The sequence below is a fragment of the Taurulus bubalis genome (genome assembly GCF_910589615.1).
Source record: "Taurulus bubalis genome assembly, chromosome: 4".
Lineage (NCBI taxonomy): Eukaryota > Metazoa > Chordata > Actinopteri > Perciformes > Cottidae > Taurulus > Taurulus bubalis.
In genome coordinates, this window is record NC_136592.1 from 8139319 (window position 1) to 8200266 (window position 60948).

Sequence of the window (60948 nt, forward strand, 5' to 3'; positions counted from 1 at the left end):
TTTGGTCAAATTGGAGATAAAATATATTTTATTTTGGAGTAAAACAACGTTACATACAACATGAAGGCAAGATAACTTTATTTTGTTGCAGTGTGCGTATAAAGCATCGTGGGCTGCCTGTGTCTCAGACATACTGAAGCTCATGTGTGTGAGTTTGTGTTTCAGCCATTTGGCCTTTTATTAGTTTTTTTTTTTCATAGCTTGTGTGTGTTTATTTGATCCTGTTGTGAAATTGAATGATCAAAGACGGACGGGTCCAGCTAATGCTTACGGTAAATACAAATAGTGAGAGATGACGTTAGTCATGCCTCTGTATTTTGGTCTACATTAGGAACCTATTGCGTACACCCTGTTGCTTAGCAACATCTGTGAAGGTGGAGGCCCATGTGTTTGTGTGTTGCACCGACACAGCTGTGGCTGAAGTATGTATTGACCTTCTCCTCCAGCTAAAAGGCTCTGTTGACACGCGAATCCTGAGGTCAAACCTTATTATTGCCTACATCGACATACGTATGGGCTTTTACGCTGAGTCGACATAAGTGACGCGAAGAGGCCAGACTCTTGTTGTCCGTATTTATCATATACTGTGTCTGCGTTTGTGTGTTTGTGTGTGGCAGAATAGAGGACATTTAAAGACACAAAAGGAGGGAATGGACAAAAGAGAAATGGGCCTGGAGGTAGATGCCTGCTCATGCCTTGTTTGTTTGCATAAATTAGAGGTCTATTAGCATGTTGGAGTGGCCTTTCAATACAGCGGTGAGGTCACACAGCGCTGGATGTGGTGTCGTTTCACGCTGTTAAAGTACAGGGAACTCCGAATTAAAATCTCTATTTAAAGATTTGATTTTATCCGCGTTCCTTAAGAGACACAATGTGATTGCTGTTCAGCAGTGCTGGAAGAAGTACTCTTTTACTCCTGCATTCCAAATTTGATTATAATAAAAGGACAAAAGTATCAAAAATTCAAAAAAAAAAGTACTCATCGTGCAGAATGGCCTATTTCAGAATAATGTGTATGATAGTATAGGATTATAATTATTGATACATGAATGTGTCCATCACTTGGAGTCAAAAATAAAGATGTCCATGTTTTTGGCTAAACCAGCAAACTGTCTATAGCCTACTTGTATTATTCAGCATTTTCTGCACTGATCCAACCATTGGAGCAGAAAGGATGCTGTGCGGCATCCATGCGTTGTGTGTTTGTGGACCTCTCTCTTTCTTCACTATCGGTGAGAGTGAGCTCAGTGCTGTATGTTCACAGCTGCCCCCTCTGTGTCCTCCAGACTTGATCTCCCAGCTGCTGAACCCGGTGGTGGACCCCTGGTTAGACAGAGAGACCTGTTACAAATTGATCCCCGTTCCAGAGTCGTACACGGGACCCCGGCTCTCGTTCCCTCTCTCCGTCTCCGACACGAACGCTCTCCTCAGTGCTTTCAAGGAGCAACAGGTACAGTAATGAGGCGCTTTCTCGCCCTCCTGCTTTTGGCTTTTCTCGGTCTAGACGTTTTGGCTCTTTTAGGGACTTCCTTGCATTTCCTCCATGCAGACTCTACATGCCAGATATGTTCTGCAGCTGCTGTACGAGACCAAAAAGCTCCTCAAACAGATGCCCAACATCACCCACCTGTCGACATCCTACACCAATGAGATCACTATATGCGGTGGGTTATGTTAATGCAGGATTCCAAGTTATTTGTCCAAAATGTCTCCGTCTCCTCGTTTCCATTCTGTGATGCCGCTGCGTGGGCACCTGCCACAAAGCACAGTGGGCTACTGAATACATGAATAACCTGCCGACCAGTTAGACCATTGCTGATGTCTCTAAATGTGTTATAAATACTGTTTATCTATCTTGATGGCAGCGTTCCAAGAATGGAGGTCTTGTTTATTAGCACACTGATCAGGCACTTGACTCCTCTTCTTCGGCCGCCGCCTCCTGCAGATTCGCATCTCATTAAACTCAAGAATACTTGTGACTAAAACAGAAAACACACACCTGGTTGAGTTTTTTTTAAATGTATTTTTATTGCATTGATCTATATTTCCCATTTGTAAATCTGGGATCAGTTAAGCCAGAAAAAAGATTCCCATTTCTGCATTGCTGTAATTTTCCTTTTTGGTACAGGTGATCTGCACGGGCGGCTTGATGACTTGCTTCTCATATTTTATAAGGTACTGTAAAGCTATATTTATTTTACTGTACAATCCATTTCCTTATGATTACCCACTACTTATTTTACAGTGAAATGTTTTTCATGCAGATGCATCTGATTTTCTGTAGATACAGATTTAAACAAGCAAACGTGCGCGACAGCTGAAGCCACATCAAATGTAGCTGAAGGCATGCACTCAAGACTTCTCTCAGATCTGATTTTAACTTTGTCGATTTCACGACTCGCCGCCCTTCAGAATGGCCTTCCCTCTGCGCAGACACCATATGTGTTCAACGGGGACTTTGTGGACCGTGGGAAAAAGTCGGTCGAAGTGGTCAGCCTCCTCTTCGCCTACCTGCTGCTTTACCCCGACTACATGCACCTGAACCGAGGAAACCACGAAGATCACATAATGAATCTCAGGTTAAGATAGAAGAAAACATGCATCTGTTTAGATTTGCCACAAACACAAGAGTAGTACAATGAGGTTATGTTTTGACATTGTTGTTTCAGATATGGGTTTACAAAAGAAGTCATGCAGAAATACAAGGTACAGTAAAGCGCAGCTTTATTATGTACAGAACTCAGTTCACACTCTGCAGGTTGTAGCATTGGATTAATAAAATGGCCCACATTTGTTTGATTAACTCCTCTGTCACTGTGTGTGTGTGACTGTGTGCAGACTCATGGCCGTGAGATCCTCCAGCTGTTTCAGGACGTTTTCAGCCTTCTGCCCATTGCGACGGTCATCGACGGGAAGATTCTGATCGTTCACGGTGGGATATCAGACCAGACAGACCTGGACTTCCTCAGCTCCGTAGACAGGCACAAGGTCAGCGGAAACAGGAAGCCATCCGTACTCTTTTAACTGCAAAAATCAGTGTTGGCCACTAGAGGTCAGAAGAACATTTTAGAAAGATGCCGACGTCGTCACAGCCGCCACACATCTAACGTGTTGGCTAACAGGAGGCTTTGTTCATATCCAGCAGACGAGGTTCATGCTGAATGAGCGGTTTTAAACTACTTTCAGTGACCTTTTCATTGTTTATTTTCTTTCATCTTTTAAATGATTTGCACACAGAAATTGTCATTCGTCAGTCACACAAACGAAAAGTCATCATGGATTTCTTCATTCCCACTGTCTAGAGTAGAGAAAAGTAGAGTGCATGGGTGCAACAAAATGTACATTAACTGTAGTTTATTGGATTCTTACCTTCTTACGGTACTTGCTAAGATTAGTACCGATGTGTATGAACTCTTTTGAGTCTCAAAGGGCTTTACAATCTGAACAACGTATACCTTTGTCCTCACTTTATTTCTGTCTTCCCTTCTGTGCGCGTCCAGGTGAAATCTGCCCTGAGGTTTCCCAGACGCAGTGTGGAGCAGCTGGACATCGGTCATTCCTGCAAAAGAATGAGATTGGCGGCCGGCTCTCATCCCAGCAGCCACAGCAAGAACCAAAGAACGCCCAACCAGAGGTCTGACAGCAGCCCAAAGCCGCTCACAGGTGTTTGTTTTTAAGTGTAAATAAATCCCTTTTATTTCTGTAGGAGGCGATGCGGGCACAGCCGACAAGACAGCGCAGCCTCCACTTCTTCCTCCTCCTCCACGTCCTCATCCTCCTCTTCGTTCTGCTCTCCTCGAACTCCATCGTGCCTCTCGCCTCGCCCGCGCCCGTCTTCTCCCAGCATGCCTTACACTATCAACGTGCTCCAAGTGCCTTACCTGGACTCTCTGTCCTCCGTTCCCCCTCCTGCACCTCCACAACACGATCGGGAATGGAAACAGGTCAGACTGGATCCGGCGCCCCGTAGTGTTCTGTGCCTCGTCCAGCACTTTGATCTGCTTTCCTCTCTCCTGCAGGTGGTGGATATATTGTGGAGTGACCCTAAAACCCAAGAAGGCTGCAGTCCGAACACATTCAGAGGAGGAGGCTGCTACTTCGGCCCGGACGTCACCCGCAGACTTCTGCTCCGGCACGGACTCCAGCTGCTCATCAGATCCCACGAGTGCAAACAGGAAGGATACGAGCTCTGCCACGGAGGAAAGGTAGACGGGAGAGGATGCGAGACGTCAATTCCGATTGTCCAAATAAACGTTTGAGTCTGGAGAAATGTTTAGCGCATTGTTTGTCCCACAGGTGATCACCATTTTCTCAGCGTCAAACTATTACGAGGAGGGAAGCAACCGCGGTGCCTACATCAAAGTGGGCCGGGAACTGGTTCCCCGCTTCTACCAGTACCAAGTCAGCCGCACAACGCGCAAACTCACCCTGACACAGAGGTACAACAGGTGTCAGCCGTGTTTCTGCTTGTGTAAAAATGAATACCGGCTGGTTCCAGCCTCCTCCACTATGGGGATTTTGTGAAATTCGTTAATGTAATATCTTCGGGGTTTAGACTGCTGAGCGGTCCAAACAAGCACTTTGAATTCAAGCATTTACGTAAGAAAGCTCAGTCTTGTGTGTGTGTGTGTGTGTGTGTGTGTGTGTGTGTGTGTGTGTGTGTGTGTGTGTGTGTGTGTGTGTGTGTGTGTGCGCGCGCTTGCGTGACGTGTCTGCAGAGTGCGAGCTGCTGAAGGCTCCGCCCTCAAGGCCCTGAAGGAGAAGCTGTTCACCCATCGCTCTGAGCTGCTGTCGGGCCTCCAGCAGTACGACCAGAACAACACCGGTGCGCTCTTCTCACCCCGTTTGCCTCGCTTGTATTTAACTAGGTTAACATGTATAGTTGTTATAAGTGTATCTTTTTTTTCTTCTTTACAGGTTGTGTGTCAGTCAGTGAATGGACTCAGGTGTTTGAGTCTGTACTGAGACTAGATCTGCCCTGGAGGACCCTTCGCCCGCACTTAGCCCGTCTGGCACCAGATGGCAGTGTGGATTATCAGTCCTGCTTTGAGGATATGGAGCCAGGCATTCCTCTGACTCAGGTAAGAGCTCTGAGGGGTCATCCTCATCATTCACTTAAATTCTCTAATTGAAGGGTATTTTGAGATCCTCATATTTCCCTTTTTTATTTTATGTAGTTAGACAATCTATACTGTGTTACATCCAGACTGTCCATAGTGTTGAGAAACTTCTTGCATCTTTAACACGGTTCTGAATTCTTAATGCAGTACTTTCACTTCTAAAGGAGAATCTTTCTCTGGTGGCACTGGTACTTTTAGGATTATAGTAGCATGTTCTAGTACTTGTTCTACCACTGCTGCTATTAAACCTAGCTAGCGGTTGTCTACAGTTCTCTTTTCTCATTCTAGATGACTCCAAACTTGGCTGACACTCTGTTCAGATACAGGACAGACATTGAGATAATATTCAACATCATAGACAAAGACCATTCAGGTAAAACCAAAAAAAGTGTGTCAGTAATTCAAAATGTATTTCTTCCAGTTCAACACTTGTGTGTACTGAATGTGTGTTGTCGTGTTCAGGTCTGATCTCCATCGAGGAGTTTCGCCACACCTGGTGTCTCTTCAGCGCCCACCTGGGCGTTGACATCGACGACAGAGCCATCGACGACCTGGCCCGGAGTATTGACTTCAACAAGGACGGCAGCATAGACTTCACCGAGTTCCTGGATGCCTTCAGGGTGGTGCACAAACTGGACAACAAGGAGCAGCAACTCAACGGGAAGGCGGCCGGCAGGAAGTGTTCGTGAAGGGAAGAATACGAACACTCCAGTGTGGAAGTTCGTAATGGAAAAGATGAAATGATTTAGCAGCAATTTCACAAGCAGTGACGTTGTTTAATTTTCACGTTAGTTGGTGTCTATTTAGCCACTCTAGCGGTGGATCTAGGGCAGGGGTGGGCAAACTTTTTGGCTCAGGGGCCACATTGAATAAAAAAATTTGACAGACGGGCCGGGCCAGTATCAGATGGATGGAGAGTGTTTGTGTGAACCTGTCACGGGAGGACAATGTTTAGGACCCAAATGCAGACCACATGAGAGTATGAGTATCTGGTAAAACAGATTATTGGAGCCAAAGGGAAGGTGGGGAGCCTGTGGTCCGCCACAGGGGGTGCTGGGCGGTGTGAGACCCGTGGCTCTACACTGGAGGACGGCGAGGCCGGCAGGGGGCGGTGTGAGAATATAACATAAATGACTCAGCTTTTTTGTTCAACTCGCTGGTTAAATCTTCATCAATTTGTTCTACACGCCGAGTCACTGTTCTGCGTGATAAACTCAATTTTTCAAATTTGTTTTTGCTCTCTGGACATAAGAGACCTGCTGTTTCTACCATACATTCTTTCAAAAACTCTCCTTCAGAGAAAGGCTTGCTAGCTTTTGCTATTTTGAATGCTAGCAAAAAACTTGCCTTGGTGCTTGATTCTTGTATAGCAGTTTGGCGGAGAAAAATATTTAGCTGACTCTTTAAATTGGCTGCCAACCTCTTAGCAGTAGCCGCCCGTTCTGTCGTTGACTGTTGGCTAGCATAGTTAGCATGCTTGGCGGAAAAGTGGCGGCTAATATTGTATTCTTTGAATACTGCAATGGTTTCTTGGCAAATAAGACATACTGCCTCTGATCGTACTTCGGTGAAAAAATACTCAGTCCACTCATTAAAGACTCTGCACTCACTGTCGACTTTTCCTTTCTTGGGTCCACTCATTGTGACAGAAGGGATCACTGCAGGAGGCTGACAGACAGAACCCTATATGTCACGTGACATGAGCGCGCAGGGTGGCGCAGTTCCGTGGGTCAATGTGGTTAGTTATGTTAGTTATACTGAGGAAAAATACTCTGCATGCAGCTGTCAGTTCATTTTACAACTCTAAAACTGTTGTAGTACAAACCCTGTCTCCGGCGACAGAAAGTGATTCATATTACCGTAATTCTTCTAAAGTTAACGCTTTACGACATAATTAAAAGGATTCTGACCGCTAAGAAGTGGAGCTTTTCAGTTGTTTGCGGTATATTACGGTAATAAAAAAAATAAAAAAGTGTCGCCCTTGTCTGTGGGGTCAGTGGGGGAGGGGTGGACTTGACCAGCGCAGCACAGCAAGTGTTGCGTGTCGCTCTAGTTCAGCAGAACACGGCAGGCAGCGGAACAACTGCTGTAACGCCTCTCTGTTCCCGACTTGATTTACCCAAAGCAGGATGACCACAACAGACCAGCGTTGATGTTTCTTCATGACACACGGCTCTGCTGCAGAAGAACACACGAAGAGCCTAAAAGAGCGCTGTGCAATAAATAATCATGAAGAAACTGTCCGACACCTCCTGAGAGGGACCCGCCGCGCCCGGCGCAGCCAAAGCCCTGGAGCCGGAGGCTACGCCACCGCCGCCGGCCCCTGCAGCAGCAGACATGTTTATTATATTTCTGCTCTCAGCAGCATCAGTTGCGAGAGCTTTTTTTCTTCTTTTCCCTCAGTTTTTCCTTTTCGTTTTTTCTCCATTTTTGCTTTCTCTTATCTCTCACAGATTGCTAATGATGTGTCATTAGCTCATCATTAAAGGTGATTGGACGAAGGGGGGTCTGGAAAATGCGTGGGCGGGACTACTGGGCCTATCATAGGACCACTGGGCCTCTTATGCGTCTTAACATACAAAAAAAAAAAAAAAAAGCCACTGCCGGCCCATTACTGACCGGCCCACCGGGAAAACTCCCGGTACTCCCTATGGCCAATCCACCACTGCCTCACAGAAACATTGGGAGACTGGTACAGTGACCCCTGTAAAACACATGGCAGCAGAGGGACATTAACCTCATATTGATCCATACATCCATAACATGACAACAACAACGCCGTTGTTATGTCGTAAAGGTCCAATAATAAAAAAAATCCCATAATCCACCAACTGGCGGTGTATTATTTCATATTAGCTGGAAGATATGAAAGAAAAACGTTTTGTTTTTAGAAAAAAAGCAAGTTTGCAGAGCGCAGCTACAAACTCGGTATCAAAAGGCTCGTTCGAGATGAGCCAGTTCTGCGCAGAATCGATTGGCGGCGATCGGCGCGCAATGCATGCCGGTTAGATTTGTGTCCGACTTGCTCCCGACTTGCTCTGACGTCATGCACACGTGGTCAACGATACTCTCACGAGATCAAGTCGCCGTCGATTTCAGAGTCAGCTGCCGCAGTTGCTTTCCAACGACTACGTGGCCCAGTGCATGATGGGAAACGCCTGGCTGTCGCCACATCAGAGAGCTGATTGGCTCTTAGATCTGACAGCAAACACCACGTGTTGTAGAAAATCCTCATTTTATGTGTAGTTGGAATACTTATTGCTGGATTATTGACTATTAGTCTCATGTTTGATCTAAACACATTTATAGTGTGGTTGTTAATACAAAATCGTATTTATACAACACACATCAAAACTACTAGTAATGTATTTAACAGGCAGACATCAAAAGACCAAAGGATGCAGCTACACACACGTTTTTAAGAGAATTTAATGATTTATATGTTGTACTGCCTTACTTTGACTAAAGTTTCATGTCCCACTTATACTAAAGAAGGTGTCTCACTTATACTAAAGAATGTGTCTCGAAGCTGAGTGAAGCTGAGAAATCGCAACTAGTCAAGTTCTCAGTCGCTCTTGACCTTGGCTGAACAGATTAGATACAGACAGACTGTCTTTGCTGCTGATGTCAGCTAGATGTCTGAATTACAGACGGACTCAGCTCCCTTTTTCGCTACTAAGACTGAGACAAATATGAAAGTCAGATAAGGGGGAGTCTCACAGAAATGGGATAAATATCCATTGTTCTTAGAGAACGAGGCCCACTCTCATTCTGGGGGTGTGCTGACTGTGTGCAGACTGTATGCAGAGCAGACCATCAGGGGAGCTGAGTCCAAGGCCTTGTAGGTATGCATTTCATGTATGTGTGTAATAAATAAATAACCTTAACTGTAATATAACCTGTTCTGTCAATTCTTGAACACTCAAGGAATATCCTGGTGAGGAGGATTCCTTTTCAATTTCTACATAAATATATATTTCCAAACACATGAATGAATCCAAACGTGATCTGTAAACTACAAGTAGACAAAAGTTTGGAACTAACAGGAAGTCATTTTTTCTGTGACTTCCTGTGTCTACTTTGAAGGCAGCTAAAAACTGTCCGACTTGATCGCAGTTTATTGTCAACGCCTCCTGCTGCGGCCGCCTGATTTCGTCTGGATTCCAGGCGAGGCGCAGTTCTAATGCCGTGTTCACACCGGAAGTTTACTCGCGTGAGTGAAACGAGGGTGTTCACACCAAATGCGAAAAATCGCAGCGCGAAGGGGGCGTGGCTTAGCTCTGTTGCTTGCCTCTGTGAGAGACAAGCGACGAAGCTTTCATTTCCGCTATCGACCATGGAATAAATAACCACTAGTTCTGCTTTATATTTGTTGTGGAAGTCCCAAACATGTCGGAACATGAAACGCCCTCGTATTTGGGTTCATAACATCATCCGTAGCCGCACACAGCTCGGTGAATTTCACCGACTCCTCCAGGAACAGCGTCTCGCGTATCTCCGTAAAACGATACCAATTATGCCATCCACCATGGAAATAACCACCAGTTCTGCTTTATACTTTTTGTGTAAACTCCACATATGTCGGAACATAAAACTCCATGGTGTCTGGGTTAATACTATTATCCGTAGTCCCACAACAGCGTCTCAATGAAGCCGCTGTCAGCGCTGGTTCAGGCGGAGCAGCAGCAGTTTCATTCAGAAACGGGGAGACGGCGGTGGTGACGGGCGTAGCTTCTCAACGCTGATTCTCAACGCTGATTGGCTGCCGCAACTTTGCGTCACGCGATTTCTCCGCCAGAGTTGGGAGAGTTCAACTCACGCGAATTCGCGCCGCGTCCTTCGCTTTGTTCGCCCCAGGTCAAACGTTCTGTTCGCGCCGCCTCAAACGCGTCTATCTCGCCGCGGCGCGAATAAATCGCCAATCCTTTTTGCAGTCAACATTGGTTTGGAAAGTCCGAGGGAACGTCCACCCTCAAAAACAATACATGAAATGCACTGTTGACCTACTGCTTTAATCTCTCTATCCAGTGTCAGAAAACAGTTAGCATCAGCTGTACCGACTCCAGTTTCCAGGTCACTCCATTCACTTCAACCAGGTGATTTTGTGGTGATGAAATCCTTCAGAAGGAGAAGAACTGGAAAGCGAAGCGGTGGCAGGGTCAATTCCAGATCCTGTTGGTGACCCACACCTGGATACGAGCCACCCACTGCAAACGCATCCCAGCTCTAGCTGAACCAACCGACACCGAGTGACGAACTTGAACAGTTCTGTGTCACCAACTCAGCTGCCAAAGAGGGACCAAGAAGCAGACCATTGCTGATCAGCGCACCAGGTTCAAGGCCTTTGTTACCATTGGCAACTACAAAGGCCATGTGGGTATGGGGGTGAAGTGCTCAAGACCACACTAATCCACAATGGCCTTGCCCGTGGTATCTGTGAGGCTGCCAAGGCCTTGGACAAGTGGCAAGCCCCGTGGTTTATTCGGGGACAGAACACAGGCTACTGTGGGCCGCAGCCTCCGCCAACAACAGCCAACAACACCGTTTAACGTTTTCTTAACGTCCTTCAGTCTCCGCTCCCGGTAAATCTGCACAGGCAGCAACACATGCCACCTCACTCGCTCCGTCACGCTCATGACCCAGCCACCCCATAGGCAGTAGGACACCACGGCTGTGATGACACATCTTGATTAAAGGGCTGTCGTACCAGTAGCCTCTTTGAGAAACACATGCAACAGCTACATTAATAGCAATGCTGTTATTTGTTGAGCTAAAACGTCAACAGTGACGCTTGCATATCGTTTGCATGGTTAGACCGGCGAGGGGATGAAGAGACTTGTGAAGACAGCGCAGATAACAGGAAGGAGAAAAGCCAACGTCACTGAAGCGCATGCGCACTTACTATCTCATAATTTCGACTTTCTATCTCATAATTTCGACTTTCTATCTCATTATTATGACTTTCTATCATTATCATGATTTTGTATCTCATAATTATGACTTTTTATCTCATTATTATGACTTTTTATCTCATTATTATGATTTGTATCTCATTATTATGACTTTTTATTTCATTATTATGACTTTTTATCTCATAATTATGACTTTCTATCTCAATAGTATGACTTTTTATCTCATTATTATGATTTATCTCATTATTATGACTTTTTATCTCATAATTATGACTTTTTATCTAATTTTTTTGTGGCAGAAACGGGCTTCCATAAGTTTACGTAATTCCACATATGAATACTTAATTCACTGGCCAGCTGATTTAGGTGCAGGAAGTCTCACATGGCACGTTTGGCTGTGTGGAGATTACTGGTTTCAGGTGTTAACTCCAGCATGGGCGGTAACCTGTGCTCTGGTTTACCCATCACGACGACTCTAAAGGCATGTACGAGGTCTCATCCTCTGACGACGAATCTCCTGTGTAAAATAGAAAGGGTTTTATGTATGTTTGCTACACACCAAATGTAACACCTCTCTTTGAAACTGTTTTTGTTTTTTTTAAGTTTGTTAAACCATGAATTAATCGGGACCTTATAGGATTCTGTAATGTGATGTACAAGCTATATTTTTGCATACTGTGTGATTATTATGTAATCAAAAGAGTGGAATGTAATGGTAAAATATAGTCAGAGGCTTGGTGACCTGTCTTCACTTGTATATTGGGGGTTCCTAAACGGATGTTGGTTTGACTTCTCTGGCTGTGACAAAGTAACTTGTCTGTGTTCAAAGATTAATAGATAAACAGGTTTTGCACAGAACAGGACTGTGTTTTATTGAACTTAGGAGGCGGGACCCTGATTGTGTTATAAGTGAGCTGTTGCTTCTTCGAATTCTGTGTCACAGGCTGCGCCGAATGGCAGTGACAGACTTTTCCTTCCTGTAGGAATAAACGGACTTAAGACAACTTTGATTCAGAGACTTCATTCCTTTTTAACAGATCATAAGGAAAATCTTCCATTAAAGATATTTCCCACGTACTTTAACGCAGCAGCAGAGCCTTCTTCTCTCCCTGATTGATCGCTCTGCTTGTTCTTTTTTCACTTCACTTTGTGTTATTTTAGCAACACCATGTCTTCCGAAGAACTGTATGTGCTGTATCACGGGCTTATGCTTCCGAAACATACTCACTCCGCGGAGAGCTTGAAGTTTGCGCAGGACTTCACGTTTAAAGACGACGACGTCACGGTTGCCGTGTACCCGAAGTCAGGTCAGTGTTTCTGTGCATCATGACATAACCTCAACGCAGAGTGCAATGTGAAGCAAATAGTCTTTAAGAGTAACTATGTGTGTGAGTGTGCGCGCGCTTGCTTCTTACACTACCTGTACTTCTCCTGGAAAATGTCATTGCACAATGTGGAATGTTACAGACTGCACAAGTCCTTTTTTAAATTGTGTATATTCTCCCTTCAATAAGCCATAACGGCACATTCTGCCTAATTGTTTCGATGTACCGTTCAGATTCTGGTTATTCTCAACATGTCAGTCAATCTTTAAATATTTTTAAAACAGGGTTGTAGATTTGTAATATGGCCGCTCTCAATTCATGCTCAGTGTTGATATTAGAGCTGTTTTCTCTTTTGAGAGACGCAACAGCGGAAAAGACGACCTCACGGCTTTTGGCAAAACGCCAAGAATCGGCGAGTTCATGCGGGTAACCTATTAGCTGTGTACCGCAACCATTTACCCGAAAGTACAGGCATTTCTCCATGTATTCATTAATGACTTGGTACACACGTAGAAAGTACAAGGACATAAAACTATGTGAAGCCAGCTGGCTCATTGTTGGGTACAACACACAAGCACTTTGTCTCATTTCACTTGGAGCAGGAGAGCTACTCCAGGTTCAGGAGAGCTGCTCCGGTTCTCCTTGCAGGAGAGCTACTGTTGCCATCTCCACCCTGGTACTGTTTCAAACGAAGATATTCGCAGATATTCAAACGCAGACAGAGCTGTCTGCTTTTCACGGGACATTTTTCGATGCTCTCTATCCACGTGTGTGTGTGTGTGTGTGTGTGTGTGTGTGTGTGTGTGTGTGTGTGTGTGTGTGTGTGTGTGTGTGCGCGCGTGCGTGTCTGTGCGCATCGGGGCGGAGCTCCGCTGTGCGCCATACAGAGAGCAGAGCAGAGGAGAAGTGTTAATGCAACCATGTAGAGCAGTGGTTATCAAACTTTTTCTGTCGGGCCCCACTTTGGAGGAAGAAAAATGTTCGGGCCCCAACAAAATTGTAACAAAATGGTCAAACTTTTTGTGACTCCTCCATCCGTGCTTTTTCAAATAATACAATAAAGAAAATTACAATCCCTTTCAAGTAAACCAGATTACTCCATCAGACAAAAACTAATAACATGTGCAATCACTTTGTTTTTGCAAATAACAATTTGTAACACTAATAATTGTACATTTATAAAATTACACCTTCATCAATGCAGGTACTGCATGGATGCAGGAGATCCTCCCACTGGTTCTGAATGGGGGGGATCTGACGCCAATCCAAACCATTCCTAACTGGGAAAGGGTCCCCTGGCTGCCGTCGAAAACATTACCATTGGTAGGGGATAAGTTGGAGTCTCCGCGGGGCCTGGTCACACATTTTCCTTACCACCTCATGCCCCCCTCTTTCCACGCCTCCAAAGCCAAGGTAAGAGGGTGGAGGCTTTGTGTGATCTCTTCTGTGCATAATTGTACATGAGAAAACACTGCCAGAACCGCAGAGGTCAAAACGGGTCATTGACGTTAAGTTTCCAAAGATTTTTCCCTCCCCAAAATGTACCCTTAATTGGTGTGTCATTTAGCCTCCTTCCAGACAAGCTGGACGAGCTGCAGTGTTACTGTGTCTGTTGCTAACACTGTCTTTGTCATGGCCTCATTTCCATAAATCCTATTTGATAAGAATAGCACCTGTTATGTATGAATTTGTGTCTCTGCCGTAGGTGATCTATGTCATGAGGAACCCGAAGGACGTCATGGTGTCTTCATACCACTTCCACAGGATGGCCCAATTCCTCGAGACTCCATCAAGCTTGGATGACTTCATGGGGAAATTCCTTGAGGGCAAAGGTCAGAGGTCTCGTACCACATGGAGAGTTCGGTTCATCATTCTGGTGTATTGCCACGTGGACAGATTTTAGATTGTAGGTTGTTTGTGTTTATATGCTGTGGTCTATTGTCCGTGTTGTCTGCAGTGCTTTTTGGAAAATGGACAGACCACATGAAGAGCTGGAGAGGCTCAGATCTGGGAGACCGAATAATGCACATCACATATGAAGAAATGGTTCAGGTAAAACACTCCCCAGAACTCTCATGGGCTTCTGTTGCGTTTTAGTAAAGAAACGACAAAACATTTTTTTCCAGGCCAGAGATGCTGTTTGACTGAACATCAAATGTCTTGTTTTTTAAATGGATTGTCTCTTGGATCAGTAGCCGTGTAGTGAACCCCCAGCATGTCTGACAGGATTTTCTTTTTGTTGCATCCCATCCCAAATATTGTGTTTTTTTTTATCGGAGACCTAATGTGTGCCAAACAGCTGTCTGAGTGTTTAGCATTTTGGTCAGAGCAACCATCCCAAAAGTTAAAGGTGGTGCATGTCTGGGATTAAATACGGAGAAAAAATGACTTTAATACTTCAGCCATTTATTCAGTAAAAAAGTTAACTCGATATATAATTGGAAATAAATCTATTGTAATGAAAAAAGTGTTATATTTCTATGTAAGCTATATTGCTGCATTACAATTGTTACTTATATTTTGACTAAAAGTCAGTAGCGCACCACTGTTCACTGTTATAAGACACACAGTGCATTGTTTCAGTGGCTTCGTAGAAAGAAGTTGTAGAAAATGTCTCCACAGTGAAAAGAGCGCGTCAGTGGCGCAGCTGCAGCAGCATCAGTCTGTCTACGGTGTAGACAGACTGATGCCTGAACGCCTGAACGCCTTCTGTGTAGACTCTACACAGAAGGCGTTCAGGCACAGTATTCATTGTAGGACTCACGCATTTTATTACACTAGTAATGCACGAAAAAACAGGAACATGAACTTGAATTGTAAAATCAGGCTTCTGGTTGTGTCTTTACATGTATAGCGTGTGTAAACATTCCGCGGCCGGTGCAGATAACAATATTGATTTTTAAAATGGAAAAGTATTGTTCAGTCAGACATGACGGGGAAAAAAATGCTGCTTAAATGCCTCCTATGTAGACGAGCCATAAAGTGAGATGCTTCTTCAATATGACTAGTCAAACGTTATCATCTTCATAATCAAGGACTTCACAGCGAGCCCTCCTTGTAGAGATCATGTAGACAATTCTTCATGAGATTATTATGCATTATAGGATGAAGGCGAACACCTGTTGTTTTACATAAATGTGCCGCTCTTTTAGGACCTGCCTGCAGCTCTCAGGCGCATGTCAGATTTCCTGGTCCGTAATCTGAGCGAAGAAACAATTCAGAAGATAGCGGAACAATGCTCCTTCAAGACCATGAAGAACAACAACATGTCCAACTTCAGCCTGGTCCCTAAAACATACTTGAACTCAGACACGTCTCCTTTCCTCAGAAAAGGTGAGGCTCGAATTGGGATTATTGGGACGAAAGAGTGAGACTTGATCAGATATGTCGGTGGTTTTTCAGTCTCAACAAAAAATGTCTGACTGCATTTTTGTATTCATTTAATGCGACTGTCTGTGTGTTTTGTATTTGTTTTGTATTAGGCATTGCGGGAGACTGGAAAAATCATTTTAGCCCAGAGCAACTGACCAGATTCACATCGGTCATTTGCAAAGAGATGGAGGGCGAGATCTTCTCTCTGCCATGGAGCATGGATGTATCACTAACTGGAGCAGAGGGGGAAAAGCTAGAATAATAATCAAGGCAAATAGGAAAATGGTGCCAACTGCACCGACATTCTTAGTTGCATTTGGTTTGAATATTGGGCATATGACCAAAAGCCCTTTTATTGATTTTTAAAAACACTAAACATGATTAAAACTAGAAAGATTCTAGACTGCATATCTATTTACACCACCTCAATTGTTTTATAGTGGCGTGCAAAACCGGTGAGATAGAATTCCTAATCCTCAACCGTTAGGGAATCCTATTTCTTTTCGGGCCTAGCCCTTTGTTCTGCTTTTGTTTGATCTGGGGACATCTGATTAACAGTGGCTGAAGCCTGATCCCTCTAGAAGCCCATTTAATGTGGTGAACCTGTATGGTGCTGTCACAGTGTGCTACCTGATTGTGTGTGTTTTCTATATTAAATGTGCTTCATCTGTGTTGTGCCAGTGTAGCAGCCATCTGCATAACTCGCAATACACCAATTTAAGATGGTTCGTAAAAAATTAAATAAATACCCACTCCCCCAATGGATGTGCAAAAGACTTAAGTAATAATCATAAGCTTGCTGGGAAAAGTAAGTCTTACTAACTGCGCCCAGTATCTAAAACTAAATTTGGTTTGGTTTTGTCTACAAATTTGGTGTGTGTGTTCTTCCTTGTGAAAACACGCCAGACAATCATATTCTCATCCCAAATTACTATTGTATAACTCTTTTGTTACAAATTTAAAATGAGAAACAAAGACAATTGTGTCTTTATGAATGAATTACTTCATGTGGGGTTCACTTTCAACAAGTCTTCACTTATGCAATAAAATCTTTTTCGAATTGATATTTTGTGTCTTATTATTTTGTTTAAATTATTTCTCCACCCGACACGTTTCAGAAACGGCCCGGAAGTGTCTCTCTGCTAGAAATGGCCAGAAACTCACTAGCCATGTGCTCTCACATATTAACTGCATGGCTGAGGACTTGCTGCTCTCATTACCCATAATAAAGTATGTATTGCCACACTCCAGATCATACAAAGTGCTTTGACATTCAGTGAAGGGTAAAAGCATCAGACAAGCCTTACTGTCATAGTATCCTACCTGTGTTTGTCTTGAAATGGTTCTTGCCTTGTGGTCTTTTGATATCAGCTTAGTGGAAAATTGGAACAAAATTGACAATATACACACTATGTCTTTCAGATTTATCTGATTCGGGGACAGAGAAGCCCACTAAGAATATGGCTTTGGATAATATTCCTACAGACCACTGAATGATGTTTATGAATATTACAATTATGACCATTCATGACTTAAAAACTGTATGATTAGTTCACCTGAAGACCAAAGTCAAACCTGTTTGCTCGAGAGACATTGTTTTTCAGGCTCCCACAGGGCTGAATGCAAATGACACATGAAAACAAACACACTTGGAAAGTTGGCAGGAGTGATGCACATAATTATGAAATGTGAAACACAATTTCGTCAGTCAACACAATGTGATCACTTTAAATGTATCTGATTCAACCAGTAGATGGCAGTGTGTGTGTGTGTGTGTGCGTGCGTGCGTGTGTGCGTGCGTGCGCGCGCGCAGTACAGTAACATAGCAGTATTATGACACCATGATGTTCTAACAGTACAATGAAACCATGATGTTCTAACACAACAATGAATCCATGATGTTCTAACAGTATTATGACACAAGATGTTCTAACAGTACAATGAATCCATGATGTTCTAACAGTATTATGACACCAAGATGTTCTAACAGTACAATGAATCCATGATGTTCTAACAGTATTATGACACCATGATGTTCTAACAGTACAATGAATCCATGATGTTCTAACAGTATTATGACACCAAGATGTTCTAACAGTACAATGAATCCATGATGTTCTAACAGTATTATGACACCATGATGTTCTAACAGTACAATGAAACCATGATGTTCTAACACAACAATGAATCCATGATGTTCTAACAGTATTATGACACCAAGATGTTCTAACAGTACAATGAATCCATGATGTTCTAACAGTATTATGACACCAAGATGTTCTAACAGTACAATGACATCATGATGTTCTAACACAACAATGAATCCATGATGTTCTAACGGCTAAGTGCCTCATCACCCAAATCCATCAGATTATATTTATTTAAATGTACTGCTGGCAGTAGGCTTCATGGAATGCATCATCGAACATAATGATCTCAACTCTTTCAGAATAAGTAGATAAAAACAAGCTCAAAGAATATCTAATTGATACAGATTAATATATACATATATGGATATATGTACTGTATGTGTGAATGTATCATGTACTATAGATGTGTATATACATGTATGTGTAGATTACCATATAACTAGGAGTTTGATTATGTTTATGGGCAGATCAGTATGTATGTATTATTATTCATAGTCAGAAATTCAATTAATTGAAGCAGTGAAAATAAATTGTGTGTGATTCTCTGTATTCCTATCACGAGTCCACCTTAATCATGTTCTACAATAATGATATATATGTGTACTAATAACACTGACATATAATTATGAGTGCTTTAACCCCATGTAGTTCAACCAGCCATCAAGAGGACATGGAGCAAGTAAAAACTAAGACAAAAACATTATTCAGAATGGTGATCAATACAATATGTGCCATGGTAATGTATTGAACAGCTGTCAGGGTCATACCCTTCATATGTTACAAACAAAAAGAGGCTGATATGGTCAATGTAATTCAATTCAGTTTATTTTATATAGCCCAACATCACAAATACAAGTTTGCCTCGAAGGGCTTTACAATCTGTGCACATGACATCCCTGTCCCAGGACCTCACATCGGATCAGGAATAACTCCCCAAATAAAGATAGTAAAAACCCTTTCACAGAGAAAAAAGGGAAGAACCCTTCAGGAGAGCAACAGAGGAGGATGCCTCTCCCCTGGTTGGACAGAAGCAATAGATGTCATGTGACCAGAATGAACAACGTAACAGAGTTACAGCACATTCAATGAATATGACAGAAATTATTCATATAATGAGTAGTATACGCATGGACATGTCAGAACATGAAACGCCCTCGTATTTGGGTTCATAACACCATCCGTAGCCACACACAGCTCGGTGAATTTCACCGACTCCTCCAGGAACTGCGTCTGGCTTCTCCGTAAAACGGATACCGATTCCTTCATCCACCATGGAAATAACCACTAGTTCTGCTTTATACTTGTTGTGTAAACTCCACATACATCGGAACATCAAACTCCATGGTGTCTGGGTTCATAATATTATCCGTAGTCCCACAACAGCGTCTCAATGACGGCCGCTGCAAGCGCTGGTTCTGGCGCAGCAGCAGCAGTTTCATTCAGGAACGGCAAGATGGCGGTGATGACGGGCGGAGCTTCTCAACGCTGATTCTCAACACTGATTAGCTGACACAACTTTCTATTTTATGGGAAAAAGTGCCATTTATTTTTCTACTTTTCTTAAACCACTACAATGATTCCTATAACAAGCTGGTTTTGTTCTTAGGAGTCGGCCCCCCATTTGGTTTACTGGGGTCTCATGTTTCCAAAAGCCTGTTTTTAATGTGTAATGCTGTTTGACCTGAATGTCCACCAAACACAGCCTCTTGTATCCTGTTGTCTGTGGATTTTAAAGTGAGGCATATTTCTTTGGTCAGACAGTGTGAACAGGGTTAATGTTCGTTGAAGTTAAGTGGCTGAGTTTTATATGCCATTTTGTTTTACATGTTTACAATACACTATGTGGAAAGGCTAAGAGATGTCCTTTATTGAAAATTGAAAATAAAGTGATGAAAGGGCCATGATGTTTGTCTAGGTACTTTGCGGTTAATTTGGACATTTGCTTTAAAAAAATGGAAAGCAAAGTAACTAGTAGTGAAGTTACTTTTCAAATGCAGTAACTAGTAAAGTAATCTAGTTACATTTTTCAGAAGTAACTTGTAACTTGTAACTAGTTACTTTTTCTGAGTAACTACCCCAACACTGGTCCTCTCTCCTTACCCCACCCTGTGACACTGCCAAGCTTATCCAGCTTAAGTTAGCCTGCGCTGGAGCAGGTTCAAGTTTTTGGATGTGTTGCTATTGTGATTTTGCTAAACTTGCTTTGTGGAACCAAAAAGCCTGACCTGTGTAATCTTATCCTGAAAATTATCCGGCCAGGTACGAGGAACAGGGCCCAGGTCCTGGTTCAGGCCGTTCGTCATCACGACAGCTGGTGATAGAGAATGTCTCAGAGACCACGAGGATCAGAGCCCACGAGGATCAGAGACCACGAGGATCAGAGACCACGAGGATCAGAGACCACGAGGATCAGAGACCACGAGGATCAGAGACCATTAGGATCAGAGACCACGAGGATCAGAGCCCACTACATCATTGTTGTTTTTAACCACCGGCAGGCAGCGGTGCACTTCCTGTTCCTGGTCTGCCATAAAAATAAAAGAAGTTTTTTGATTATGTTTTATTTATCAATATTATTATTTTGATTTGTATTACTATTTGTGTTACTATTGTTATGACTATAGAGAGCTTAAAGATCAAACCTTCTATAGTTTAGTTATTATTTTCACTGTGAAACCATGTTCTGTAAATCAAAGAGCAGAAATAATGTTTCATAGATAATATTTGTTGACTAATGACGGACTAAAGTTCTGTTTCTTGTCTCGGCTCAGAACAAACTTTATTTATGATGTTCAAACAGGTGCTTCCTGTCTTCAGATCCAATCAGAAAACCTTTAAAAACCAGTTCAAGCCAAGACCTGCAGCTCTCTGTACAGCAGACAAGCAGGAGACTGAGCTGCTGTCATTATCATAGAGAATCACGTCCCGTCAGACCGGAGGACTCTGAGGTCTGAACGTTGAACTCAACCAGATCTTCATCCAGACCTTCTTGACCGGAAAGAACCCCGTCTAAAGTTGTGAGTTCTCTCTTCGTTCTGTGTTCTGGTCTCTGCTGCTGGTCTAGTCCGGATCCTGGTGGATCTCAGACCAGACCAGCTGCAGCAGGTTTCATTCTTTTATTCTTGAATTCTTTTATTCTTGAATTCTTGAATTCTTAAATTCTTGAATTCTTTCATTCTTTTATTCTTTCATTCTTTTATTCTTTCATTCTTTTATTCTTTTCTGTTTGGTTCAGCTGAAATGATTCTACAATACACATGAGTTAAATATAATAAACACGTAATTATAGTTAAATAGTTAGTAATCATATGAATCTGTTCAGTCGTTTATTATCAACTTTCTGTTATTCTGGATTATGATTTTAACTTCTTCTTCAGTGTATTTGATATTCTTAGTAGTATTGACTGTGGTTGCTAGTTTAAGGTGAGACCTTCAGGACGTGTCCACATGGGCGTGTCCACTTGACTTATACACAGACCAAAATACAGTTTTAGCAAGGCGGTGAGAGATGCTAAATGACTGTACTCTGAGATACTGCAACAACAGCTCTCAGCAAGTGACTCTGCTTCTGTCTCAGAGTCTCAGACAGATTATTAACTACAAGCCCCCACGCCATGAATGACTCCCACCTGGCAGACCAGCTGAGCGAGTTCTACTCTAGGTTTGAAAGACAATGGAGCTTACCAGTCACTCCCCTGCACATCCCTTCACACTTCATATTTAAATACACGTCACTTTAACATTACACTTTAACATACACTTACAGAACACTTGTTTACATTACTGTTATCTTTTTGTCTGAGCACTTTATTTCATAATTAATTTAATATCTATGGCACTGTTGTTGTTGATTGCTGATTGTCTCGTCTAATGTTTAATGAATGAATGAATGAATATATACTTTATTAATCCCCAAGGGGAAATTTAGTGTCACGTAGCAGCCATTTACACAGAAAATAAGATAAGATAAGATATAAAAACAACAGGGATGAAAGATATATGCAATAATAATACTAATAGAATAAAGATAAAAAATAATAACAACAATCAAATAGCTGTATGAAAGAAAGAATAACAGAGTATTAATTTAGGAATCAAATTAAATTAACTTAAACTTAAGCAGTAGAAGTGCAAGAGTGCAAGTATGTATGTGCATATTAAGGTGTAAATAAAAATAAAATAAAAATAAAATAAAAATAACAACAACAACAACAACAGACAATAGGAGAGTGCAAAAATGCAATAAATGTATATAATATGATATGTTAAGTGTTTAGTGTAGGTAACTATGAACATGTATAGTGTTTACAGTTTATTTCACAGAGGAACTAGCAAGCGGTGACTTGTTGTAAAGCCGTATTGCTGTAGGCATGTTTTCCTGTAGCAGCGGAGCGTGAGGAACCTCTTGGAGAAAGTGCTCCTCTGGCCCTGCAGCATATGCACCTTTTGCCAAGAAAAATTCCTTGTTTTTGTGTAAACCTGATTCTGATTCTGATTCTGATCCTCTGGGAGATCGTCAGGAGCCGTCGAGGTACCTGGTGGTCCAGGAGGACCTGGTGGTCCAGGGGGACTCTGGCTTTTATGTAACAGACACTGAAACTGAAGCTAGCTGGATCAGCGTGGTCCTGAGTGTCTCTGTCTGTCTCCATCTCATCAGGACGAGGAATGTCTTCAACACAGTCTTTCTCCGCTGTGAAAGAACTGGTTTCATCCGTCCGCAGAGTGACTTTGTTTAATGAGAAGATGTCCTTCTACGACACCTGGGCCCAAAACTATGACCGTGTGAGTGTTTGTGTGTGTGTGTGTGTGTGTGTGTGTGTGTGTGTGTGTCTCTGTTAGTGTATGAGTGTGTCTGTGTGTGTGTTCAGATGATGTTCAGTATAATAAAACACCAACAACAAAAAATTACAAAAAATTACATTTCGATGGTGTGGCGACTACGGCCGTAAGACTTCGCTATATATATATATATATATATATATATATATATATATATATATATATACATTACCAGTAGTCCGATGTGTCATTAAAGGTTATTGAGGTGTCATTTCTGTATTTGTGATGGACTTGAGAGCAGCTATTGCTTCATAGACACAGGTCACTGGTTACCATGGTGATTGGGCACCAGGGTGATTGGGCAGACAAGATCTTAAGACTGGGAGTGGAGACTCAGCCGAAATTGTCCCATTCACTTGAATGGGGTTTCGGCGTGAAGAGAGCAAAAAAACACTCATCTATGTGCCCATAGTGACTCACCATACTTTAACGTAGATAAATTATTTAAAGTTTAAAATATTACCAAAAGTCTGGGACCATTTCAGAGTTTTCAATGGGTGTGTATGGCACGGAATGTTCAGAGCTAGAGTGGAGAGCCAACTGTGCCAACAATGTTCTCTCATGAATCAAAGTGGAGCACTTTCTGAACTAAACTTACGCTCTCATTTCTACACCCCACACACATTTAAAGGACATTTCTGGGTTCACAAGAGTCTTATCTCTCTCGTGATTCCTTTTTTTGGTGTGCGGGGTCATGCCTTTTGATAAAAAGCAAGAGTTTGACCGGTTCACTAAAATCACAGTCCAGTCTGTCTCTCATGCTGCTGTCACCACGACAACCAGTGACACACACACACACACACACACACACACACACACACACACACACACACACACACACACACGCACACGGGTGCTTCATATGAGCCAATCAGTAGATCTTGTCTGCCCCTTCACCCTGGTGCCCAATCACCATGGTAACCAGTGACCTGTGTCTATGAAGCAATAGCTGCTCTCAAGTCCATCACAAATACAGAAATGACTCCTCAATAAACTCAATATCACATCTTACTACTGGTAATGTCGGCGTGTATATATATATATATATATATATATATATATATATATATATATATATATATATATCACTTGCCCTAAATCCAAAAAACTTCCAGACAACGGCTTGCCTTCTGCTCCTGAAATTTGATTTACCTTTCATACGAAACCCGTGACCGTCTAACTGCCACCCCACCCCCACCCCCCCTTTCCCCCCGCTGGTCTACAGGATTTGGCCATTCTGGGTTACGATGTCGCGAGTCAGGCCGCCAGAAGCGTCTCGTCCTGTTTCCGTGGGGACCGCGAGGCAGCGTTGGTGCTGGACGTGGCTTGTGGGACCGGCTTGGTGGCAGAGCAGGTGAGGACACAGGACGGAGGACATGAGGACACAGGACGCGAGGACACAGGACACGAGGACACGAGGACATGCTCCAGGTTGCACCTGGATTCTGTGTTTTCTGACCCGCTGTCTGTCCCACAGATGAAGCGAGACGGATTTAGACATTTTGTGGGCATCGACGGAAACAAGGCGATGCTGGAGGAGGCCCGGAAGAAGGAACTGTACCGGGACCTGAAGCAGTTTTTTCTGGGAGAAGAGACGCTTCCTGTCCCAGCAGGTAGAACAGGGAGGGCACATCTCACTACCTGTCTTCATCTCTCTACCTGTCTTCATCTACTAGTCTTCATCTACCTGTCTTCATATACCTGTCTTCATATACATGTCTTCATATACCTGTCTTCATCTTTCTACCTGTCTTCATCCCTCTACCTGTCTTCATCTACCTGTCTTCATCTACCGGTCTTCATCTCACACCTGTCTTCATCTACCTGTCTTCATCTCACTACCTGTCTTCATCTATCTGTCTTCATCTCTCTACCTGTCTTCATCTCTCTACCTGTCTTCATCTACCTGTCTTCATCTCTCTACCTCTCTTCATCCCTCTACCTGTCTTCATCTCTCTACCTGTCTTCATCTCTCTACCTCTCTTCATCCCTCTACCTGTCTTCATCTACCTGTCTTCATCTCACTACCTGTCTTCATCCCTCTACCTGTCTTCATCCCTCTACCTGTCTTCATCTACCTGTCTTCATCTCTCTACCTGTCTTCATCTACCTGTCTTCATCTCACTACCTCTCTTCATCCCTCTACCTGTCTTCATCTACTTGTCTTCATCTCTCTGCCTGTCTTCATCTCTCTACCTGTCTTCATCTACTTGTCTTCATCTCTCTGCCTGTCTTCATCCCTCGCACCTGGTTTGGCGAGTCAGCTGATCCGTTTCTTGACTCACACGTTAAAAGGTTCCAAATAATAACTCTTTAGACGTTTATTCCATTTCCATCATTTTGTTGATTTATTTCTACCTGTCTTCATCCCTCTAATTGTCTTCATCTCTCTACTTGTCTTCATACTTGTCTTCATCCCTCTACCTGTCTTCATCCCTCTACCTGTCTTCATCTGAGTTGAGCAGTGACGTAGCTCCTCCCCCTGCAGGGTCATGTGACGTGGTGATGATGTGCGGTGCTCTGAGCATAGACAACGTGAGCGTGCGAGTGCTCAGACAGCTGAGCGCCGCCTGCAGGACAGGTAATATACTGATGATGATGAGGATGATGAAGCTAGTGAGCGTTCAGACTCCTAAGACTCCCCCCCCCTCTTCCAGGAGGTCTGGTGTGCATGACCTGCAGACACAGCCCTGATAACCGGGACTACCGGGCCTCTCTGGAGGAGGAACTGGGGGCGATGGAGGCCGAGGGGCTGTGGAGCCGCGAGAACGTCATATTGGTGGAGAGCTGGTTAAAGGACGGGGGCAGAGACGGGGACGGGGCCGGAGACGGGGACGGAGACATGGGCGGAGACGGAGACGGAAATGGAGATAGGGGCATAGACGGAGACGGAGACGGGGGCGGAGGCGGAGACGGGGGCGGATACGGAGATGGGGGCGGAGGCGGAGACATGGGCGGAGACATGAGCGGCGACATGGGCGTAGACGGATACGAAGACGGGGCTGGAGACGGAGACATGGGCGGAGACGACGGACACGGGGACGGAGATGGGGGCAGCTCTGTGTACCTCTACAGGAAGCTGTAGCGCAATGACGTCATCTGATGAGGTCATACCGTGTGTGTCAGAGCAGCACACACACACACACATATATATATATATATATATATATACACACACACACACACACACACACACACACATATACACACACACATGCAGATTTCTCTGTTCAATATAACTTTTATGGCTGATGTGTAATAAAATAATAATCACATGTAAATGTCTTTGAATTATTATTAAACACGTTATTATAATAATACTAATATAACACCTGCAGGTTTTCATCAGTACTAACTACCGGTGATGCAATTTTGTAAAAGCATACGTTATAACAGATTGTTATTGCTTATGTATTGAAACAATAGGAACATAATATATATTAATACAAATATATTATTATGATGTTAAAATGTTCAGTTTGATCACACGAGATCACATTAGAGTTTATAAACAGAAACAGTTGTATTGTTTTATCTGTAAAATAAAAGGTTATAGTACAGTGGCGGCCAGCCAATAGAGGGCCACGGGGCCTGGCCCCAGCTTGAGCCACCAAATTTGTTTATTTATAATATAATTAATGATACAAATTGGGAGTATTTGTGTTTTTGAGTTATGGAATATACCCAGCAATATTTGTAAAATAGGATATCTGCGCAAAATATATGCTTTTCCTGCTTGTCCTCTCTGCCCCGTTCACGTCTCTGCTGCTAGTGCACGACATGGGGCTCGATAGATTCTGCCCAAGGAAGACGGGTCTAATAAGCAGTTTAGCCAATCACTGATTAAAGATATAAACGAGTGATATACAATTTATCCAATCAGCCCTAAAAAAGACTTCCTGAGGGGCTATTATCATTTGGCCCCAGGCCTCCATCTGGAACAAGGTCCCTGAAAGCTGCAGGTCTGCTGAGACCCTCAGCTCCTTTAAATCCAGATTGAAGACTTTTCTGTTTGCTGTTGCCTTTAATTGATAAAGATTCAATTGCTGCATCTCACTACTGCATTTTATTTCTTAGAGAGATGTCACTCTTACCTGTCTTAAAAACTTGAGAGCCCTGTATATATATATATATATATATATATATATATATATATATATATATATATATGTGAAAGTGAATTACAACAATACAATTAATAAAAACAGTAGTTATGGAAAGAAATTTAAGCCTAGCATTGATCGCAGTGGTTTACTGCACTAGATGGAGTTTATCACACACTTTGGGCTGCATTCACAAACAACCCGACTCAGAGAAGACCGGAGCCGGCGCGAAGGAGGCTGTTACCGACGGCCTGACGGCGACGCCAAGCGTCTGAAGACCGGGCTCCCGGTGCGGCCGGCTCTCACTGGCCGGCTCTCACTGGCCGGCTCTCACTGGCCGGCTCTCACTGGCCGGCTCTCACTGGCCTCACCCCGCCCCTCTTTTCTTTTTTCTCCGCAGAGTTTAAAAATTAAAATATGCGTAAGTGTGTGTGGGTGCACCCAATCAGTAGGACACACTAAGGATTTGTTTTGAAAAAGTCCGGTTTCTTAGTTTGACAAGTTTTGTTTTGTTTTGGTATTATATTATTATTGTATTATTGTTCCCCAAAAGGGTAGATATGATTTGAACAGTAAACGAATTGTTTTAACCGAAAGCCGTTGTCTGTGGTCAGTCTCTTTAACATTTAATATGGTCACTTATTTAATCATTTAATTATTTCAATCAGGACAGGTAACCCTTCGGGTAGCTACCTGATAAATAAAAGAACCCAACCACCCCATCATTAGACCTACGGTAATAGAGAGTGGTGGGGTGCTACATAAAATGGAGGCATCGCTGGGAGCATATAGTTGTTAGTTTCTGACCACAGACAAACCACGGTGGGGAGGTAAGATAAGCAGAACATTTAATATAGAATAAGATAAAAGCTGCTATATTCATTCCTTAGTTCAGTGGAAGGAAAAGAACACACTTTATTTCTTTAATTCGGTTATTTAGGCTCATATAAATAAGAAAAGGAGATATAATCTCAGGCAAACAGTATTGTGCAGTTGGTTATCAGACAAAGGGCATTGTGGCACAACTACAGCACTGGTGCAAAGGTGAAGACATTGACCCTTTGCATGCCATACTGGTCAAAGATGTGGAGGGGAACACAGAGATTGCTGTCATTGAAGAAACCCTGCAAACCATAAAAGCTCTGGGATGTGTAAAGGTCAGAGGAAGGATGTTTGACCCTCAGAGTCGAGGCCTGACTGTACTATGTGAATGCAGAGAGCAAGTCAACCCCCAAGCCATTCCTCTAGACGTGTTACCAGCAGGCAGCGTTTCACCGTGGAGGATTTTTGGACACAGGAACCAGTGGACAGTCCTGTTTTCCCCCTCCGAGAATCCATGCCGGAAGCTATGATCAGAGCCGTGGGAGAGATAATGCAGAGAACACCTCGACCTACTAGTGACAGTCACTCGTACCGGAGGTTGCGGATTTTATCTGGAGTCACCCCCACACCTCCTGGAGAAGAGCAGCTGGATAACTGGATAGAACAAGCTCGTCTGATGATAGACGAGTGTGATCGATCGATCGATAAACCTCAGGCTTAGGGAGCAACGGGAGCGACCACCTTCATTTTTACAGTTGTTAACTAAGATCCGCACTGAAGAGGAATATGAAGCCTCTCGCCGCAAGTTGACGCCCACCAAATCAGTGCATGTGAAGACGGCTAGGATACACGCAGGGACGGAAATAAGAGATCTTGGAGCTGAAATACAAGAACTGAAATCACTGGTCAACGACCTTGCCGCCTGGTCCACAGCCCAGTCTCCTTCACGGCCTGCACTACAACCTGCCGCCACTACTGAGACGGACTCTTCTGGGGAAGATAAATACCTCCAAGCATTGAAGAACGATGTTCGGAAATGGAGGAAACGGGTCTTAGTTATGTCCCTCCGACCTACCCCGGTACCCAAACAGGCACAGCCCAGTCAAGCTCCTACGACTAACCAACGATGGGAGAGAGCACAGTCCAGTCCAGATTCTCCGCCCCACCACCGGTGGGAGAGAGCCTCACCTCAAAGGGACGCAAGTGACTTCTTCTGCTAACGTTGTGGTGAGGAGGGGCATTTTGCTACGAAAATGTCGGGCGCCGGAAAACTACCCAAAAGTGATACAGAAATGAATCCGTGCTCAACGACAACTGAGAATAAGCAGTAGGGAAGGGAATGCTGCTATCACTAGAACCAACCCTCAGAACGCTCATGTGAGGAGAAGTGCTGTAAAAGTACAGACCAGCCATCTACCCAAGGGACTCGTAGGCCCACCCTCCACTGCCTGGGTGAAAGTGGATGAAAACCCTTGTACTGCTCTGCTGGATAGCGGATCCCAAGTGACAATAATCTTTGACAGCTGGTATGCCAAGCACTTATCCCATGTGCCATTGCAGCCAGTCAGTGGGTTAGACATTTGGGGCCTCAGTGAATCAGAGAGCAGCTATCCCTATAGAGGATACATTCAAGTTGAATTGGAGCTTCCCGAAAAGGCACCTTGCAACACCACCTCCATCCCTGTACTTGCCTTGGTGTGCCCCGATCCCCGTTGTTCTGACAACATTCCTATTCTTGTTGGCACCAACGTCCGCAAGGTCAGACCCATCACATCAAGCAAGGTAGTTGCAGGTAATCTCAGCTCCATGAGAGTGGGTGTACCCGATCTTCAAGCCCACCCCTTTCCTGTCACCATGCCTCCGGAGGCCAAACCTGATGAGAGCCCAGTTGCTGAAGTGAAGTGGTCCGGCCCTGGGCCCCTTGTCGTTCTGGCTGGCAGTGAGTACATAGCTGTCTGTAAAGTTCTTGAAAAACACCGGTTGGCAGATAGTATTCTTATCACAGAACGGGCTTCCTCGCCTGCTCTGCCTCCAAGTGTGTTTGTGCAGCCCACTGTACTATTCTCAAAAATGATGGACAAGAACAACTTCCTTGTGTTGTTGCGGAATGAGTCTAGGAAGTCCACCTCCATCCCGTCAGATACCGTGATTGCCCACCTATATGTAGCGGATATGGTGACCGAGGTACCCGGTCCAATATCTGAGATAGCCCCGAATATTGATGTGTCATTGTTTGATTTCAGGGATTCCCCCATTACCACTGAGTATGAAGACCGATTAAGACAGAAACTCCAACGGACAGAGAAGTCCAACGTTTTCTCCACTGCTGAATGGGACGTTGGTTTAGCCAAGAAGGCAGAACACCATATACGGCTAACGGATGATACCCCCTTCAGGGAAAGATCTCGCCGCATATCGCTCACTGACCTAGACGACCTTCAACGCCACCTTCAAGGGCTTCGTGTGTGAGTGGAACATACACACACACACACACACACACACACACACACACACACACACAGTCATTCCATTTAAATTCTCTGCAATAAAAAATCATAATAACCGTCTCGCATTGCAACCAAAACAACTCCTCATTTCCTCCCATAGAGAAAATACAATCTTGCCATATGCTGGAAAATGCACATAGAAGCTAATACACCTGAACACAACTCACTCCAGTTCGCACTATTCCCCTCGTCATGGACTACATTTTAAATCTTTAGAAATTGCAGTTGCAACACCAGTTGCTAGTTTTTCAGAGAAGTGTCTCAAATATGCAGTATCAGACCCCCAAAACCTCCAACGTCTGGCTGGTTGGAGTCATACACTCTGTTGTCATGCTCCAGGCGAGCATATGTCAGATGCACCTGAAGTAACCAGCAGACATTTTGACTCCGCCAAGGTCTGCCTCATTGCCACGACTCCCGTAGTGACCTCGTGACTCGGTACCCAATGACAGCCAGCCAGCCTCACACCTCCTCCTGAGGCGAAGCAATCGATTAACCTTCAACAACCGTTAGCTACCTTTCAGTGTGGCCTGGGCTGCCTGCTCCAAACATCATCTTTTGATGTTTGGTCTCCTATTCACTGCTAGCTTATAACGACCGCTGTGTTGATACTTCATAGGAAACGCATGCTTAGTAATAGACGATGAAACAAAGCCATCTGACATGTAGACCCACTCTGAATGCAGTGGAGGGAACGGCGCATCGCAGCAAGGTTTCAACATTTTTTGAGGGTTTGCTGTAGTTTTAATTTTGTTCAAATAACCCCAAATTTAACCCTTTAATTCCCTTGAAATGTTCCACAATGTGCAATACTTACATGTGTTCCCCACCACCACTCTTTGCTGTGCCAAGTATATGTTTAAAGTCCTACTACAGTGTCTCATCCATGTTAATGGCAGGTGTATTTTACTGTTTGTCAATGTGTGTGTCACATCTGTAAACGAGGATGTTTGTGAAGAGAAACAAACCCAAGGGAGAATTTTCCCCTCACCTCTCTATCCCTTTTGTCCCTGCGGCCTTCCTAAATTTGAGTCTGCGTGAGAGATGGTTTCATGTCTCCTTAGTGTGTGTGTGTGTGTGTGTGTGTGTGTGTGTGTGTGTGTGTGTGTGTGTGTGTGTGTGTGTCATGTGTGTGGTATGTGTGCTAACCTTGTGCCCCTCCCTCCCCCCGGCCGCGCCCCTGTCCGGGAGGGGAGGGAGAGAGAGAGAGAGAGAGAAGTCACTCTTACCTGTCTTAAAAACTTGAGAGCCCTGTTGATATGATTAACAAATGTCAATATTGACAATTAACTATGATTAACTATGATTAAATTAACTATGAATTATTATTATGATAGTATGTGTATTTTGCTGGAGATGGCTTGGATTACTCTTTAGTGTATTGAACACCTTTGTTCTGTCTCTCTGTGCAAGGCGACACTTCAACAGGGGACAGGCTGTACGGCTTGTGACCTTTGACCCTGCCCACTGCCACGGAGGGGGGCGGAGCTTATCTGTCAGCTGTGGCTCAGTTGATCCCAACCGCCCTGTTCTGAACACTCAGCCCCTGAGGCTAGCAACCAGTCCGTCTAGATGTTTCTCTGCTAACCGGTGACACCAAATACTGAACTGAAACTTTTTGGCCCATAGCAGAGAACCAGACATCAGCACAGACCTCCTCGGACAGTCTGGCCTGCAGGGAGGCCACAGCAGTTCCCAGCCAACTTGTCTGTACTATATTGTACTCACCAAGTCCCTGTGTCTCACCACCCTTTTCCTCTATAGCAATGGAGAAACCTTGTCGGTGTATGTATTTGACATCTGTACAAATGCACCTCTTTGAAAAAGAAAATTAAACCTTGACATATCTGGAATAAATGCGCAAGTTGTGTCTTTATTTGAATACCAACGCTAACAAACACACCCGTAACACCACAATTTGATAATGATACCCACACACAACACAAGCACTGTATTTGAAACCTTATCTGTCACGCTATGATATTTTTACTCCATTGGGTTGGTGCTAAAAGTGCTCAAATTGAGCAGAAAATACCTCCCTCTAATGTCCAATAAGCTGCATGACAACTCCACTTCATGCAACGATTAAGACCCTGGTCAGTTCGCTCACAGGAATTCTTTGTTGCACAAACAGATCATTATCCTGCTCTGGTTGTCTTTAATTTACTGTCAACAAATAAAAGCAGAGTAAATAGAGACATTGTTATTCTAAAAAACAGAGTAGGAAAATGCTGAAGATCTTGCAGATATTTCCAGTAAGGAATATTAATTTGCAAAATAAAACTACATTTCGCTTAAATTATAATTTACATGAATAGAATCTCCTGGCCGGATTTATTTTCTCTGTGTTTTAAAACTCCAAAATGGCCCCCCAAAACGTAGAGATTCTTTAATTTCCTCGCTCCATTTTGCAGTACATTAAACAAATCCTATGAAGTATATGTTGAATCATTCTCCTCTAATTTGTCACTTGGCTCCTGAGATGATTTTGGTTTGAGAGCTAGACTCAATTTAATTCAATAATACCACAAATATAATAACCAAAAACAAATCCTGCTCCAAGCTATAGGTTGTAAATGTGACCAAAAATATCCCATTGTGTCTTTCAGGAACATAAACGTTAATGTTGGTATCTGACACCCAGTTTGATTGAAATTGGAATTTGAATCCAGCTAATTTGGTCAAAAAGTACATTCCCTAATTGATGATCCATTAAGTGTGAACTAATCACATAAAGTAGTGACTTAATAATTTGTTAATGTTGAGCAACAGGAATGCTGTGGGACAGTGGATGGATGAGGAGGGCATCCTGCTGTCTCTAAGGACACCCCAGCTGAGAGATTTTGAGACTCTGGGGAGGAAAGCAATGTACCAGGTCGTTGTGGGGGGGTGTCGAGGTGGACTGAGTTTTTTGGCAGGGGATCCTCCCCGGGGGGCTGTTGGCGGTCCCTGTACAAACCTCCTATAGACAAGCGGACAGGAGACCTCCAGTGGAGGGTTGTACATGGGCCCATAGCTACAAACAGGTATCTGGTGCACCTTGATCCTGGCTCAGGAGACGGCTGTCCTTTCTGCGCTAAAACAGAAACCATCCACCATCTGTTTGTTGAGTGCCCCAGACTTGTCAGACTCTTCAGCCGCCTGAAGGTGTGGTTTCAGGGCTTAGAAGAACACTTTTCTTTCCGTCTATTTATCTATGGTCCAAACTACTCTGCTAAAAAAAAACATATACACACACTAATGAACTTCCTTTCAGGACTGGCCAAACTAGCAATTTGGAAAACAAGGAAAAACCGTGTGAGGGGTGAAGGGTCAGAGGATGCAAGTTGCATGCTGACGGGGCTGCTGACTGCCCGGCTCAGGGCGGAGTTTGGGTTTTACAGACTGACAAAAAAGACAGAACTCTTTGTGAGCATATGGGCTCTGAAGGATGTTCTGTGTTCAGTTAGAGACGATGCTCTGATTCTGAACTTGTGATTTGTGTTTTTTTTGTTTTTTGATTATTTATTCTTTTAGTTTTGTTGTAAGGTTTTAAGAAGCAGTACAAATGTAAGCGGAATTGATTTAGTAATAAAGATACTAGACAATCTCTCTCTCTCTCTCTCTCTCTCTCAATTTCGTTTCCAATCTCCAATACCGACGTGTTCACATATCGCAGAGACGGGTTGTGTAAGGTTTACAACTCATAGCTGTACAACAGATCACTGACAAATGAACTAAACATAACTCTATGAATCAAATAAATATGTACAGTAAATTTGACAAATATGATCAAAACAATTAATATCTCTCTTTCTGTATTGTTTAATGGCACGCACGGAGGCACACAGTTACGTACGCACGCACACACGCACGCAAGCACGTCAGTAAATGCCATGGAAACCGGACCGAGGCTATTTAAGGGCCGCGGCGGTTCTGATTCTTCCCTTTGCACTTTGGACTTGGACATGGACTGAAAACCTCCTGTGAACCCAAACCGTGTGAAGTTAACTCTTTGAGTTTTGAACTGCTTGAGATAATTTGCTGGAAAGAAACTTGTTGGCGAACAGAACTACTACACCTGAGCGACAGAGACCCTGAAAGAGGACCAGAGACCCTGAAAGAGGACCACAGACCCTGAAAGAGGCCTTCAGTGGCCTGCTGAAGGGACTGGGCTGTGAGTTGGACCAGAGCTGTGGAGGTAAGACAACTTTTATGTTTAGTTTAGCTTTTTTTTATTATTATCATCGAAAACATTTAAATAAAAAAATCTTTTAAAAAGTGTTCTCAGTTTAGAAATCAGTGAAACTTTTTGACTTTCAATGTTAAAAGGTCTCAGAATGTTGTCAGGCCTGTAAAATGATATTTGAGCGACAGAATGGCTTAAAAATTGCGGGAGATGTGTAGAGTGTTAACGATTGGTATATAGGTTCGAAACTCTTGTTATTTTGGGTTTAAGGCATCAAAACGTTGAAATTTAACATTGAAATGTCAAAAACAAAATGGCGCCTGAGCCATTTTTATCGAATTCTGTAGATTGTGCACCATGGAAACCATATGGAACGCAGGGGCGTTCGATCCTGAGTTGGTTTGTTTTGACTGTTGAAACGTGACTTATTGCACACACATCTGCTCCTTTTACTTTAACATATTAAATACATGATTTATTTAACACGTTTTTGCACTTTGCTCGTTGTTGCGATACTTTGTTTGAGGGGACAAGAGCGATCTGTTAAGTCATTATGGGACTGCATGTGCGCGTGCGTCCTCCAGCATCTCCTCCACGCACTGTGATTTGCACCTTATGAACAGGGAGAATTATGAGTTATAAACGAAAGAGATTACCTGGTCATGTTGGATTAATATCGCCATGTTTTACTTTGCGTCATGACGCACGTCCTCAGTGAATATTAAATACGTTCGCGCCGTTTATTGCAAACCATTGATCGTTTTGTTCACACAAACACTGAAGTCCTTACAATTGTTTGGTGCTGAATAAATGTCTTTGCCGAGAGCTCACGAGAACTCAACATGTCGGTTAATTAAAGCTGCGCGTGAAAGGCACCTGCATGGTCTGTGCCTTTTAAATGAAGCACTCTTCATGTCACTCTTCAGGCAGAACTTATGTATGTTTGATATTACTGTTTATAAATGTTTACAGGCACAGCCTTTGATTATTGCTCAATGTAATCCAGAAATATTTTATGTTATGAGAAATCCTTACGTTTGAACCTTTCCCTTTCAGCTGGTGTGAACTACGTCATGGAGCGTCCTGCTAGAGGCCCCGTCAGGCTCGCCTTAGACGACGAAGGTAAGGAAGGTGAGTTGGAGCTTGCATTTGTGAATGGTCATTTTGTGTATGGTGTTTGGGAACAGGGGGTGTTCATTCACCAGCTCCTCCATGGCGAACGCCTAGAGGACGACGAGGGAGAGGACGACGAGGGAGAGGACGACGAGGGAGAGGACGACGAGGGAGAGGACGACGAGAGAGAGGACGACGAGGGAGAGGACGACGAGAGAGAGGACGACGAGGGAGAGGACGACGAGAGAGAGGATGACGAGGGAGAGGACGACGAGGGAGAGGACGAGGGAGAGGACGACGAGGGAGAGGACGACGAGGGAGAGGACGACGAGGGAGAGGACGAGGGAGAGGACGACGAGGGAGAGGACGACGAGAAAGGGGACGACGAGAAAGGGGACGACGAGAAAGGGGACGACGAGGGAGAGGACGACGAGGGAGAGGACGACGAGGGAGAGGACGACGAGGGAGAGGACGACGAGGGAGAGGACGACGAGAGAGAGGACGACGAGGGAGAGGACAACGAGGAAGACTGGGATCCCGAAGATGGAAGAAGAGGAAGAAGAGGACGAAGAAGAGGTGGTAGAAGAGGAGGATGAAGAAGATGAAGATGACCCTGTGGCGCCCCCAGCCCCAGATGAGTTTGCGCCCTCCACATCAGGACTCGCACCTTCCGCCAAGAGGACCAGAGAAGAGGACGGGGAGTCTGCGCCCTCCACGTCAGGACTCGGATCCTTCAAAAGATACTGGCAGAGGGATGAGGACAGCGACTCGGATTGAGACCGACAGCCTGTTTGCTGCAGCATTGTAAAACCTTTATGTCTGGCAGGACTGATAAAGCACCAGACAGCCTTCCCTCGCGTCTGGCGGGGTTGGCAATAGGTAGCATCCTGCAGCAGAGGTTTTGGTGAGGATCGTCCTGAAGAAGCTTCGCTGAGGAGGAAGAAAAAGATGAAGATGACCCTCTCACCCAGCGGTTCCCAACTCTGAGTTTCTGGCAGGACCTGCAGCATCTAAGTCCCTTTCCCCCTGGCTATCTTTTCACCCTCCCTTTTGGCGTGGCGCCCCCAGCCCCACAGAGGTCAGAAGAGTCTGCACCCTCCAAGTCAGGCCTCAGATCCTCCACAAACAGAAGACACTGGCAGAGGGATGAGGACAGCGACTCGGATTGAGACCGACCGCCTGTTTGCTGCAGGATTGTAAAACCTTTATGTCTGGCAGGACTGATAAAGCACCAGACAGCCTTCCCCCGCGTCTGGCGGGGTTGGCAATGGGTAGCATCCTGCAGCAGAGGTTTTGGTAAGGATCGTCCTGAAGAAGCTCCGCCCCCAGTTGTGTACTTTGAGTTTTGTGTAGGGTGCTGTGGGAGTATGGGGAGCTGGACCCGTTGCAACGGCTATCCGGTCTCTGTACGACTGCAGTGGGAGCTCTGTTCTTATTCTCTGCATTAAGTCTGTGAAACTGTGAATGGTTGAAAGTGTCTGGCTGAACCAGACAGATGTGTTGTAAACAATTACTCACGTTAAGAAAAGTTTCCAAGTCTCGTTTACTCAGGTATCGATGGCCGTGATACAGGAAGCAACATCCAGGGTCTCCTTGAAGACGCAGCAGATGAGAAGGATAAGACTACAGGACCAGATGGAGAGCGGCGGTCGCCTTTCTTTCAGTGTGCTGAGTAAGTAATCCCTCTCCAGGACTAGAGAAGTATCAGTAATACGATTCCATCATTGGAGGCCAGATTCAACACAACAATGTAAAGGTTGTGTAGTTGAGTTCCAAGGTATTCATCTCTTGTGTGTGTGTCTCACAGGGCAGGACTCCTCAGGTCTCACTCTTGGGGAAGCTGAGGGTGGACGTCAACCAACCCGTCATCCCAGGACGACCCAGACCCACAACAGACCTGAACCCCTCTCAGCACCCCAGGGAGTCAGAGACCCAGTGAGTACGGTCCTCCGGTTCAGGCTGAACAAGAAATGATCATTCTAAAAGCTTTAAAGTATTTAATTTGTCACATAGAATACAGTATGTTCATGTAAACTGTATGCACAGTATTTATAGTAGTATTAGCACGATTACATACATGTTCTTCTAGATGTGTCTTTATATTAGAAACAATATCATAATATTTCTGATATAATTAAATGTATGACACTTTATATACAATAAATATTGTGCAAATTATAATTGCATTTCTTTTTGATTTTCATTTGACTCAAAGGCATTACTGTTATTACTGTATTGATCTTTGTAATATTACATGTTGATACAAATAAAATGGAGGAACGGCCAGCAACGTGTAGTATAATTCTTCTTCTCATAAACAATTGTTATCTTTACTGACTGTGTACCAGAACAGAAGGTAAGGATACATACATGTAGGTGCATTGGAACAAGATATGACATTAATATATGAGGGGGAAACAATGTGGGAACTTAATTAATAATAGCATTATCATCATGTTCATAACACTGCTGTAGCTTATTTCAAAATGATCACAGAACGTACCAACACTGGAGAGACATAACAAAATAAAGAAATACATAGAAAATAACTACAAGATACATTTGTGTTTTTACTCTGCAACAAACAGGTCCGGCTCAAAGAGTATTGTCAGCTATATATACTGTCGGCCTAAATAGATCAATGAAACATTTAAGAGTTATTGCACGATATAAAAATGAAATTATGAGATGAAAGTTCCGAATACTGAATACTCGGTCAATATGTCCAATATGGAGGGGGTGCGCGCCGAACAACTTCCCGTCATCCCCATATTTATGTATACGATATCAGACAGCAGGCCTAGGTAGGAAATGCACGGCTCGCCACTGGAGGTCAGGGGTCAACCGCAAAACATCTGGTGTACAGTCTGATGCAACAACTAAGAGAAACTAACTCCTTTTTCACAGTTAAACGTCCAGTGTCACACAGATCAGACGGAGAAATCTGAGCAGACACATGCAGGGCAGGTTGTACATGGGCACAATAATCAACCAATTGCAAGTGACAGTAAATGGACCTGTACACATTCATTATGGATGTCAGACTGTTTTACATACATGGATTTTCAATGCGTTTTATTAAACTGATGAAAATCACATGCGGAGGAAGTCAAGAAACAAGGTTGCACAAGTCATATTAATGTAAACAAACAGCAGCCGGGCATTATCCACTCAATATTACAATACATTAATTAATTAACATTTTTACAAAATTGAAGTGATTTTAAAGCTCAATATTAGCTGTGTATAGATGAGTCCACCGTTCACTATCCATCTACTATCACTGTGGTACTGAATTATAATTACAAATCAGGTCACCAGAGTTAAAGTGTTTTAAGTGTTTCTGTCAGTGTTTATGGTTTATTGTCCTTGCTTTTCTTTTTTTTGAACACTTATTTATGGAAATGTTCAGATTAAATTACATCAAATAAGAGACAAAGAGACAATGACCCATTCCAATATAGTAGTGTTATTAAGGGCTTGTGTGATTATATGTACAGTACATCAACGGACCGAGTTGGCACAGTATCTGCGCGTGGATTGTGGTGGGTCAGTCTGGAACAAAAAGTCCAGGGGCAAATTTTTGTCCCAGTCCAGGCCTGTCCAGGTCACAGTTAAAACCCTGATCCAGGCCACATTGAAACCCTGATCCAGGCCACATTGAAACCCTGATCCAGTCAAAAGGGGTACACATTTTGTCTGCATTTATTTGATTATCCTTTTAAATTACTCCATGGCTTTGTTTTACTTGAAATAAACACACAACTACAGTGGAGTATGCAAGGTAGTGGCTTTAAATCAGCTTTTCTTAATACAATTGGAGAAGCAACCCCATAAACAGAAATTAGATGAACTTTCCTCAGTATCTGAGCAGGTAGAAGTGCTGTGCCGCCTTCTGGTCGCGTTCGGAAAGTCGGGTATATAATAATATCGTTTGAATAAAATGTATTTTGATTGTGCAGTTATTATTTTTATTTTGTTTTGCTCTGGTATAATTCATTTATAAAACAGACGCTTTACTGATTGTCTCTACACATTTACAGATGCGGCAGAACTTTAAAGTATTTGTGCTCCGGTTAATATTTTGCACTTTAAGTAATCGCCCACAAATGCACGAGACTCAGCAAAATGGCACAACACAATAATAAGAAATACACAATGGGAAGAGTTTGGAGGTTGATCATTGGTCGGTCGAAAAGTTTCCAAATTCTTTCCGAGTGGAACCAGGTGTCAGTAGCGATATTTCCCACGTACTTTAACGCAGCAGCAGAGCCTTCTTCTCTCCCTGATTGATCGCTCTGCTTGTTCTTTTTTCACTTCACTTTGTGTTATTTTAGCAACACCATGTCTTCCGAAGAACTGTATGTGCTGTATCACGGGCTTATGCTTCCGAAACATGCTCACTCCGCGGAGAGCTTGAAGTTTGCGCAGGAGTTCACGTTTAAAGACGACGACGTCACGGTTGCCGTGTACCCAAAGTCAGGTCAGTGTTTCTGTGCATCATGACATAACCTCAACGCAGAGTGCAAAGTGAAGCAAATAGTCTTTAAGAGTAACTATGTGTGTGAGTGTGCGCGCGCTTGCTTCTTACACTTAGCAGACGTGGAGTGTTTTCTACCTGTACTTCTCCTGGAAAATGTCATTGCACAGTGTGGAATGTTACAGAAGTGCTTTTTTAAATTGTGTATATATTCTCCCTTCAATAAGCCATAACGGCACATTCTGCCTAATTGTTTCGATGTACCTGAACATTGAACATTTTAGTGCTCGCTTTCTTGGATGTTGCCCTTTTGTCAAACTGCGATGTCTGAGTGTTTGTTAAAGTAAAGACAGCTTCTCCCCCGATACCGCCTCCTCCATCTGTCAGAGTGTTTTGCACCCTCTCACCCCTCCTTCCTCCCATATGCCCACCCCGTAGTAATCACTACATCCCTCCTCCCCTCAATCCTCAACTCCTCATATAGTTTCCCACTTTCACTCTCCGGGTCCTTCCAGTTCAGATGGGGCTCCTGGCAGCACTGGTCGCTCTGCTCTGCGTCTGCGCTCCTCCAGGTACGACTTCAAGTTGATGTTTCATGCTTGTGCCTTGTTGAGAGTGCGCAAGTCTTTTCAGACAACCGCTGGCATTCACTGTGAAACTGTCCTGCAGCGAGTGGAGCTGAGGGATGCAGCGGTTTCAGACACCTGGAGAACGGGCAGACGTTTTTCCGGTACGGTGGACTGCTGGTGGTCTTCCGCTGTCGTCACGGCTACAAGCTCCATGGATACAAGACCAACAGCTGTGTGTCTGGACACTGGTCCCGGGACACCCCAGTCTGTGTCGGTGAGGAGCTTCATTCATGAGCATGTACTTTTTTTACTATGTGGCTCTACTTTTTGTCTCGAGCTTCCTTTTTTGCTTCTATTGCAGCGCGGTAGAGAGTAGAGAGTTTAGAGGAGACAAAAGGGCCTGTTCAGGATCAGACTTTTAATCACTTTCAATGACCTTCTCCTGCTCTGTCAGGCTCCGGCTGCTCCGACCCGGGGCCGCTCAGCCACGGGACGAGCGGCATGAATGAAGACGGCTCCTGGGCAGTGTTCAGCTGCCATAGTGGCTTTCAACTGTATGGGCCGTCACTGTTGTACTGTAAGGGCCCCACCTGGAATAGCACGAAGCCAATATGCAAAGGTGAGACACACAACACATCTGCTAGTAAAGCAACATTGATATTTTTTTCCGAAAATGCGCTTATTTGCTTTCTTGCCGAGAGTTAGATGAGCAGATTGGTTCCACTCTCCATGTGTGTATTTATGTCAAGCTATTGTGTGTCTTTCTATCACATTGCGTTAATACGTCCAAACAGCAGTAGAATGTTTCTTGCAGCACTGTACCTGTGAGTAACGGTGACTATGAATAGTCATGTTTGAAAGTTGCTGCACAAATAGACTTCCCTGAACCTTTTTCTCCTTTCTCCTTGTCAGAGTCCGACATGATGAGCTCAGTTTCAGGTGTCAATGGGCAAACGCCAAACGTACGCCAGAACCTCCAGGCTGCCGTAGTTCTGAAGGCCCAGCATCAATCCCACTACGACGCCCTCGCTGATGCAGCTTCCAAAGGAGCAAACCTCAAGCTTGTCTTCTTGTCTCACACGCCATCCCAAACGTCCCACATGGAGAGGATTAAAGCGGCCAACCTAAAAGTCCACCTGCAGCAGCATCTTCAGTCTCCCGATTTTAAAGTCAAAGATGGAGTCCAGACAACTCATCGTGAGGCTCAACAAGGACAGGTAACAGGAAGTGGGAGGCATGTCTCGCAGGCAGAGGCTCCACAGGAGGAAGTGGAAAAAGTGGACGGAGTCGGCTCTAAATCCCATCTGTCTGCTACTGTCTCGTCTACCTTATCGTTATTGTCCGGAGCAGAGCAATCAACATCTTCACCGCCGTCATTTTCAACGGCCCAAACACCAGCGTTCACCGCTGTCACCGACACTGTCGACCCATCCCAGGCGGATGTGACTCCCTCTGAAGCAGCAGATGAAGACCAACGGGCTGAAACTGGCTCCAAGTATCCTCCTCGGCCTGCGTCTGTAGAGGAAGCATACACTTTATCTACTTCTGTTTATTCTTCCTCCACTCCGTCACCTGCTTTCTTCTCATCATCCCCCATTCCCTCCTTGTCGACCTCAACTTCCTCGAGTCCCAGCTCCACGCAGGCCAATAGGAAAACGCATCCGCCAAAAGGTCCCTCAAACACTTCCACCACCACTGGGCCGAGATCTGCCCAGACCAAATACCACGGCGCCACCTCCAACCCGCCTCTGAGACTCAGTAGGCGACCCGTGTGCATGTACCCACCTGTGCCCGCTCACGGGACCGTCTACTTCCGTAATGTAGAGAATCCGGGCCCCGGTAAGTACAGGCACTACATACAGTATGCCTGCTACCCCGGTTATACGCTGGCTCGTGGAGACATACACAGCTACTGCCAGCAGGGGGACACCTGGAGCGGAATCACACCGGTGTGTCTGGGTAGGTTGTTTGGTTGTTAGTTGTTGATTTAAGGGAATTTGTTTTCATTTAGATTTTTGTGGGTGTTATTGCTGGTCCCCGGAGCTGCCAACTCACCTTGAATTTTCACCTTAAAAGGAAAATCTAAAAACCCCATAAAATAATTAGCGGCCTGTCAGTGGTTTCTGTGTAAAAATGGTCTCACAAAAACTGGACTGAACTAAGTGAGAAACTTTGCATTCTTGGAAATGAGTTTATCACAGTAATCATATAGCAAAGAAAAAAAAAGTTTAAGTTATAAGTATAAAATGTACTATGTCAGCACTCCAAGGATATATGTATTATGTAATCATTTGTTACAGTCCATATGCAGTTTGCATGTAAAAACATAGTTATTGATTATTATAACACAGTATATGCAGTGTGTTTCTGGGGTTTTGTTTGTGAATGGCAACTCATTCTGACTTACATTGGCTAGTCACACTCCTGGTGATTATTCATGCTACCTGTTTACCTTTGACTCTGAATAGACAGGTTCATATTTTTTTCCCTTTTCTGAAAATGTATGGCTGCAATTAACCTATATATCATCAGTCATATCTCAATAAATCAGTTGGGTTTTTTTTCCGTATAAAACTGTGACAACTGTGAAAATTGCCTCTAACAATTTGAAAAAGTCGGAGGAGGCGTCTTCAAGAAGATATTCAGTTTAGTGTTACATAAGACAAAGACAAGGCAGACAATCCTTACATTTTGAAAAGCTGGAACTGGATAATATTTGGCATTTATGCTTCAATAATTAAGTCATTGTTTCTGTAGATCAATTAAACGATTAAACTTTTCAGTTCTTGACTCGCATCCAGTTTCAGTCTGTTTCAACCGAGCTGCCTAATGTCGGTTACATGTTTTAAAGACTTCTTCTGCTATGAAGATCATCTCCGTCTGAAAGATGATTTTGAACATTACAAGTGAGTTACAGCTTCTGCTGTTACAGATTCAAACGGGGCCGTCTCCGGTCCCTCTCCTCTCCCGGATGGTCCACCTGTGTTCTCATAGAAATGCTCAAATTATTTTCTGTCGTCACCGTCCTCCCTGGATTGATGCATCCTCCCTGTTTGTCTCCAGAGTTGACGCCTTGTTCAGTTGAGCCCGGAGGCTGCTCCCAGCTGTGCTCTCACCCCGAACATTACAACTGGAGCACCAACCAGACCCAGAACTCAACTCGGTGCCACTGCAGAACTGGATTCACTCTGCTGGATGACGGGCGAACTTGTCGAGGTGAACATATTAATGTCTTTTTCTTTTCTCGTAACATTCCTCCTGAATCCTCTGTGCACGCCCCGGGGCTCTTCCTAATGACAACACTCTGAGGCGTGTTTCAGCACAACGGAGAGGCTCCTCATGTTTTATGTGTTTGATGTTTCATGGCGCACAGACAAGTATACGAGTGAGCTGTGAAATTTATGGCAGCGCGGTCAACTTGTAGCACTTAGAGGGCTGACATTTACTTTATATATTGGCTCAGAGTTACGCGTGGCTGCGCACACACAACCTGTCATTTGTGAGGGCCACCAGCTGAAGGTATTGATATTATTTCTTCAACTGTGTTATTATCAGTGGGCATTATAAGACAGATAGACCTGCCCAGATGTCTTAGGTTGACTAATTATAGTTTAGTCTCAGTCTGAAAATTCCAGTGCAATGAAATAAGGCGTGTGATCATTCCTGTGTGACAGTTCAAGAGAAATGAGCCTCATTTTCAGTCCTCATTTCAAACGATGACCTTTTGTCCACATGGTCTTCTATATATTATATAGAGATGCTAAGCTATTAAAAGAAACACAGTGGAGGAGAGTAAGTAAGAACATGTACTCAAATACTGTACATGAGTATTTCACTTGGGAGAAAGTAAAGGGAAGCGGTGCTTTCCTAGATGGCAGGAAAAGGTTCTACAGAACAGGAAGTCAGAAAACACCTGAGCTATGGTTTGCTCATCCTAAGTCAAAACGGCAAACATGGCAACACATCAATGAGGTTTCAGAGGTGGGGGAGATGACCAGCTTTCATCTGCTTCTCTGTTCTTTCATCCGTGTGTGCACATTTGTTTGTGTGTTCTTGGCATTCACATCTATGAAAAAAGTATACTCTCTATCTCTCTCCATCTTCCCAGATGTGGATGAGTGCCTGCTGCCTGCAGCTGTAACAGGCTGTGTGTTTGGCTGTGTTAACGCTCCCGGGAGCTTCCGCTGCCAGTGTCCTGCTGGCTACAGCCTTCAGACTGCGGACAGCCACTGCCGAGGTCAGGGGACACTCGCTACACATTACTGTGGGAACCATGCCTTGCTCTCCCTGCTAGTAGCTCCGTGGATGGAAACGCCTAACCCAATTCCCATCACTCTCAGTTCGTAAATAATGTGACCATATTAGTGTTTAAGGCTTTACTAAACTAAAAGTGTGCTAGGATTAGCATGTAACATACCCGTTTTACATACGCATGTTAGTATTGTAACACTACTAAAAGCACTGCGGTCCAACCTCAGCCGGCAGCCGGCTGACATGGGAGGGTCGTCAGCTTGATTAAGCTCAGCTGGGCCTCTCCATGTGCTCCCAGTCTCTCCCTTACTAGAGCCAACGTCCACCATCCATCACCTTCTTTTAGTTTTGCATCCTCAACACCTCCACCGGATCTACACACTGGTTTGAGTTAACCGTAGTTAAATAAATTATGTTTGGACTCCCTTTTTGTCACACACCCTGAGTCAGTTTGAGACCTCACAGAGCCCTTGGACTCGAAGTCTTGTTTTATATTCTCCATGGCACATAACTAAAATTTTAAACTCCAGTTACCGAGCTAACACATGTGATTCGTTGTATCCCAAGTTGGCTGTTTCCCCCAAAAAAGCTTGATGTTGATCACAATATGAAGTGAAGCATTCACAATCCCATTTTGAAAGCAAATTCTTTGCACAAGCAGCAAAACTGGAAGTGGGATTCCAACATGAACCCATTCGTGTTACAGCGGCTGCAGAACAGGTGCACCCAAGTGCAGTAAAAGACAAGGAGGCAGGAATTATGGGGGAGAGAGAGACAGACCCAGAGAGAGACAGACAGACAGACAGAGACACAAGGACTGGATTCAGGTTAGGGAAACCCTTACGAGTGCAACTTTGACCCCTTGGTTTTACAGTTTTTACAATCAAATGTAATGGAAAAGGTTGGTTGCCACCTTCTCAAAGCCTTTTTCTCATCCAGATATAGACGAGTGTGCTGTTAACCAGGGGCTCGGGGCATGTGCGGAGCACTGCCATAACGCACCAGGATCCTACCGGTGCTCCTGCTCGTATGGTTACACATTAGCCGGAAACGGGCACAGCTGCATCGCCGAGTGTCCACCTGGGTACAGGAAGCAACCCACAGCACCGGAGAATGCAACTGCACAAGCTCTCAGGGAGGAGTGTGTAGGTGGGACATAACGGCATAAAAGCTAAGTATGTCCCCATATTTCTCCAAAGAAATACCTCAATATAGTTTGTGTGCACACAGATGTAAATGAGTGCCAGGAGGAAGCGTGCGAGTGGCAGTGCGTCAACCTCCCCGGCTCTCACCGCTGCATCTGCCCCAGAGGGTACGCGCTGCACAGAGATGGCCGGCGCTGCAAAGGTCAGTGAGGTCACGCACACACTCTTAATGAGTGAACTTTGTACAAATGAGACGGTTCATATATTTTTTCATATACACACTCCTCTTCGTTTCTCTCGCTCCCCTCTAGACATTAACGAGTGCAGACGCAGGAATGGAGGGTGTTCCCACCTGTGTGTGAACCAAAAAGGTGGCTATAAATGTGCCTGCCCACCCTCCCATCGGCTCTCCTCCTACAGCTGGAAGAAATGTTTACCAAGGACAACAGCGGGCTCTGCTGGCTGAGGTGTGTGAAGACACAAGAAATGAAACAAAAAAGGACTATCATGAGACAGGTCTCTCCAACCCAAAGAATCATTGGACCCAGGAAACTGGCAAAACACACATGATAAGAACTTGAGGGGTTACTTAATGAACACATGACCTGTCTGTCCAACTTGTTTGATGGATTTCAGCTATTTCCTTCTTAAAACTGTATTTTCCCCAATTGATTCAGAAATTGACCCATTTGAATTGTCGTATTTCTGATCATGTTGTGTGTATATATTGTGAATGAACACACACACACACACACACACACACACACACACACACACACACACACACACACACACACACACAGACCCTTCTACTGCTTGTTGTAGAAAACAATATGTGGCAGTAAATGATAGGTTACCATCGTTAGTTAAATTATTTTATTTTTGCATGAACATGTATGATCATGATGTTCGGGTCAGCATTAAATATATATCAACATTTACTGTTTTGATTTCAAAATGAAAGTACTGGGATGGAAGCTTCTTTTTTTCCTTTCTGTGCTTCTCAGACTTACAAAGATCCAATTCAACATACTCCAGACCTCTCTGCTACTTTATCAATATCTGGCTGCACTGCCATTCCATTCTTTACCTATACATCATGAAATATATATATATATATGAAACGCTCCTAGATACCAGTATTAAAGCAGACTTCTAGCCCAACGTACCAGCAATAAACGTATCTTCACTTTACACAAATGAACAAACCATCAATATGTTGAGGTACGAGCACAACTTGACTCCCCATATCAGTAGCAAAATCTTGTGAGTGGCACTCAGATATGCAGAGAGCAGACAGATGGATTCATTGCACAAAAGATACACAAAAAGCTCTTGGCATTCAAGGTAAGCAATGATTCTTGTTCCCATACAGGTTTATATTGATACAAGACTTTGTTTATGTATCATCACCACTGAATTATTAGAAATATATACTTATATATTTAAGGTCATCCATTACAGTAGAATAATACATTATTATATTACTAAATACAAATAAAACAAAAAAAGTAACAGAGAAAAAATAAAAGTATAAATTATTGATTTGAGGGAAATAATTTGGGTTAACAAATTCCAAATAAATTATTACTCCGATAACGGCAGAGCTCTTTAGAATTATAACCTATGACACACTTGATTACAAGATAGTTAACTGTTTATATAATATTCTAACACACAACACCAAGTACAGAGATGTACTAATATATTAGCAAATTTAAATGTACATATAATGCATGTTAGTAAGTCCTGTAAACACACATTTGAGCTGCATGTTTAAGAAATAAATAAGTTCACAGTTCAGACCTGATTTGAAGTCAGCTGCCAACGCCATGATGTTACATCAGTGGATGAGAGCTTCAGAGTTTATTGAAGAGTAAATACTCACAAGTCACACATGAATCGTGCAAACTGATAATGAGAAGCTTTGGCCAGATGATCCTCTCCCTGTAAAACATGTCTTCAGGTGTTCAGTCTGCTTTTTCACTGCATCAGGCAGCTGGAGCTCGGCAGGAAGTCCTGCACATAAGTGATCGCCGCCTTGGACAGGTAGGTCATGGTGCCAAAGCTGCCACTGGGGGCGCTGTCGTAGAAAAAGTTGCAGATTCCTGTCGCTGGGTCCTTCTCCAGGAAATAATCACTGACACTGTGGGACTTCTGGGTAAGCAGAGGCAGAAGAGAGAGAACCCCGGTCAACATACACAAACATCCCTTCAAACTAAAACGTGCCTCTTGCCGTCGGCTATCTCTGTACCTGCTCGCTGAGGAAGAGGTCGTTGGCCAGATGCAGGATGCGGTCCACATGTATAATGCCGCCGATGCTGTCCACGTCCACGTCAGCGACCAGGCCCAGAACCATCACAGTCTCCACGAGCAGCTGCCGGTACTCTGGTTGGGGGACGTGGTTCAGGACGGACTCAACCTGCACCGCAAACTTGATCTCTCCCTCTGTCATCTACAGAGAAAACACATTGTTAAATACACACACAATCTCACACAGGAAGTCTTAAATCCAGCTTTAGTCTGTGGGACGCTACTTCTCTCGTGGTTGACGAGGGCAACACATAGCCATCGATGGACAGGCCGTGGCACTTCTGAAGGATCTTCCAGACCTTCTGGTAGAAGCCCACTGGTGCTCTGTTGATAGCTCCATCCAGCCTGCGTCTCCTCAGCCACTGGCCTTGCCTGTCCTCCCAGTGCAGCTGTCCATCTCCTGGGCCGGGGCCCACTGGGGACAGGATGCCGCTGGGGGTGGAAGGGCTGCTGCAGCGCTGTGGTGCAAGGACAGGAATACACCTTTACACATATTCAGTGGAGCGTTTTAAACCTTATCTCCATGTACTGTAAACACATTCCTTAGATACACCATTTACACTTGTCAGTTGTGTCTATACCACTCTGACTTTTCACCACAGGATGAAGAGGTTTTCCCACTCACGTTAGCATGTTTTTACAAATCATTTCTTAAGAAATGATCACTGAAAACCCTTTTAGTTTGTTTAGGAGGGTTTCATTTCCAATTGTTAATGGCATTTAGCTCTAGTTCCTATGGAGTTGAATGTACTGTTGTGAGCACTTTGTGCAAATAGCAGAGAGCCTCAAACTCGTCTTCAGCCGCTGACTAAAGTGACATCACTTGAGACCAAAAAAAAGGGTTTAGGAAACTTTTCCCACATTTTGCAGTCGTACTCCCCAAGACTCTGATGTTTAGAATCAGTGGTTTCCCTTGAAGAGAGTGATCACCATTCATAAGTCTGAAATGAATCGTTCCTCCTGCATCACCAGGTATTTGGTACTGACAAGAGTAATAGCACATGCAGGTGTGTCACCATAACAATACATGGAAATAAGGTTGACATATACAGTCTCTCATTCTCACACAAAATTATACTTTTAGCCCGTATCTAAAGTTATACAGTCCATGCAATCATTCATGCATATTAATACACTTCAGCAGACATGTAAAAGGACAAGGCTGGTGTTATTATTAATATTCTTTGTGATATCAATCATTAATGTAATAAACAAAAAACAAAGTCAGCCTTATCCTTGAATGCAGAGACACACAACATGTTTAGCCGTCTACAGAAAATACTAAATACAAAACTACGGCAACCCTACGGAGGACAAACCAAGTTAATTGGAAGCCGATGAGGTGGAATGGTTTACCGTGGAGCGAGGAGATGTGACATTGCTACTCAAGGAATAACCGCCGCTGAAGATCTACACATGGGTATGGATGACAGAGAAGAGTTCGAGATGGTTCACATGGTTCTCGTACTACAGACATGATGATTCTGCAGCCACACAGAGAAGTTTGACCTGGAGAGGGAAACTCAACGTGTGCAACTAGTGAGAAGTAAAATGACTTTACTGCTGATGACAATAAAGACCATTTGACAAATGATGCCACTCCATGCCGAAATACTATCACAGAATGTGTGTGGGCTACTCAAAAGCAGCCTAATTAAGGTCTGGATTGGTTCAGGAACGCGGGAGTTGAATATAATTGAAATGAATGAAAAACACCATCTTTACAGAAACCATTACCATCCATGTGATAGGAGTAACAAATCAAAATCTCCCACTGATATGTGAAGAAGTGAAAATCGTTCCGGCTATGGACGGAATGTTAAGGGCCAGCGAGGTGTATGACGCAAGGCTGACGTTAGAAACATGCTAAAATATGATCAAGCCCAACCCACACTGAGAGGCCGAGAGTCATCCAGCTGAAACCCAAGAGCAAGAACACTGTTATTCTATTCAGATAGAGAGAGAGAGATCAAAGCACATGAAGCCCATATCACAGCATATTGACAAAGACACACCCCGATTATTATTTCATGTAGTTTTTTTATGTTCATTTGTATTCCCACCTGTTTTATCTCGCTCTTCAGCTTGTGTATCCCTGTGCGCTCAGTCTTGGTGGCTCCGGTGTGGCCGAGTTCATGGATGGAGATAGCAGGACTCGTGGCTGTTGACTGGATTGGGCGCACTGATGAACAGAGACAAAACAAACAAGGCCGTTGGACCCTTATGCTGTAGCCTGGTTCCAGACCTCTGAATTGCTGACCATGCAAATGGCTCAGTGGGGCGCTTTGAGCTGATTGCTCATACCAATAGATACTAAAAGACAAAGTGAAAATGTTGACCTGCTGGCGGCACTAGAGTGAAAGTTAGAGGATCACCAAAGCCAGCAGGATTCATCCTCTGGGGACCATGAATGTCAGTATGCAATGTCGTGGCAAACCATCTCACAGTCAAGACTTTTCCGTCTGGACTAGTGATGGATTCACAGACAGAATGCTGCACGGCACACAAAGCATGAATTGAACTTAACAGCAGCTGCTGCAGCTTCAGTGTCTTACAATTATCTGTTCGCTCCACTTGATTTGGGCTCATCCTGGCATCTTTCATTGCCTAAACGTTCTCACTAAACTAAGGGTGCACCATAAATGAACACTCGCACTTATACTGTGAAGAGGAAACCGGGGAAACTCACTGCTCCTCTCCACCCCAAACTCTTTGCCACTGAGGATGTGATGCAGCAGGTTTTTCATGCCAAAGGGACTCAGGCTCATCAAACTCTCTGACGCCTCTTCCCCTACAGAGATGATACAAAGTGTTTTATTGACATTTATTTGAACCATGCAGGGTGGTTTATGTGTTACAGTGTGTGCTGCTTGGTCCTCCTACCAGAGCAGTGCAGACTGCGAGCCAGCTCAGTGGCCATCACCTGCATGATGAGTCCTATCCTGAGGCGCAGCATGTCCCCGAACAGAGCCGGCTGGGAGCGCACGTACATGGCTAGATAGACCATGATTTCCTATATGACAAACACACACAGCTAGAGCGTCTGAAAAAAGTCCTGCGGCGGCCCAAAGGTTTGTAGAGTTACCTGAGTGAGTACGGCTATACTGATGTCCTGACCACTGGCTTCATAGATGAGAGTGTTCAACTCCTCGGGAGGAAGTGGACTAAAAAGAAACAGTGAGGAGGAAGAGTTGGTTTATTACGTGGTTATGCTTTTAACAAACCCTTAACTTGAGCAGGAAATCTCTTCAGCCACACCAGCTTACACTGTGATGACTCTTTCTCTGGGTTCAGGGGGTAAGCCCACAGTCAGCTGCTTGTGGTGGGAAATCAGATCTGTGCAGGCCTGAGGGGAGAAAAGCAGGTTTATTTTTGAAATTATTAAAATTGTCTCAGAAAGTATTGATTCTGCCTCTTTTTTAAGTTATTCAGCAGGTTCAAAGTGTTCCTCAGTCACTTCATCATTTGGATTTAAAACAGATATAGTTTGAATATTTAAAAAAACACTTCATATTGGGCACTAAAAGCACAAAGCAAATTCCTTGCATGTAAAAATCTACTGATTCTGATTCTGTTATGGTTCTGTTTTTTTTCTAATGGCCAATAGATGGTGATAGAGACTTTGAGTTTGAGAGGCTTTTTTAATTTTGTATTGGACTCTGTATAACTTCTAATTTACTGAATCTTTTCCATCGGCATCATCAGTCAACAACTCATCAAACCCAATGTGTTAAACTTGCCTGGCATCTATAATCAAATAATGTGAGTCGCTGCTACAGGTCGAAGAAAACTTTCAAAAGAAGGCTTTCCAGCCCCTCTGGGGGAACGACACAGGCAAGAGTGTCAATCAAGGGTCTGCAAGGCTCCTTTCAGGTCCTGAGTGGGGTCCAAAGGTCAGTTTTGTATCAGGCCTAAACGTTTAGGCTTATTCAACTGACAAAGAACTCTTATCTCACTGACTGCTGAGCCACTCTGTCGTCTGCTGTGATAGAAAGACTTCTCACTGACCTCAGCGAGGACCTCCACTCTCTTGTGTAATATCCCAGAGATGTATCTGATGAGTCCCCACTCTTTGCAGGCCCCGGCTTGAACGTACAGCTCCTCCAGCAGGGAACGCACGCTGACCCCGCCCTGCCCGGGACCTGACAACTCCACCAGCCAATCAGCTCCTCTAGTTATCGAAAACAACAACAACGACAACAAAAAACACACAAGCACACACACACACACAGGATGGGTCATTTAAAAAATAAAACTGTTGACTTATGTGTGTGTCAAAGCTGAAAATAAGCTGTGTGTGTGTGCGTAGCGGTCTCTATGTCCGTACTTCATTGCATAAAGGATGTAGAGTATGTCTGCCTGGTCCTGCAGAGTCGGACACTCTCTCAGCTGCCTCACCAACGTTGCAAAGTCGGTGTTGCCCTGGGAGTCTCGAGGCAGGTGCAGTTCTGCAGCGCTGTGGGACTTGAGAGGGATGCCAGCGTAAGATAAATACACCTCAGAGCAACAGCAACGTCACATGAGAAACAAGCTTCTTCTGCCGGGCCTACCTTGTGCTGCTTTACATTTGGGCCATGCTGAGGAAGAGGAGGAGAAGGAGGAGGAAGAATTTCAAGTAGGTTGAGAGCTTTTCGGCGTTTGCTCCTGACAGGAGTCACAGGTAGATACATGGAAGACTCTGGAATACACAAATGACGTGAAAGATGAGGGCTTTCTAGATGCGGCCGAATCGTTAGCATTCTTGGTGTAACTAGTTTGACGTGATTTGTATCGTACCACGAAGACATTCCTGACCCAGTTATAACAACCTCAACACAATTGACTTTGTTGTATTCAGAATCAGATTAGATTTAGAGTTGGCAGGAGTGAAAGAACAAGTTCAGAAAGTGGTTTCAAACTATCTAATTGTGCCTCTAAAACCACATGTCAGGTGGCTGCATTGAATTATGGGCTATCGAGGCTATTGTCAGTCAATATTTACATTAATCTGCAGGAGACAGAGAATAAAGGTTGCATAACAAACTTTTTTTTTTTTTTTTTTTCTTTTCAGCAAGGCCTGAAGCTTTACGTTCAACCTCTATCAAACCCCAACCGCGGGCGTCAGCATTACAGGAAACTATTCAACGGGGAAACTCATTCGTCTGATTCCTAATAACTCACTGGGAATGTTCAGGCCCTGGACCTGGGCCATGAAGGACAGGATGTCTCTGGTGGTGTGTTCAGCACTGAAGACGTGGTGCTGCCCCCTCTGGATGGGAGGAAGATGGCACTTGGTGGTGGTGCTATGGAGAAGCTGGGTGAGGTACTGGTCAAACATGTCTTCTGAGCCCTCTGGAGTGCAAAACAACAACAACATTCAATGCATTACTTACAGTTCAATCGAATAGGACTTCCAGGAACACACACTTCACCAGCAACTACCTGAGAGCCCACAGTTGTTATATTCCTGTCCATATTCTTCATCGTCCCTCTCATCCTCCAGTAAGCTGTCGTCGTCTTCTTCGTCCAGGAAGCTGAGGTGAGTGTGGAACGAAGTGGTCTGGACACTGGAGAGGTCCGACATCTGCACCCTGCGACAACATCCACACTGTCACATGACAGACATTGCAACACACTAATAGGATGACGTGTCTGTGTCACAGATGGAAACAGACCTCGCTCCAGCAAAATAGCCATCCTGTAGCTTCCTGAGGGTCGCTAGGATACACGGATCAATCGCATCTCCGTCTTCAACTGGACATGAAAAGTAAACAAATGCTGTGAAGCGACAAAATAGCAATATGGATTGTAACCTAGACCTTTTTGGCCAGATTAATCCTTGTTCCACCTTTTATGATGTCTATGTTTCCCCCCTCAAACATGTTTTGGATGACATTTCTACAAACTGCTGGAATGTAAATTAAATGCGAGAAGATTTCACGCATCAAAACATCCATCAACTCTGAAAACGTAATCTGTGAGACTTCAGCTCCAGGTTAAGAGCCGTATTACCCAGCATGCTGCGGGTGATGGGGAAAGTGAGCGTGGGCCGCCCCGTCATCCTCCAGCTAGAGAAGAGATAGGCCAGCTCCATTCGTAACATCTCCACAATCATCTGGTTGTCCAGCGCCAGGTAGAAATGGTGCTGATCCAGAAACTGGAGGACAGGACAGAAAGAAAGAAACCAAAGTATTAATCAGACGTATTCATTCCTGGTTGTGAGCATTGCAACATCTTAAGCCAGGTTTACCTGGGGGGTGAATATATAAAAGCGATTTCTGATCTCGTAGAATTTGGATGTTCCCAGAACTCCGATGTGTCTGTAGGGCCGGCCGCTCAAACTCAGCTTCTTGCAGTTCCCTGCGGCAGAGACACGACGTTGCTCTCATTATTATCACACAGACATGCACATGCACACTGAAGAGAGCAGTGCTAGGTGCTCGTTTACCCAGTCGGGCATAGACATGGCTGAGGATGCGAGCAGGCATGACCCGGATAGGTCGAACCTCTGACATCGTCTGGACCACGACCCCGTGATCCCTGAGCAACTCCTTGATCCCCTCCGACTCGGCTACAACACAAACTGACACACACATGTTAAAAGAATACATTATAATTTGCCTTCAAGAGGGGAATCTGTGTATAAACCAACACTAACATCAGTACGACACATCACGTGGGATTATTCCTTCTTTTTTGCCCCCGATGGTTGTTTCTATATCTTTTATTATTATTATTTTTCCACTTCCTGCGGGATTTAAATATTTTTTTTCTGTGACATTTTTCTCTCAAACTAATGATCAATCACCAACCTTGTACCACAACATCTGGCTTGAAGTTTGTAGAGAATCTCCTGTTGAGGGGGTCTATCTCTCCTGGTGCTAAAAAACCCTTCAGACATTAAGAAAAAGAGAGAAGACGTTACAGAGGCAAACGATGGCCGTGTTCTTTGCAAATTTGTATGTTTACTAAAGAGATGTAGTTTGTATAGCTCCATTGTCTACTGTAGACATCTTGCAAAGGTGAATTTTTTTCCTCATTTACAATTTGTTTTTTATATCAGCATTTTTTCAGACAGCGACAAAGTGTTGCAAGCCAACATGAGTGGTGAAGGAGCCTGTGAATACCTCGGCCAGCAGACAGCCCAAGATGTAGAGCGACTGTCCCCACATGTGCGGCAGCTGCCCCATGGCCACCCTGTCCACTGAGTGAGGACTGCTGTACTCCTCCTCCACCTGTTGGACGGCAAACATTTATACAGGTCATAGATGTAAATAGACCAAAAACGATAAAGAATACGTTCAAACTTTTTTGTCAACAGAAATTAAATAAATCAAGATTCATAGCGGATATCAACGCTAAAGGTAATTAATATCAACATAAAATTACAGATTAATTTGTCGTTCATTTTGGTTTTGATATTCAATTCACAGCAGGTTCCGTATTTAAGGTTTACATGTCTGCTCATTGTACTGCTTTTTTTACTCTTACAAAAATGTTATTAATGCAACACAAACAATGGAACTGAACATTGTATATCCAACTTATAAACATGAAAAACTGAAGGTTTTGAACGTTAAAGACGAGTCCTGTCATCTTCATGAAACAGTTCATCTCAGATCTTCCATGACAAACAGACTGGTTTGTAGTTTTTTTTCCAGACATTGCAACTAGAATGAGACTAGAAGAATAGTGCATCTGCCATACTTGTGTGATGGAAGTGGGATACCTTGTCACGAGGCACAGCATAAAGCTCAGGCAACAGTTTGATGCCATTCTTCCCTCTGATCAAAATGCCCTCCAGGGCCTCACGGTACTCGTGCACCTGTTCAAGGGCCACAGTCATTTGTTCACTATTACATCTGCAGCTGAAGCCATTCAAAGTGACTCCACCAGTTGTGTGACTACAGCAGAAACCGGACCAGTGTGTTACCTGCACTTGATCTCCAGCGAAGATGCCGTCCAGGATGAGATAGGTCCAGAACACGGGCCACTCGCACTCGATATTCTCAAACAGTTTAAGCTCTGCGGGATCGTAGTGCAGCCGAGATGGGTCCTAGTCAGAAAACAGGTTATACATATTAAAACAATTATTCGGTCCCCGCTGCATGATTTCTGCAGCAGCTAAATACATTATAAATCTCAGCTCGTAGATGAAAATCGTACCTCTTTAGGACAACGATATCCATCCCGGATGAAGCGGCAGCAACCGTAACGACCCTGAAATTACACCAAAGAGTGGAAATGTCAGCATGCGAACGAGGAGAAAGGAGGAGCGTGTGAATCACTGAGTTGAGTGTGTGTCGTGTCTCGCTCAAACCGCACCTGCAGTTTGCTTATGATCTCCGACTTAGTGATGGCCACCAGGTCGGGGTCCTCGACAGCAAAAGCAGGGTAGGAAATGACAGCCAGAAGACCGGCGTCTATCTCCTTTGACGTTGACGCTCTTGGCAGCATGGAGCACAGGATGGACTGAGGGGAAACACATGAGACGTGCTCAGCAGGAGAAAGATGAGCAGAGGCGATGCTGAGGGGGCGGAGAGGCCGAGCCAACGGTACCTGACAATGTTCCACCTCATCCGGCAGAACGTGGATGACTGACTTCGGCCCCCCATGGGCCCCAAAAAGATCCAGCTCATCTATGGCCTCCAGGGCTGCCTGCAAACCACACACACACACACACACACACACACACACACACACACACACACACTTAATACAACACTTTCCTCTTGTGGTCTTCATGTATAGTATGTCATAAATGCTGGCGACAAGAAAATGTACCTTAGCAATTCCTACGGAGCTGCCATTGAGCTCGGGGATGCCCTGGTTGGTCTTATCACCTCGCTCCCACATCCCATAATCCTACAGGGGGATACATGTAATGACATCATTTTTTCTTTTTCTCCATACTCTCCCTGTGACTTTAGTACACCAATTTACCATTGCACTGATATACTTCACGCCACATCCAAATTTCTTTTCATGTTCAAAACAATCAGCCCCCAAATGTTACTCACCGCCACTTTGTAAGCAGCCTCGATGTAGAAGACCAAGTTCTGTATGAAGGCCACTTCATCTATGTTTGAGATGATGCGAAGACCTGCGTGAGAACGTGACACACTCAGCGAACCACTCATGGGCGGAGGGGGAGCATCACTGTTTGCTAGAGTTTAAAATCATGTGTGGCGTCTTTGAAACCAAAAGTCTCCTTTAAAAAGGGGCACCGGGCACCGGTACCTGAGGCGGTCATCTGCGCGAGCATCAGCAGGTAAATAGAGGTGGCATCCACCTGGAGATGGCCCCACTGGTCGTCCCCGACAACCGTGGCACAGGTGGGAGTATCGTATTTGGCGTGCAAGCAGTCCGTCGTGCTCTGAGTGTGTTTGAACTTCTCCACCTTGGCCACCTGAATACACAAAACACACACAAATGTCCACGGTGTTCGTCTTGGCCAGAAGATACTAAACGAGGGATATCAGCACAAGAAGTCAAGACGCCTGAATGGTTGTATTCTTTGGGGGTTGTTAGAGAGCAGAAAGGAAATTATAAGAGAGAGAGGAGTGTGTTACATGTACAGTAGAATCTCACCGATGCTCCATATCCTGTTATTGATCATGAGAACCAATGAAAGCCTTGTTTACAGGATTAGAACATTATAAAGGCTTCTGCTGTTTCCCAGTCAGTCGTATATTCAGGCCGACTGATGATGATGATGATGATGATGATGATCATGATATCGCTGCAGCAGAGGATGAGGTCTCTTTGCTTTATGTCTCCCGGAGCACTGCAGCATTTTAACGCTCTGCTGGGTATTTTGGCATCTTCGTAGTAATTCCAGGAATGCAAGATGAGAGCAACAAACAACACACAGAATTGACTGGACCCAGGCTTTCACTTCAACACATTGTTAATAATTAGTTTGTTTATCTTTCCGACTGACTGGCGATGTCGCCCGAGTTGGTCGTGCCTGTGCAGATAGGAGCAGAACGCTGGAGGGGCTGTTTACATAGAACGGTTTGTATAAATACCACAGGACCCCAGATAACATGTGGTGGTTTCTAAGAACCAGAAGGCATATTTACACTTATCGGATTGTGCACCGCCAAGGATATGATGTTGAAATGTGCAAACAGCTGCGTCTTACCTGTCTCATCATGCACTGAAGGAGCCCCTGCATCAGTTTCACCACACTCTGCCGACAAACAACAACATCCGTGAGCGACTGAAAATCCAACAAAACATTCCCACAATCCAACTTGTTTTAGTTTTTTTGTAGAAAAGAGGCGAGGCATCACACATCACTTTGCTGATTCCGATTAATCCGTTCAGTTCAAGGGTCGTTCACATTTTGTTCTCCGCTAAGCGTTCACATCAAAAACAAAGGCAAGGTGATGATTGAAATAAGGACTGCAATAAATCATTTGTATTACTGAGTAATCAAACATTGTATTAAATATATTGAGTTATTGGTGATCATTAAATCTGTCAAACAAGGTAAAAGAGCTAAAAGTGATATTTTTAATTTGCTTTCTTTCTCCGACTAACAGCCAAAAATCTAAATTATGTAATTTGTAATAACATTATATATGAATAAAATAAAATATTTCAACTTTATGAATTAGTAACAAGCTATTTTTATTGCTAGATTACCTTCATTTCCAACACAACAAATTGGTTATCTTTCCATTCTTTACATCAAGAATGATGGCCGATTAATTAACTTCTTTTAGCACTGACTTAATTATTTTTACAATAATGTGACGCACCATGAAAGGTGGAACAAACATAAACCCTCTGCGAACATGAACCCTGTCTGTGTCACAAACACACCTGCTCCAGTTCGTAGGCCTTGGCCTTGTCCTCATCGCGGTCTGCATTCTTGCGGTACGCCATGCCCAGCCCCCACACGGCCAGGACGCTGTACACATTGTCCCTCACCCAGGCATCCTTCATCTGGGCACTGGCAGGGAGAAGTCCCGTCACTGGGTTCTGACACACACACACACACACACACACACACACACACACACACACACACACACACACACACACACATTACATTTAGCTGACGCTTTTATCCACTTACAATAAGTGCATTCAACCATAAGTACAAACTCAGAACAACAACAATCAAGAAAGTACAATTTCTTCAATAAAGTCAAACTACAAAGTTCTATCAGTAAGTGACACACACACACACACACACACACACACACACACACACACACACACACACACACACACACACAGTAAGGACCGGGTGGACATGACGAAGACAAGCAGCAAATCCTGATATCCGAGAAGCTGAAGCCTGTGTTTGCATTTTTGTTTGGAAAACGAAACGTTAAGTCGATTTTCTAAATAGTTGATGATTCATTTTTGCATCAATTAACCACACAATCTGGTTTAAGATTTGATTTTGACGGTTGGCTTTTGCTATATTCCGAGAAATACTAGCATTGAACATGAATGAAATATAAGGCAGTATGAGAGAAGGCAAATAAAACATCAAAGTATTAATGAGAGTAAATGTGACTTTAAGTTGGGTTTGTGCAATGTATACACTCCTCTGAAACCAAACCTACACCCTGGCATCAATGGCATTCATGCTGTGGAAGGACATGCAGCACTGTTTTCCATCAGCTGCAGACCCTCTGGGTCACACATTTAAACTTAGACAGCTGTAGACTGTTGAAGTGCTGACAGATAAACGTGCACAGGGCTCCTCAGCCTCCTCCTGAGCCTGAACTTTGCTCACGCCTTGTTTATTTCTATGCAGCTCAAATCTGGTTGAACCTCAACCTATACAGGCTGCAAAACACCTGCATGCCTAACATATTTCTGCAGGAGACAACGGAGGACTTGTTGACAACGATACAACAAAAATCTACTAAACTAGACCGTTCCCATTCAATTAAATGCAGTGTAAGTGCAATGGCTCCAGGGCAACTATGATATACTTGTATGCTAATTTGATGTTGCTTTACACTTCAACTCCACTATTTTGGAATGTTTTACTCCACCTCATGTGTTTGACAGCTTCAGTGTTGCACATTGTGACCTTCATTTACCAATGATGTAACAGATATAGCATTCTGAAATGGGCTGTGTTGCATAATACGTACGTTTTTTTTTTTTACTTTTCTGTGTATTTTGATGCCAACATGAGTACATTCATGGAAGTAAATACAGGGACTTGTACTTGTAGCAGAACGCGTCTACCCCGGTGGTATTGCTGTGTCTCTCCTGCATGGGGTCTGATCCGGACTCACCTGGTGGCACAGGATCGTCTCTTGGACCAGCCTGGCGTAGCCATCCAGCCTCACTCCTGAGTTACTGCGGCTCCTCATCCTCACTGCGCACACGACACAGCAAGTTATGTGTGTGAACACGTAGCTAGATACTGAAGTTGCATCGGTAAATGTGGCTTCATGGTGAGTGATAGTAACTCACCGCGCAGGGTTAGTGATCCATCCTTCCGGTCCTGCGGCGCGGATGTAATGCGGCAGCTTCGCCGCTCTGCAGAGGCTGCCGCTCGGCCACAGCTCGCGAGCTAGGAGCGAGTAGCATCCAGCTGTTTTTGACAACACGAACAATACAAGCCTCACACGTAAACACACAAACCGCAGGACGTGTAGGGCCTTACAGGTGACAACACACGTGCGGTTTCACAGAAACGGAGCGCGTGCAGAGTCCCAACGCAACTCAACTGTACTTCCGTTCTGGAAAAAGAAAAACAAATGTATTACATTATGTTCCTGTTGTTTCAGTGTTTGA

The 60948-nt window shown here is 44.1% G+C and overlaps 4 protein-coding genes across 4 annotated transcripts in view; 3 read left to right on the forward strand and 1 right to left on the reverse strand.

Annotated features, from left to right (window-relative positions):
- Positions 1 to 5809, forward strand: part of ppef1 (protein phosphatase, EF-hand calcium binding domain 1) — a gene marked incomplete at its 3' end in the record, with an annotated part of 7513 nt that extends 1704 nt beyond the window's left edge. Inside the window, exons 5-18 of the mRNA XM_079217493.1 lie at positions 1287 to 1450; positions 1550 to 1664; positions 2129 to 2175; positions 2413 to 2579; positions 2670 to 2706; positions 2839 to 2988; positions 3501 to 3634; positions 3707 to 3944; positions 4020 to 4205; positions 4297 to 4439; positions 4719 to 4825; positions 4918 to 5081; positions 5409 to 5493; positions 5583 to 5809. Coding sequence (XP_079073619.1) covers positions 1287 to 1450; positions 1550 to 1664; positions 2129 to 2175; positions 2413 to 2579; positions 2670 to 2706; positions 2839 to 2988; positions 3501 to 3634; positions 3707 to 3944; positions 4020 to 4205; positions 4297 to 4439; positions 4719 to 4825; positions 4918 to 5081; positions 5409 to 5493; positions 5583 to 5809 — 1964 coding nt within the window. The remainder of the gene's footprint in view (positions 1 to 1286; positions 1451 to 1549; positions 1665 to 2128; positions 2176 to 2412; positions 2580 to 2669; positions 2707 to 2838; positions 2989 to 3500; positions 3635 to 3706; positions 3945 to 4019; positions 4206 to 4296; positions 4440 to 4718; positions 4826 to 4917; positions 5082 to 5408; positions 5494 to 5582) is intronic.
- Positions 5810 to 12082: 6273 nt separating this feature from the next.
- On the forward strand, positions 12083 to 16631 carry LOC306735277 (sulfotransferase 2B1-like). The gene is made up of 6 exons (XM_079216732.1): positions 12083 to 12339; positions 13562 to 13770; positions 14063 to 14189; positions 14315 to 14409; positions 15510 to 15690; positions 15840 to 16631. Exons 1-6 carry the CDS (start codon positions 12201 to 12203, stop codon positions 15989 to 15991), a joined length of 903 nt encoding a protein of 300 aa, XP_079072858.1. The 5' UTR covers positions 12083 to 12200; the 3' UTR covers positions 15992 to 16631.
- Positions 16632 to 20814: 4183 nt separating this feature from the next.
- On the forward strand, positions 20815 to 25803 carry LOC306735922 (methyltransferase-like protein 27; the record flags this gene model as incomplete). Its single annotated transcript, XM_079217494.1, has 6 exons — positions 20815 to 20896; positions 22537 to 22661; positions 23944 to 24072; positions 24196 to 24331; positions 25207 to 25299; positions 25376 to 25803. The coding sequence occupies exons 2-6, from the start codon at positions 22545 to 22547 to the stop codon at positions 25801 to 25803; spliced, it is 903 nt and encodes a 300-aa protein (XP_079073620.1). The 5' UTR covers positions 20815 to 20896; positions 22537 to 22544.
- A 20704-nt stretch (positions 25804 to 46507) lies between these two features.
- On the reverse strand, positions 46508 to 60637 carry LOC306735270 (phosphorylase b kinase regulatory subunit alpha, liver isoform). Its single transcript, XM_079216725.1, has 33 exons — positions 60625 to 60637; positions 60444 to 60526; positions 59002 to 59160; positions 58316 to 58363; positions 57409 to 57577; positions 57189 to 57271; positions 56953 to 57033; positions 56728 to 56826; positions 56494 to 56640; positions 56335 to 56388; positions 56102 to 56224; positions 55898 to 55993; positions 55296 to 55403; positions 54981 to 55059; positions 54617 to 54751; positions 54419 to 54528; positions 54181 to 54325; positions 53844 to 53922; positions 53611 to 53759; positions 53350 to 53520; positions 52740 to 52867; positions 52517 to 52653; positions 52198 to 52360; positions 51456 to 51535; positions 51275 to 51353; positions 51073 to 51202; positions 50879 to 50980; positions 50253 to 50371; positions 50082 to 50105; positions 49546 to 49599; positions 48414 to 48647; positions 48131 to 48331; positions 46508 to 48033 (listed from the first exon to the last, which is right to left on the reverse strand). Exons 2-33 carry the CDS (start codon positions 60519 to 60521, stop codon positions 47860 to 47862), a joined length of 3738 nt encoding a protein of 1245 aa, XP_079072851.1. The 5' UTR covers positions 60522 to 60526; positions 60625 to 60637; the 3' UTR covers positions 46508 to 47859.
- Positions 60638 to 60948: the final 311 nt, after the last annotated feature.

Coding starts and splice junctions, on each gene's coding strand:
- LOC306735277 (XM_079216732.1), top strand. CDS start 12,201: ATGTCTTCCGAAGAACTGTATGTGCTGTATCACGGGCTTATGCTTCCG. Junction 13,771..14,062: donor TCCACGCCTCCAAAGCCAAG/GTAAGAGGGTGG, acceptor TCTCTGCCGTAG/GTGATCTATGTCATGAGGAA. Junction 14,190..14,314: donor GAAATTCCTTGAGGGCAAAG/GTCAGAGGTCTC, acceptor TGTTGTCTGCAG/TGCTTTTTGGAAAATGGACA.
- LOC306735270 (XM_079216725.1), bottom strand. CDS start 60,521: ATGAGGAGCCGCAGTAACTCAGGAGTGAGGCTGGATGGCTACGCCAGG. Junction 51,203..51,274: donor GTATAGCCGTACTCACTCAG/GTAACTCTACAA, acceptor TTTGTCATATAG/GAAATCATGGTCTATCTAGC. Junction 50,372..50,878: donor GTTTGGGGTGGAGAGGAGCA/GTGAGTTTCCCC, acceptor TCTGTTCATCAG/TGCGCCCAATCCAGTCAACA.